A 72,089-nucleotide genomic window follows, 5' to 3' on the forward strand; every position below is an offset into this window, starting at 1 on the left:
GCCATTGTTGTTACAGCGACTGCACAGACGACTTCAGTCCAACGCTCTCCCCAACACCAACTTCAATTCACGCCTTCAGCCCTTTTTTCCCCATCTTAAACTGTCAATATTGCTAAAATGTCAGTATTGCCGTGGCTTTCTTACATTGGAACAGAGTAATGGGGAAAATCCTAATTCTACCGCAGGCGTAGGTGATGTATTGAATTGAGGGAATTACATTTTCCAGGAGACATTTGTGTCTAATCCTTATCTTCGGTAGGGACTGTAGTTGAAGTAATAAATGAAGGTTAGCACCAACACTGGGACTTGAACTTGGGTCTCCCGCTTCCCAGGCTGATTTTCTAAGCAAGCAGAAGACTCGGATTTAAGTCCCAGCCTTGCAACAAATTTTAATTCATTACTTCAGCTTCTGTTCTTATGAAAGATAAAGCTGAGACTAATACGTCTCCGGAAAAATTTAATTCATTCAAAACAGCAGTTCATTCCGTTCATCTATCACTCCAACTCATCCGCCACATCTCACAGAATTATAGTGTGATCATCAAACCTGAAAGTTTTCATTTCTTCCTGTACTTCAATGCCCTTTCCTAGATATCTGCCTGACTTTTTTTTTTTTTTTTTTGCTGAACAGACTGAATAAAATCAGGGTAGGTTACAAACCTGTCACACTGCCTTCTCAACTATAGCTTCCGTTCCATTTGATTCGACTCATAACTGTGGTGTGCTGTCTGTGTAAGTGATACTTAATCTTTATTTTACACCTGCTACCTTCACAACCCCCCCCCCCCCCCCGCAAGAACCATAGACCTTGCCGTTGGTGGGGAGGCTTGCGTGCTTCAGCCATACAGATGGCCGAACCGTAGGTGCAACCACAACGGAGGAGTATCTGATGAGAGGGCAGACAAACGTATGGTTCCTGCAGCAGCTTTTTCAGTAGTTGCAGGGGCAACAGTCTGGATGATTGACTAATCTGGTCTTGTAACACTAACCAAAACGGCCTTGCTCGGCTGGTACTGCGAACGGCTGAAAGCAAGGGGAAACTACAGCAGTAATTTTTCCCGAGGGCTTGCAGCTTTGCTCTATGGTTAAATTATGATGGCGTCCTCTTGGGTAAAATATTCCGGAGGTAAAATAGTCCCCCATTCGGACCTCCGGGCGGGGACTACTCAATAGGACGTCGTCATCAGGAGAAAGAAAACTGGCGTTCTGCGGATCGGAGCGTGGAATGTCAGATCCCATAATCAGGCAGGTAGGTTAGATAATTTAAAAAGGGAAATTGATAGGTTAAAGTTAGATATAGTGGGAATTTGTGAAGTTCGGTGGCAGGAGGAACAAGACTTCTGGTCAGGTGAATACTAGGTTGTAAATACAAAAGCAAGTAGGGATAATTCAGGAGTATTTTTAAAATGAATAAAAAAATAAGAGTGCGGGTAAGCTGCTACAAACAGCATAGTGAACGCATTATTGTTGGCAAGATAGATACGAAGCCCACGCCTGCTACAGTAGTACAGGTTTATATGCCAACTAGCTCTGCAGATGATGAAGAAATTGAAGAAATGTATGATGAGATAAAAGAAATTATTCAGGTAGTGAAGGAAGACGAAAATTTAATACTCATGGGTGACTGGAATTCTAGAGTAGGAAAAGGGAGAGAAGGAAACATAGTAGGTGAAAATGGATTGGGGGTAAGAAATGAAAGAGCATGCCGTCTGGTAGAATTTTGCAGACAGCATCACTTAATTATAGCTAACACTTGGTTCAAGAATCATAAAAGAAGGTTGTATACCTGAAAGAATCCTGGAGATAATGGAAGGAGTATATAGAGGGACTATACAAGGGCGATGTACCTAAGGGAAATGTTATACAAAGGGAAGAGAATGTAGATGAAGATGAAATGGGAGATACGATACTGCGTGAAGAGTCTGACAGAGCACTGAAAGACCTGAGTCGAAACAAGGCCCCGGGAGTAGACAACATTCCATTTGAACTTCGTCTTGATCTACATCCTCTTCCATTTCCATAATATTGTCCTCAAGTACATCGCCCTAGTCTGGAACCTCTATATACTCCTTCCACCTTTCTGCTATCCTTTCTTTGCTTAGAACTGGGTTTCCATCTGACCTCTTATTATTCATACAAGTGGTTATCTTTTCTCCTAAGGTCTCTTTAATTTTCCTGTAGGCAGTATCTATCTTTCCCCTAGTGAGATAAGCCTCTACATCCTTACATTTGGCCTCGAGCCATCCCTGCTTAGCAGTTTAGCACTTCCTGTCGATCTCATTTTCGAGACGTTTGTATTCTTTTTTGCCTGCTTCATTTACTGCATTTTTATATTTTCTCCTTTCATTAATTAAAGTCGTATTTCTTCTGTTACCCATGGATTTCTACCATCTCTCGTCTTTTTACTTACTTGATCGTCTGCTGCCTTCACTACTTCATCCCTCAAAGCTACCCATTCTTCTTTTACTGTATTTCTTTCCCTCATCCCTGTCATATCTGTATATGTTGTAAATGTACATTACCAATTTTCGACATCTTCGGAAAAGCCATTTTCGAATTTGTTACGTTGATTTGAAAATTGGTCTCGGACCGCAACTAGTCGTCGAATGAAAAATAAAATATTTAGAACAAGGGCTGGCTTTCCGTTCTAGTGTTAAAATGATCAATATTCCTATACCACTACAAATTGTCCAGTGGCAATGCAATTAATTTCGGACAAACTTAGATTTTTCCACTAGGTGGAAAATCTACACCGCTCGCAATCACTACACCACTCTGGATGGCTACCAGCAATTCCCACTGATAATCGTCTGCTCAGCGAAGTCCGGATGGCTAGAGTGTTAATAAACTCACTACAGGCCACAATATTGGTACAGGATGGTTGGCGGGACTCTAGGTACTTCGAATCAGATGGTCGATCACCACAGACGTTTGAAGAAACTACCGTGTATTTATTCAAATGGTACAAATGGCTCTAAGCACTATGGGACTTAACATCTGAGGTCATCAGTTCCCTAGACTTAGAACTACTTAAACCTAACTAAAGGACATCACACACATCAGTGCCCGAGGCAGGAATCGAACCTGCGACCGTAACAGCAGCGCAGTTGCGGACTGAAGCATCTAGAACCGCTCTGTCACAGTGGGCGGCCACGTATTTATTCATCTCAATCATTACGGCAGTTGAGGGTATCGACTTTCTGCGGTCAGTACTTACGTCGTGGGATGGCCCAGGCGCCAGCATTGCTGGCAGCGGAATGCAGTGGTATGCGGTGACGTCAATAGCAGCCCGACTCAGCTGGTATGGACAATGTGGCCTCGTGCTGTCCGCAGTGGCGCAACGTCAGGTGCCGGATAGGTACAGCCGGCACAGCTTTGATCAAGCCATGCAGCAGCGAGGAGAAGAGATGCCATAGTCCGGAAACCGGCACACTGACCCATGATGCAGCGACAGCTCCATGTGGACGGAAGTCTGCAGTAGCAAAGTGTGTGACGGAAACAGGTGACAACTGGGTAGAAATGCAGGTAGAGTTGCGAACCCTAGTGCCTTGCCGGCCGCGGTAGTCTAGCGCTTCAGTCCGGAACTACATGGCTACTACGGTCGCAGGTTGGAATCCTGCCTCGGGCATGGATGTATGTGATGTCCTTATGTTAGTTTGGTTTAAATAGCTCTAAGTTATAGGGGGCTGATGACCTCAGATGTTAAAACTTCATAGTGCTTAAAGCCATGTGAACCTAGTGCCTCGCGTAAGCGCCCTGGTTAGTCAGCCAGCCTCCGACTGGAAGGTACCAGTTCATCTCCTGGCAGCATGAGCACTACAAATAGCACACAGGCCAAAAGCGGAGTTGGCGTCAAGTAGTAGCAGGCTGGATGACCCACGTCGGGTCGACGACCGTCGTGGAGCGCCTCTCAGAGCTGGGGCAGATGATGACAAGACACTGTGTTGCTGCAGCAGGCAGTATTTATGACCGCTGGATCCGACCCTGTTGTGACAGGACTTTATTTCTGATCACATAGGCCAGGATATACATAGGCCAGGATCTACATCTACATCTACATTTATACTCCGCAAGCCACCCAAGGGTGTGTGGCGGAGGGCACTTTACGTGCCACTGTCATTACCTCCCTTTCCTGTTCCAGTCGCGTATGGTTCGCGGGAAGAACGACTGTCTGAAAGCCTCCGTGCGCGCTCTAATCTCTCTAATTTTACATTCGTGATCTCCTCGGGAGGTATAAGTAGGGGGAAGCAATATATTCGATACCTCATCCAGAAACGCACCCTCTCGAAACTTGGACAGCAAGCTACACCGCGATGCAGAGCGCCTCTCTTGCAGAGTCTGCCACTTGAGTTTGCTAAACATCTCCGTAACGCTATAACGCTTACCAAATAACCCTGTGACGAAACGCACCGCTCTTCTATGGATCTTCTCTATCTCCTCTGTCAATCCGACCTGGTACGGATCCCACACTGATGAGCAATACTCAAGTATAGGTCGAACGAGTGTTTTGTAAGCCACCTCCTTTGTTGATGGACTACATTTTCTAAGCACTCTCCCAATGAATCTCAACCTGGTACCCGCCTTACCAACAATGAATTTTATATGATCATTCCACTTCAAATCGTTCCGCACGCATACTCCCAGATATTTTACAGAAGTAACTGCTACCAGTGTTTGTTCCGCTATCATATAATCATACAATAACGGATCCTTCTTTCTATGTATTCGCAATACATTACATTTGTCTATGTTAAGGGTCAGTTGCCACTCCCTGCACCAAGTGCCTATCCGCTGCAGATCTTCCTGCATTTCGCTACAAGTTTCTAATGCTGCAACTTCTCTGTATACTACAGCATCATCCGCGAAAAGCCGCATGGAACTTCCGACACTATGAAGTGTAATGTGGCTCACCAAGGCGACGGGCTGGCCCAGCGGTCTGACGTCTGACTCAACACAAGTGATACAAATAACTTCATAGTTAACTGGTTGCAGCTATAAAATCAAGAATAGATAATTATGCTAATTATCTATTTCAACGAACTTTAATTAACTATTTCAATAAGTAAATAAAAATCGTAACAATTAATTGTATCCTTTCTACAGCAAGAAATCTATACTAATATTTCTGACTCAACTTACGAATATGATTACATGCCCTCTTTTCCATGTCACCTCTCATTTTCATCAATTTTATCAATGTTCTATGTCATTGCACGGTGGTAACAGACCGAATGATGTTATTGTAATGAGAGTATTTGTACTGCTCAAAATACTTTTGACTTGATTCCTATGCATGTTGGGTTACTTCCCTGGGTGGTCTGTGCAAGGCGAGCGTCGGAGGACGTTGCACACTGCGTATCTGACTGGTGGCTGCACCTCTCCGAATACTGAGAGAGTCGTACAACGGGCCTAAGCGCCTGGTGGAACGACTGACATCGGTCGAGTTTCACCTATTGTATGCCGGGCGAAACAACCTGTTAGACTTCTGAGTGTCGCCGCAGTTTATGTGTTTACCATTCCAGCGCGTCCAGAACATAGACTCCTGGCACCGACTGACTGCATTGTCATCTTTGATTCAGAGAATACTTGTGGACCGTGCCCTGCTGGATGCGACTGCCTGGCGCCTGATGGCCGGTGTTCTAGGCAGGTTGTTTTCGTAGCCGGTCAAACAGCAAGTTCAGTGCCCTCAGCTGAATAGCAGAGGCATGATTGGTCAACTTAAACTGAGACTAGATGACGTCATAAAGCCCTGGTCGAAGTTGGAGGGAACGGTCGCTATTGGCGAGAATCATGTTCTAAGACAGTGTGGGGGAATTTTGGAATCAGAACTGAATGGTGCTTCGCGGGTTTCGAGGAGGGTAGGGAGTACAGCAATGTTGGCTTCGCTATTGCGTTGTGTGGGCGCATGTTTTTCGGGATCTGATCTTCGTCGGAGTCTGATGGTCTTGTGACGTAGTCGCACTTTTTTCGGCAGAACTTAGAATTCTCGGACAGCTTTCGAGGGCAGGTGTTGAAACAGAGTTGCTGCACACCTGAAGTCGGCGACTACGTCATCAGAAAGCTGCCTACCGACGACCTGCTACAAATTTCAGGATTGGTGAAGTATTTTGCGGCTCCGGCATTGTAGGACCTATCAATTTAATACTGAAGTCCTCAACAACACGCGCGCTCGCTTTGCCAGAAATCCACCTTGTGTGTTTCTCCATGTGATCCCATGTGAGCTCTCACTACTAGTCGCGATACTGCAATGTGGTCAAGAGAGTAATGTTTGATTGATTAGGACCTCCAGTCATTATCGACAAGCTATTGCATCACAGAGAGTGGGAGCCCTTGTTCTCGAGCCAAGTCTTATTCGCATAGTAGTTCAGGATACCTTATCCTTTAACCTACTGGTTGTGTCGATATTCATGTACCTTTATGTTCTGATGTATAATAAATGTCATTGCAATACTTAAGCCGCATATCATTTCGTAGATATTTTCAGAATCCCTTTTCCTGTTGTTTATTATGATAAAATTCTCTTTTTTTCTTTCTGGGTAGATCACGATTTTTATTAAATTATTATGAGTGTGCACTCCTTATTTTACCAATTTGTAGGGTCCACCATCATTTCCCTTCGTGACCACCGTGCGCATAATTAATTAGTAGGTAAGTAAGGAGAGGGTCGAGTTCATGTGTCGTTCTCATTGAAAATTCCTCAGAATTAAAGAGGTACAAACTGTGCTCCATCTCGGCACCTCGCAACCTTTTCGCGGTGAAACATACTAATTTACTATCAATATGTTTCTCTCTAACCGACTTCGTTTAATAAATTAAATTGTTTCATTAATTATACCCTTTTTATGAGATTTCGTCCTTTACTATCCGTGTTTCATCTTACCAGGTCATCTGTCAATAGCAAAGATTTGGCTATTCCCGAAATCTGGGAGGTAGAATGTTTTCGTCTCAGAGTTGCGCAATATATATAATTGGACTCGGACTCGCTTCAGCTTTCAAGAAGATAATAGTAGTACTAAACGCAGTTCAGATTAATGGTCCCTTATGGCACATAATAAAATCTAGTGTTCAAGTTAGTAAATTCTGTCACATTCAGTGCTCGCTAACAAATCTCCATTTCCGGTAAAATTTGCTTAGCGCCTGATGACACAATATCCAGCACCTGAGACGTAACCACGAACTCAAAGCACTTCAACCTGCAATACACAACACTCAGCCATCAACCAGTTTTCCGCGAGAGGTTCCTGCACAGGACTACTGCTACAGACGGGAACAAATCCAGACTTTGCGAGGATTCAAATTAATCCTCAAAACACAAACCATCGAATCGCAGCAGATCTGTAAGCGTCCAGTAATCTGGTTACTCCTTACTGATTCATCTACCTATTTGGACCGCTTAAGTATCCTGGGACTCATCAAGAGCTCGAATCGAGTTCAACACTGGACCTGAGATGAATATCTGTCGGAACTCGTATTAATTTCCTTATAAATCAGCTAAAAGAACCCGTTAAACAATCGTATTCTCTGGTACTCAACTAGTCAAGCTCCCACGCCGAATAACCCAACCTCATGACGTCAACCAGACTGTGCTCAGATGCAACGGACACTCGCGTTCAGACAACTCCCCGATTGCCTGACCAAAATCAAACTGCCGTCGAGACCACATTAAATTTTCAGGAACCATTAAATTTGAACAAGCGAACAGCGCCAGCACCACTCTTTAACAATTCAACGTTGCATCTGACGGACGTCGGCGAATTTCTCAGGGACCAGGTGCGTTGCTGTATACACTCTTCTGCCACACAGGTTTTCAGCATTGCCTTGACCTGAAGTATATTTCTTTTTTCCTTCCATGTAAAGCAATTGCTACAACAATTATTTACATAAAGAAAATACAGTTTTACATACAAACAACGCGATTTACTTAAACTTAAAATGCAATTGATGCGCATCTAAGTTGGGCTGATAGCTTTACCTAAAGTGACACCGACCAAAAAATATTTTGGCACGTCGCGAACTCTACGTAGCCGCTGATGTGTACAAAGTTACACTGACTTCGGACTTAGTCGTCCGGGTGCTTCACCAATCTTGTAAGCCAGTATACATTTAATTGCGGAAAGCTAGTGGGTTGCTGAAGCCAAAGTATATATTACTTTATAACGTACGCTACTCCTGCCTTACCTCAACTACGCTTGCTTTGCTGTCTCTCGGCTACTGACTCTGCTTCAGAAATACTTGCAGGATGCCTTTAGAAAGCGGTGTTGTGTTGTTCGGATTCTCTGCGGTCAGCTTCTGTCGGCGTTAAAGAGTCTTCATACATAAAAGAAAGCACATTCGCATAAAATGAGTTGCACCCACGCACACGAGCAATTCAGCCTTTTATTTTTGCATTTGGAATTTGGCCGTGAAATACTTTTCCAGTAGGCACTGCCTTAGAAATAAACTTCCATCACGTGCATATACCTTTTATAGTGTTTCACCACGTTGTAACAGTTTCACACGTTCTACTATATCAGTGCAACAGATGCAGAAATCCGTAGGGATACGGTATAGATGAAACCGAACATCAGTCCGCAACTGTTAAAGATCTTTTTAAATGGATGCGAACACGTACATCGTCTTTTATTACTTCAGTTTTATTTCCGCGCCTCCGGCATAGTGATCTGGCTCTGAGCACTATGGGACTTAACAGCTATGGTCATCAGTCCCCTAGAACTTAGAACTACTTAAACGTAACTAACCTAAGGACATCACACAACACCCAGTCATCACGAGGCAGAGAAAATCCCTAACCCCGCCGGGAATCGAAGCCGGGAACCCGGGCGTGGGGAAGCGAGAACGCTACCGCACGATCACGAGCTGCGGACGCCTCTGGCACAGCATGTTCGTTTTATGACGATATACTTACAGATATATTTTTCGAACTGTAGCAAAAGATCGAAATATTTTTTACTCCTTAGGCGTTCTATCCGTTCCTATCTACGAAGAGGAAGACAATGCCGAAAAGATCAGTTTCCTTTTATCGTCTCGTAGAATTACGTACTTTTCTGTCGATCTTCAGCGTGTGTAATTAAACTCCGTAGTTATCTGAGTAATACTGCGGAAGAAGATTCCAAAGTCAAACTTATTTAGTATATTGTATGCGAGTGCGTGTCTGGGACTCCTATAACTGACCTGATCAAAATAAAACCATAGGCAAGGGAAATTCTTCTTTCGTTATTTCTTTGTGCGAACTAATCAACCATGGGTTTCATGTTCACAGATCAATATTCGTAACCGAAGCAATGAATTATGTACTTTTGAATACATTATGGGAGTGGCAGGGATCAATATCTCACAAATATTTACTATTAAAAACAGACTTGATCACGATTTATTTACCAAGGTGACCGGTTTCGACCACTACTGTGGTCATCTTCAGACCATTGAGTAGGAACTTTTTTCTGTTGGAGAGTCACTACTACTGATTCTCCAACCGAAAGAGGTTCCTACTCAATCGTCTGAAGATGACCACAATAGTGGTCGAAACAGGTCACCTTGATAAATAAATCGTGATCAAGACTGTTTTTCATAGTAAATGAATTATTGTTCTCATACTTCAAATTTCTCTCTCTCTCTCTATGGAGGCTACACAGTGCAGAATAAATAAATATCCAGACTAGATCATTCATATATAAGCCATATTACGACGAACATACAGATCGCAGGCCCTCTGGAATCCTCGATACTTACAGCGGAGCACACTGCTTAGTATTAGAGGGACTTGACAGTTAGATAAAGATACAGTCATTATTGAAACAGACTCACGGTTAGCATTGCGACTCATAGCGAATCATGTTGTCAGTAATACCAACAATTACTAGATGTGCCGGATTGTAGGACGTATTGAGGAAATGAAGCTCCGTAGAAAGAAAATCAACACACTATGCGGAAATGGGCGCTTTGGCTTCAACGCAACTGCCGACACTTTCGGTGAGAGTACCACTAACCATGGCATTCGACGTACGAAAATTTTCCCTGTACAGACTTTCTGCAAGAACAGTGGCGGCAGATCAGAGGCTTCTGGAACAATAACTGGCCCCTATTGTACCGACACGGAGGAAATCATTATGCAGCTATACTACCGAGCATCCGTGAACGACCGTGGTACTCCCACTGGATTGTACAACCGACAACTTCTGGCTACCACGTTCCGCCTCGACTTTAACCACCCAAGGTTCCGACTGCGGGCGACAACCAATTCACTACTCCGCTTAGCGCTTCCCATCGGAACAAAAACACTATACTTACACGACGAATAATGTGTCACTACAGAAACATATAGGCCGTTTTGCTGCCAAGTCATGTACGCCCAGTTGCGGTGTAAAGTCAAGCGCCATCATCACCAGCCGGGAACGTTAGAGCAGAGAGGGCTGCGAAGAAGACGTCAGCCAAAACATGCTGATCGACACCTTTCCAGGACGACAACGTGAAAAAAAAAAGAAAGGCTCTGGGCACTATGGGACTTAACTTCTGAGGTCATCAGTCCCCTAGAACTTAGAACTACTTAAACCTAACTAACCTAAGAACATCACAGACATCCATGCCCGAGGCAGGATTCGAAACTGCGACCGTAGCAGTCGCGCGGTTCCAGACTGTAGCGCCTAGAACCGCTCGGCCACCCAGTCCGGCTCCGAGTTCTACAGAAACGTCAAGACCAGCAACCTGCATAGACGCATCGACTGTATTACTTCATTTCTATTGGAATTGTAGATACCGAAAGGACATGGTCTATTTTGCATGTCGCCCTTCGCTTGCGACACATCTGCATGTCTCAAAATTAAGTGTCCTCATTTATTTTCTGCAACAAAACTCAGATACGATTGGCTTGAATTGTTGTCTAGCGATCCGAGAAAGCAGGTTTCCTGGGCATCCCATATTTGACGAGTAGGCAGGATACAACACGTTCCAAATTGGACTTTCCCAGAATAGGGAATTTAAAGTTAGCAGTTCCTAATAACTTATTTTGGGAGCTAATTAGAGAACGTCGATAAACTGTAAAGATAATGTTTCTATCAAAATGTATAAATCTCTCCTGGAAAGGTTTTACCAAACTCAAAATTAAGGCTTTCATAATAATTATCTTAAGTGGGAAAGGCAAAGAAGTAAGAAGTGACAACTTACTTGAAAAACAGAATTGTTTTATATTGGCAAGAGGTTCTAACTAAAGGAAATTTTAAAAACGCAAAGCGAACATTCGGGACAATATTTTCTGATGTCGTTATGGTTTTAGCAAATAGTTTGTAACTTTTTAAACGTTTGTAAAACCACAATGTAAACATAGAAATAAATGATGCTGGTATGGGTGTATGAAATAGGCCCACAATTTTTTTTTCTTCGCTTCTGCGATGAATATTCCATTAGCGTAAGATGTCTGAAACCGGCGTATAAAAAAATAAAATTAAAAAATGGTTCAAATGGCTCTGAGCACTTCTGAGATCATCAGTCCCCTAGAACTTAGAACTACTTAAACCTGACTAAGCTAAGGACATCACACACATCCATACCCGAGGCAGGATTCGAACCTGCGACCGTAGCGGTCGCGCGGTTCCAGACTGTAGCGCCTAGCAACGCTTGGCCACCCTGGCCGGCCGTATATCAAAGCTAACTGACAGACACCCAGTGCTGTTTATAGAAGGACGCCCTTTTCTCAAACCAGGCTCCTGGAACGGAACCTTAACATTCAGCGTGTTTTCATAAAAGAACAGATGTTCCATGCCCTTTATCGTAGGTGATATGACGCAGTTTCAGCGAATTGCTTTCTGTACCAAAGGTTTTTCTCTTCCTCGAGGCTCCCTCCTGAAGGCCTTTGTCAGAAACACAGAATGCGGCATTTCATAAAACCATAAACATAATCGTTATCAGGCAGTCGTAGCAGACCAGCGTGCCATGAGCATTTGGACGTACACCACTCGACTGCCAAGGCGCTCAGCAGTTTCGTTCAGTTTTAGCTAACTTGTCAGTGAACGATTTGCTGTTTAGTAGTGATAAGTATTGTCAGCCCAGTTTTCAGTTTCTGTGATTTACATCACTTCGCCGCTAATCCGCCATATATAAACAATGGCCGGCCGAAGTGGCCGTGCGGTTCTAGGCGCTGCAGTCTGGAACCGCGAGACCGCTACGGTCCTGCCTCGGGCATGGATGTGTGTGATGTCCTTAGGTTAGTTAGGTGTAACTAGTTCTAAGTTATAGGGACTAATGACCACAGAAGTTGAGTCCCATAGTGCTCAGAGCCATTTGAACCATAAACAGTGTTCGCAAAAATCATGGGACAGCTACACACACACATATACAGGTGACGATAATATCGCGTACACAAGGTATAAAAGGGCAGTTGTTTGGTGGAGCTATCATTTACACTCACATGATTCACATGAAAAGATATCTGATGTGATTGTGGCCTGGCCCCACGACGGGAATTAGCAGACTTTTAACCCGGAATGGTAGTTGGTGCTGGAAGCATGGGACATTTCATTTCGGAAATCGTTACGGTATTCAATATTCCGCGATCTACAATATCAAGAATGTGCCGAGAGAACTAAGTATCACGCATTACCTCTCACCATGAACTGCACAGTGTCCGACAGCTTTCCCTTAATGACCGAGGGTAACAGCGTTTGCGAAGAGTTGTTGGTGCTGCGTGAAACAACCTCAGAAATTAGTGTGGGGTGTACAACAAACGTACCCATTAGGACAGTGGTGCTAAATTCGGCGATAATGCACTATGGCAGCAGACGACCTACGCGAATGCCTTTGCTAACAGCACGACATCGCCTGCATCGCCTCTCGTGACCCCGTGGCCATTTCGGTTGGACCCTGGACAGCTGTAAAACCGTGGCCTGCTTAGATGAGTCGCTATTTAAGTTGGTAACGGCTGAGTGACACACAGTGTCTAGAGGTATCGTGTTTGATTAGTAATGAAAATGTCCTCGGATCCGCGTTCGGAAGTCTCCACTGCTTAAAATTTAATTAATAATCAGCTCTGGCGGCCAAAGACTTCAGGCATAAGAAGTCACCCTCAGTCTGCCAACGGCCTTATCAAAGCAGAGCAGAAGAGTGGACAGAAGTGCACCGCACTTTCGTGTCCTTGGAATGGGAAACTGCCCCTGAAGGCGGAACGATAAGCAGTGGCCAACATCATGGGGATGCGAGGCCAACAGAAACCACTGCATTAAAGACACATAACGTGTATCCACACGACGTGTGGCCTGTAATTGAAAAAGTGTCATGATGATCTGTCCATTGGCAAAGGATACCGAAATAGCTTTACATTCGCTTCTCCGAGAGGAGGCTGGTAAGTGGGAGGTGACCATGTGACAAAGATGAATAACTAACGAAAGAATAACGCTCTACGAGTCGGGGCGTGCTATGTCATAAGTTTGAACGTGATAGGGCAGCTAGAAAATCTGAAGAGGGAAATGCAAAGGCTCAGTCTAGAGAGAGTAGAGGTCAGTAATGTGAAATTAACAGATGACAAGGAGTTTTGATTAGATTTTTGTAATATCAACAGTAACAGAATATGGTATAACGGGAATGGAATTCGTTATGAATACGAAGACAGGGCAGGGAGCATATTACTGCGAATGGTTCAGTGATAGCGTTGTTCTTATCAGAATCTATAGCAAACCAACACCAACAATGACAGTTCAGGCATACATGTCGACGTCGTATGCTGAAGATGAAGACATCAAGAATGTATATGAGGGTATTGAAAGAGTAAAACAGTACCTAAAGGGAGATGAGAATCTAATAGTCACAGTGTACCGCAATGCAGTAGTAGGGGAAGGAGTAGAAGAAAAGGTTACAGGAGAATATGGACTTGTGACAAGGAATGCGAGAGGAGAAAGGCTAATTGAGTTATGCAATAAACTGCAGCTAGTAATAGCGAATACTCTGTTGAAGATACACAAGATGAGGAGGTATACTAGAAAAGGTCTGGTGGTACAGGATGATTTCATTTAGATTACATCACACTGAGACAGAGATTCCGAAATCAGATACTGGATTTTAAGGCGTACCCAGGAGCAGATACAGACGCAGATCACAATGTAGTATTGATGACGAGTAGGCTGAAGCTTATGAAATTAGCCAGGGAGAATCAGAATGCAAAGTAGTGGGACACGGAAGTACTAAAAAATTACGAGATACGGTTGAAGTTCGCCCGCATCTCGTGGTCGTGCGGTAGCGTTCTCGCTTCCCACGCCCGGGTTCCCGGGTTCGATTCCCGGCGGGGTCATGGATTTTCTCTGCCTCGTGATGGCTGGGTGTTGTGTGCTGTCCTTAGGTTAGTTAGGTTTCAGTAGTTCTAAGTTCTAGGGGACTTATGACCACAGCAGTTGAGTCCCATAGTGCTCAGAGCCATTTGAACCATTTTTTTGAACGGTTGAAGTTCTCTAAGGCTATAGATACAACGATAAGGAATAGCTCAGTAGACAGTAAAGTTGAAGAGAAATGGACATCTCTAAAAATGGCAATCATAGAAGCTGGAAAGAGAAACACAGGCGCAAATTAGGTAACTGTTAAGAAGTCGTAGATAACAGAAGCGATATTTCTGTTGATCAATGAAACAGAAAAGTACAAAATGTTCACAGCAATTCAGGAATATAGAAATACAGGTTTCTGAGGAATGAAATAAATAGGAAGTATAGGGAAGCTAAGACGAAATGGCTGCATGCAAATGTGAAGACATCGAAAAAGAAATGATCGCCGGAAGGACTGACTCATCGTATAGGAAAGTCCAACCAGCTATCGGTGAAATTAAAAGCTAGGGTGGTAACATTAAGAATGCAACGAAAATTGCACTGTGAAATACGGAGGAGAGAGCGAGTAGGTTGAAACAGTACATAGAAGGCCTCTATGAGGCGGAAGATTTGTCTAATGTTATAGAAGAAGATACAGGAGTCGATTTAGAAGAGATAGGAGATTCAGTATGAGAATCAGAATTTTAGAGAGCTTTGGAGGACTTAAGATCAAATAATGCAGAAGGGATTCATGACATTCCACTAGAATTTCTAAAATCACTAGGAGAAGTCGCAACGAAAAGACTAGGCACATTGGTGTGTAGAATGTATGTCTGGCAACACGCCATCTGACTTTCGGAAAGATATCAGCCACAATATTCCGAAGACAGCCAGAGCTGACAAATGCGAGAATTCTCGCACAATCAGTTTAACAGCTTATGCACCCAAGTTTCAGACAAGAACAACATACAGAAGAATGCAAAAGGAAATTGATAATGTATTATGGGGCTTTAGGAAAGGCTAAAGGTAATTTCACCGCTGCGGTTTGTAATCGAAGCAACACTAAAGGAAAATGAAGACACGTTCATAGAATTTGTCGACCTGGAAAAAGTATTCGACAGTGTAAAATTGTACAAGATGTTCAAAATTCTGAGAAAATTAGGGGTAAGCCATAGGGAGGGACGGGTAAAGTACAATATGTACAAGAGCCAAAAGGGAATGATAATGAGTGGACGATCAAAACGTAGTGCTCGAATTAAAAAGGGTGTAAGACAGGAATGTAATATTTCCCCCTACCGTTGAGTCTGTACATCGAAAAGCAATGACGGAAGTAAAAAAAAAGGTTCAGGAGTGGAATTAAAATTCAAGGTAAAACGATATCAATGATACGATTCGCTAATGACATTCCTATCCTGAGTGAAAGTGAAGAGGAATGGAATGAAAAATGTAACGAGTATGGAATATGGATTGAGAGTAAATTGAAGTAGACGAAGGTAATTAGAAGTAGCAGAAATGAGAATAGCGAAAAACTTAACATCAGGATTGGTGGTCACCAAGTAGAAGAAGTGCTATCTAGGCAGTAAAATAATCAATGACGGACGGATCAAGGAGGACATCAATAGCAGACTAGCAATTGCAGAAAAGGCATTCCTGGCCAAGAGAAGTCTACTAATATCAAATATCGGCCTTAATTTGAGGAAGAAATTTCTGGGGATGTACGTCTGGAGTACAGCATTGTGTGATAGTTAATCATGGACTGCGGGAAAACCAGAACAGAGGAGAATCGAAGCATTTGACATGTGGTGCTACAAACGAATGGTTCAAATGGTTCAAATGGCTCTGAGCACTATGGGACTTAACTTCTGAGGTCATCAGTCCCATAGAACTTAGAACTACTTAAACCTAACTAACCTAAGGACTCACACACATCCATGCCCGAGGCAGGATTCGAACCTGCGACCGTAGGGGTCGCGCGGTTCCAGACTGTAGCGCCTAGAACCGCTCGGCCACGCCGGCTGGCTACAGACGAATGTTGAAAATTAGGTGGACTGATAAGGTGGGGAATAAGGAGGTTCTGCGCAGAATGGGGGCGGAAAGGAATATGTGGAAAACACTGACAAGGTTAAGGCACAGAATGATAGGAAATCTGTCAAGACATCAGTGGATAACTTTTATGATACAAGATGGAGCTGTAGAAGGCAAAAACTGTAGAGGGAAATGAACCGTGAATTTACTTTCAAAATCTTTTCATAGAGAATTTATTTTATTTACTAGCGATTCATCAGGAACATTAACACATTTAATCACACTAGGTGAGCGCGGAAGTAGTTGCCAGGGAGTAACTGATGAAAATGTAATTACACCCTAACTGTTAACATGCGGGAGACTGGCAGACCGACATACAGACACTAACTGCCTAACAAATGCGGACGGGAGACAGACGAGCAAGCTGGGGACGAGAGACTGACCAAGAAAACAAGTAGAATTTAACCAGTACATGAAACAACACATCACGAATCACTTAACTTCTAATAAACTGCGATGTCTGGCGAAGACCTGGCGCAGCACCCCCAAATCCCTTTCCCGGACCATCCGCTGCCAGACTATTCAACGGACGCAGGAAGGTGCGCCGAACTCTCGTCTCACGGCGTCGCAGCTCGCGCCGACCAGACCGATGTCGTGGGTTGACTCCTGTTGCTCTCGTGTCGGCCGCGAAGCCACTATCCCTGTCTATACGGCGCGGCCCACTAGACCCACGTGGCGACCTCACATGCGCCGACGCTCAAGACTGACAAGTCATCTTGCGTCTCAGTGCGCAACCGACCAACACATGCAGGAACAAGTGCAGGAAATAATGGAGAATACAGGTTGCAAGTGCTACTGTGAGATAAAGAGGTTGTCACAGGAGAGAAATTAGTGCCGGGCTGCATCAATCTAGTCAGAAAAATAATAACTCGAAAGAAAGAAAGAAAGAGCCGATGTAGAGTTCGTGTGTTGCGCATATCTCACGAAGCCATGGATCCAACTTGTCAACAATGCACTTTGCAAGTTGATGGCGACTCCATAAGGTCGTGGGCTGTGTTTACATGGAATGGACTGGATCTTCTTGTCAAACTGAACCCATCGCTCACAGGAAGTGGTTATATTCTGCTACTTGCTGACCATTTACCGCCATTCATGAACTTCATGTTTCCACAGAGGAATGGAATTTTTATGAATGACAGTGCACGACGTCACCGAGCCAAAGTTGTTCGAGATTCGTTCGAAGAACATTCTTGACAGCTCGAGTGACGTATTTGGCCACAAACATTTATGGGATCTATTCTAGCGGTCATTTCAGGCACATATTGCTGCACAGCAACATTTTCGCACTTTTGGTCGACTGTATAGAGAACATGCCTCAGTATCTCTGCTTGGGACTTACAACGACCTGTTGAGGTCATGGGACGTCCACCTGATGCACTCTGCCGGGCAAAATGAGGTCCAACATGATATTGTGAGCTGTCCCATGACTTTAGTTCAAACGAATAACTTCTGTAGAGGTATAGCTGAAAATGAAAACTTATCGAACAGCGACCGTCACCAAAGCGAAGAGAATCAGAGATTTTATTTTATTTCTATATTTGAGCTACAGAAAATACGTTCAGAAGAAGCATTTTTGAGGGTCAGGAACTTAATTACCAATGAACTCGTTAAGTATTCAGATAATGCTGGAAGATAAAGATAGAGTTTGGGATTCTTACGAAAGCTGTTCTTCAGAAGGTTATGTCCTAGCTCTGCGTATTGTATGTTCGTCTGTGATGGTAAGTAGCATACATCCTATTATTCAGTTTAGTTTCCTGCGGGTCTGCAAGTGACAGTTTGATTGTCAAGAACATTTCCTGCTCCGCTTTTCTATAAAACGTAGCTACAGTGATTTTGTCTAATAGAAGGGGGGAGGAAGAGGAAGAACGCAGCAGACGAAACTTAATACGAACGTCGTTCAATGGAATTAACAGAAAATGTAAAGTGGCAAAGCAGGGGTGGAAAGAAACCTGTATGGACATTAATTCTCCGATAGCCGCTTCCCTTCGTCTCCCATATATAGTGGTGTTGTGCCTGTGAGCTGCTTCATAAATTTTTATGGGTAAAAAGCTTTCCAAACGGCTGGGTGTTTTCTAAATCAATAGATAAAATACGAAACAACGACTTAAATGTAAACAATAAACTTCATTGCAATCTAAAGTGAACAAAAAAGTAAATACCGCGGAATTACTGACGTCTGATTGCGAGTGAACCCCTGAAGCGTGTGCGGATGTCGTTGAGCTCAGATGACAAGCCGGTACTTGTCAACGAAGGAAAGATGGTCATAGGGAAGTAATGCATAAAGGTGTTTTCAACGTAAAAATATTTTAAGACATTATTTTAGCTAGAGAAGAGGAAGTCTATGAAGCTGGGGTGCGTGATTGGATATTGAAAGAAGAATTTGACAGAGCGCTGATAGACCTACGAGTATGTCGAAACGAGGCCTCTGCAGTAGACGACGATTCCCGTAGACTTAATATGATTTTACAGAGAGCCGGCCTTGACATACACATTCCACCTCGTATGCAAGGCTCAGTATCCTTTGAATTCAAATGGTTCAAATGGCTCTGAACACTATGGGACTTAACATCTGAGGTCATCAGTCCCCTAGAACTTAGAACTACTTAAACCTAACTAACCTAAGGACATCACACACATCCATGCTCGGAAAAAAAAGTTCAAATGTGTGTGAAATGCCGGCCGCGGTGATCACGCGGTTCTAGGCGCGCAGTCCGGAACCGCGCGACTGCTACGGTCGCAGGTTCGAATCCTGCCTCGGGCATGGATGTGTGTGGTGTCCTTAGGTTAGTTAGGTTTAAGTAGTTCTAAGTTCTAGGGGACTGATGACCACAGCTGTTAAGTCCCATAGAGCTCAGAGCCATTTGAACCGTTTTTTGTGTGTAAAATCTTATGGGACTTAACTGCTAAGGTCATCAGTCCCTAAGCTTACACACTACGCAACCTAAATTTTCCTAAGGACAAACACACACACCCATGCCCGAGGGAGGACTCGAATCTCCGCCGGGACCAGCGTCTCTGACCGCTCGGATAATCCCGCGCGGCGTCTCTAAAATAATGACAAGAATTTAAACTTCCTGGCAGATTCAAACTGTGTGCCCGACCGAGACTCGAACTCGGGACCTTTGCCTTTCGCGGGCAAGTGCTCTACCATCTGAGCTACCGAAGCACGACTCACGCCCGGTACTCACAGCTGTAGTTCTGCCAGTATCTCGTCTCCTACCTTCCAAACTTTACAGAAGCTCTCCTGCGAACCTTGCAGAACTAGCACTCGTGAATGAAAGGATATAGCGGAGACATGGCTTAGCCACAGCCTGGGGGATATTTCCAGAATGAGAATTTTCACTCTGCAGCGGAGTGTGCGCTGATATGAAACTTCCTGGCAGATTAAAACTGTGTGCCCGACCGAGACTCGAACTCGGGGCCTTTGCCTTTCGCGGGCAAGTGCTCTACCAGCTGAGCTACCGAAGCACGACACACGCCCGGTACTCACAGGTTTACTTCTGCCAGTATCTCGTCTCCTACCTTCCAAACTTTACAGAAGCTCTCCTGCGAACCTTGCAGAACTAGCACTCCTGAAAGAAAGGATATAGCGGAGACATGGCTTAGCCACAGCCTGGGGGATGTTTCCAGAATGAGATTTTCACTCTGCAGCGGAGTGTGCGCTGATATGAAACTTCCTGGCAGATTAAAACTGTGTGCCCGACCGAGACTCGAACTCGGGACCTTTGCCTTTCGCGGGCAAGTGCTCTACCGAGAAATACTAACAGACTAGCAAAAGCTCTCGCTCACAATAATCTTTGCTAACTCAACTGTTTTAAGAGAGTATTACATTTACGATACCTGTTGAAGTAATGAGGAAATCTATTTATAAAATAAGACGCTCTGTCCTTAAAATAACATATAACAACACAGTTCGAACACTCAGAAATGCAATATAAAAGTTGCACCCTTGGTGTCAACGGCGTAATAACGAGCGATTTCCTAACAGAGAGGAGAAGCTACTTTCTTCTAAGAGTAAATTTTGTCCAGATACACAATATAAGTGAAGCAGTCTTTGTATGAGTTGAATATCGATTTTAGTCGTGTTTTAAGCATTTCAACTGTTATTATTTACAGAATCAAACAATCCGTTAATAAACAGATTCAACATAAATACCACTCAGATGTATAACGTCAATATATGTCTTGTTACACACGAAGGTCTAATTTCATAAATGTATTTGATCACTGTAGACAAGATACTAAACGAGATACTGAGTTATGCATTTGTGCAGGTCTAAGGACAGAATACGTAACTTTTCGGCGATGACACACTGAGCTGCGTCAGTGATGGCGTTCGTTAGTATTGTACAAGTGTGCTTTAGCATACTGATTTTTCTAATTTAATTCTTGTTTGCACAGTCAGACATCATACAGCATTCTAAAATAAGCTGGTAATGCGTCCATCCTAGGCTTATTCCTTGTAAATTTTCGAAAAATTTCACTTCGCTTGCAATTCAAGATGTTGACAGTCTAAAGGAAAGCGAGTGAGTGGTCACTGCTCGTCTGTTGTGGTGCTCTCTATGCGCCCTTATGCCTCTTACTTCTTCTAGTGAACCACCTCGCATACCGACAGAAAATTTGCTCCATATTTTCCTTCCCTAATCATACATGTCAAACTATCGATCCTTATGCATGAATCAGTAACTGAACCACCCGTTTTTCGTACATAAGTCACAAATGAAAAATCTTCATCATTAGTAAAAATAGTAAAATATATTTACGTCTGTGGACAAATTATAATAATATAACATATTAATGGCGCAAAGCGTTGGTGTTACAAGGATATAAAAAGGAAGCAGTGATCGAGAAGACAGTGAGACAGTGTTGGAGCATGTTAATGATGTTATTCAGTGTGTACAGTGAGCAAGTATTAAAATAAACCAAGAAGAAATTTGGAAGGAAAAACAGTTGAGGAAGAAATAGAGACCAGTAATTCTGCCGACGACACTATAGGAAAAAGGAGTTGGATGATCAGTTGATTGTGGTGGACAGTGTTTTCAAAAGAGGTCGTAAGATGAGCACAAACAAAAGCAAAGCAATTGCAATATTATGTACCGAACAATGTCGGATTATACCAACAGAGCTATATTATGAAATGAAAAACTAAATGCAGTTGATGATTTTTGCTGTTTCGACAGCACAATAACCCACGATAGCCCAAGGCGAGAACATCAAATGTGCACAAGCCTCTCATCGCTACTCGTTAGCCGAATTGCTGGTGCCGAAAGTAACTAGCCAAAACTGCTAACATGAAGTTTCATTAGCAGAGTACACGCGAGCTCATAGCGTTAAACTACGCTACTGTAGCTTATTAATTTGCCCGTCTACGTCGATAAAAACATTATTAAATGCGAAATACATTAACTGATATCGTGCATTTCTTAGTACTAGTTGAGATTGGAGATTTCAGTTACAAGGATAAGAATACTATTAGTGGCTATTGAGAGTTTTTTTTTCTCTTGCTGGCTACCAATTTTTAAGTAGATAAACGTCATTGGAATGGAAGGAGTTCTCGAGGAGAAATGTCTTCCAGTTAGACTTGAAACTTATTTTTCTACCTTTCAGACAACGTTATTGGGGAACCGATAAAAGAGTTTTCTTGCTGCGTACTGGGCTCCATTCTGAGTCACAAACAGCTTTGATAATGGGTAACAAACGTCACTTTCCTCTCTATTGTTGTAAGTGTCGACATCATTGTCCTTTATCTTGTGATGGTTCAATTAAAACATCTAGCTCCTGGAACAAATCACTAAATGACGTCCATAGGTGAACAACACTTATTTTTCTTCCTCATCGCATTTGGGCAATCAATGCTTTCTTCTTGTGATGAGTTAGCACAGAAAATAATTTCATATATTGGGTGGAAATATGAAGATTGTGTATGCACGCCGATTCTTTTGTTTCCAGCAACTATTCGAAGAGCAAAAGTAGCTGAACTAGATTTTTCGAGAAGCTCAGTAATATGCGTTTTTCAATTCAAGTTTTCAACGGTAGGTACACCCATTAATTTGGATCATTCTACCGTATTTACTGGATCCTGTTCATGTGTTACATAAGTAGGTGGTACGATTCTGTTTGGTGTACAGATGTGATTACACTGCGTGTGTGTTTTTTTTTTTTTTAATTTAGAGAGAGTAGATTTTCTGAGAACCACTTAGTAACTGCTTGCAAAATATTTCTTACAATCACTTCTGTAACTTTCTATTTAATGGTAATTCTTGTAACACTAGCCCTGTCAGCAAAAATTACTAGTTCTGATTGTTGAATAGTAAAAAGGAGATCATTCATATACGTAAGGAAAAGGTGTGGACCCAAAATTCAACACTGTGCGACCCCCTTTGGGATATCTCCCCTGTCACTGAAATTTTCTGCCCTTCTGACATTACTGGAATTGTTCAGAAAAACGTTTTGCATTCTGTTTCTCAACTACCATTCAAACCAGCTGTGCATATATACAACTATTCAATGAAACTTCATTTTTCTAAGAAAGGAACATGATACACATAGTCAAAACATTGGAAAGATCATAAAAGATACCAACTGGCGATAAATTATCATTTAATAGTTCATATTACTTTATGAGTGATTGTATAAATAGCGTTCTCAGTCGAGCAACCACTAGGGAGTCGAGCAACCCTTACGGAATTAAAATTGTGATATGGTAAGTAAATTGTTTCCAACTTTGGTGGAAATAATTTCCATGTAACTTGGAAACAACTTTTGAGTACTTACTTTTTGGAATATTTTGGAGAAAGACCTGTACAGAAGTTGAACAGTAATTGATTTAGTTTAGCTTGTCTCCTCTCTTTTGAAGAAGTTTAACAATTGCATATTCCTTGTACCAGTGATGCATAGTATATATCGCTAGGGACATTATTTATTATACTGGAACCACTTCTCAAAATTATATTTAAAATTCCGTCAACACCGGATGAGCTTTACTTTAGAATTTTTTGTAATTCTATTAATTTCAGTGAAAGATGCAGATTTTACATCGAGGTGATTGACGTTTTATAGAACATCATTTCTAATATATTCTCTCACTTCTTCGACTGAACCATTGCATCCTAGTTATGTCACTACATTTAGATGGTGCTTGTTAAAAGTTCATGCAAGATGCGAATTACTAGTTAAGTTATGTTGTACACTGACTGACTGTCCTGTCTCCTGTTTCACAGTTTTGCTTTTAGTTTCAATCTCATTAGCTGTATTATTTATTTCATGACATACATACTTTCGGACATTTAACGACTTTCCTTAAAGTACTAAATTATTTTGTGTAGTATGGAAGTAACATCGGATCTTTACTTACTCTGACATTTTTATAAATATCCCTTTAATCCCCTCAGTTATGCATGCTAACTTAGTTTTAGTGGATCGCTTGGATTCCGTATTAGGGAAACAATTTTCAAATATTGACACAAATTTACTATGGAATAAATTGAATTTGGCATTAGCATCTCTTTCTACATATACCCCATCGCAAACCACCTCTTTATATTTTTGAAACACTGTATCACATTCTCATTACTCACTCTCGCTGGTTTGTATGAACCTGCTTCATGGCTGTAAGGTGATGTGTTGTTTACTTCCATTTATTTATTTATTTACACGTCAAGTTCCATATGACTAAAACTGAGGCGCAAATCTCCAAGGTCATGAAACGTATCAGTACATAAAATTACAACATTAAAGTAAGAACAGATAAAAATAAAATGTTTATGAACCCAAGAAAAGATAAGCCACTAGCATTAATAAACGCAATCAACAATATAACATAAGAATCTGTTTAAATTTTCAAGGAACTCCACAACAGAATTGAAGGCGTGACACATGAGAAAATTCTTCAGTTTGGATTTGAAAACGCGTGGATTACTGCTAAGATTTTTGAATTCTTGTGGTAGCTTATTGAAAATGGATGCAGCCATACACTGCACACCTTTCTGCACATAAGTTAAGGATGTCAGATTCAAATTCAGATTGTGTTTCTACTGAGTATTAACTGAATGAAAACTGCTTTTTTTTTGGAATAAGCTAATATTGTTAACAATAAATGACAATAAATAATGTACATATAGAGAGGCTAATGTCAAAATACCCAGACTAGTGAGCAGGGCTGAACAAGATCTTCGTGAACTTACACCACTTATCGCCCAAACCGCCCGTTTCTGAGCCAAAAATATCCTTCTGGAATGGGAAGAGTTACCCCGAAATATAATACCAGCCCACATAAGCGAATGAAAATAAGCAAAGAAGAATTATTTTCGTGTCTAACGATCAGTTACTTCAGATAAAGTACGAACAGTAAAAATGGCACAAATAAGTCTGTGAACAATACTTTGAACGTGGGCTTTCCACGACAGTTTACTACCTACCTGAACGCCTAGAAATTGGAACTGTTCAGTTTCACTCATTATAATATTGTGATTTAGTGTGAGTCTAGTTTCCACAAGCCATGAACATATGTCATGATCTGTACTATTTGAAACCGAGCCATTGTTGTGCACAACATCCTTTACTACCAAGCTAGTGTCATCAGCAAACAGAAATATTTTAGATATCCGTAATACTAGAGGTTATATCATTTATATAAATAAGGAACAGGAGTGGCCCCAACATTGATCCCTGTTTGCCCAACCTCACTCAGACTCCACATCACAGCCACACTGTGAATAATTGTTTTGCTGTCTGTTGTTAAAGTAAGAGGTGATCCAGTTGTTTGCTACTCACCTTATTCCGTAATGGCCCAACTTCTGGAGCAATATTTTGTGATCAACACAATCAAACGCGTTGGTTATATCAAAAAATATGCCTAGCGTCCGAAACCTTTTGTTTAACCTATCCAGTACTTCACAGAGAAAAGAGTTGTTAAACGGCTTCTAAACTGGAACTGTTCATTTGATAGCAAATTATGTGATATAAATTGATCAATTATCCTTACATGCACGGCCTTTTCAATAACTTTAGCAAACAATGATGGCATGGAAATAGGTCTAAAATTGTCTACATATCCCTTTCTCCCTTTTTCTACAGCAGCTTTACTACTACTTCAGTCGTTCAGGAAACTGACCATTCCTAAAGAAAAAAATTATTAATACAGCTAAGTACTGGGCTAAAATGTGCAGCACTTCTATCATATCCATGAGAGTTCTTAGTATTCAGTGATTTAATTATTGACTCAATGTCCCCCTTGTCTGTATTACAGAGGAGTGTTTCAGACATCAATCTTGGAAAGGCATTTGCCAAGAGAGTTATGTGAATACCGATAGAAACTAAATTATTATTTATTTCACCAGCAATCCTCAGAAAATGATTGTTAAATACTGTATATATATCAGATTTATCAGTAAGAGAAATATTTTTATTACGAACTGACTTTATATCGTCTACGTTGTGATGCTGACCAGACACTTTCTTCACAACTGACGATATGGTTTTAACGTTATCCTGTGAATTAGGTATTCTATTTGCGTACCACATACTCTTTGCCTTCCTGATAATATTTTAAGAACATTACAATACTGTTTGTAATGGGCTGTTCTAGTTTGATTGTGACTACTTCTAAATTTTGTTATAATTCCCACTTTGTTCTAAATGATATCCTTATTCCACTTGTCAGTCATCCAGACTGACTTTTACTGCTAGAAACCCGTTTAGAACGTTCTAACGGAAAGAGACTCTCAAAGAATATCAGAAATGAGTTTTGGAAGGCATTATATTTGTCATTTGTGTTATCAGAACTATATACGTCCTTCCACTCTTGTTCCTTGACAACGTTTAAAAAACTCTCTATTGCCGTTAGATTGACTTTCCCACATAGTTCTTAATTATATGTGACATCTGTTTGAGTACAAAAGACTTTTAGTGTTAAAATTTGTGCATCATGGACTGAAAGGCCATTCACCCTTTTACTAACAGAACGCTCATCTACTAATGAAGAATGAATGAAAATACTGTCTGTGGCTGTGCTACTGTTCCCCAGCACCCTAGTTGGAAAAAGCAGTCTGCATCAGTTCGTATGAATTTATGAGATCTACCATCATCCTTTCGCTTGCACAATCATATACAAAATTGATATTGAAGTCACCACATATTACTAATTTCTGGTACTTCTTATAAAGTGATTCAAGAACCCTATCTAGCTTGAGCAGAAATGCTCTAAAGTCAGAGTAAAGGGACCAATAAACAGCAAAAATTAGATCTTAAGTCTCACTAAATTCAACTGCCTCCGCACAACATTCAAATATCTGTACAGTGCGGTACCGTGATACGTCTATGGACTCCAATAGAATACTATTTTTAAGGTACATAGCCAGATCCGCACTCAGCAAGGAATACCTTGAAAATCGGCCAGCTGATCTGTATCCTGGTAAAGGAAGCCTCTGAATTCTCAAAGTTTTTAAGTGGTGCTCTGATACACGAACAATTTCAGAGTCAACATCTGTAAGCATTTCATTCACTTTATCTCTAATACCTCTTATATTTTGATGAAATATGCCAATTCATTCTCTACTTGTATACATGACGTCCTCTGAAGGTGATTCGTTAGTTAGCGTGGCTTCCATTCAGCAGGTATACCTATGAGCTGACTTCAGTTTAAAAAAAGGTGCAGCTCTAACAACACTACTACAGGAGTTTTTCCATGAGTGATCCCACCACCACCCACTTCAATGTCACCCATAATCTTTGCCAGCCTTCCCTTCCCATACTTACTGAGGTGAGGCATTGTCTAGTGAAACCCAATCTACTGACAGACTCAACTGGCACCACTGCTGTGTGACCCATGTCCTCTGCCATCAGTGCCTTCTCCAACCCCATGCTAACACGCCTAACAGCCGCATTAAGATGAGACCGATCATGACGCGTAAACAGTTACATGAAAACGACATTAGTGTCACCAGTTTGAGTAGCTATCTAAACGAGGTCACCACCTACATCATGTTCCTCACCCCTATCAAGAGTATTCCCTGCTCTACCCACTATCACTACCTGATCCTCTTTCGTAAAATTCTGTACCACCATCAGATATTCCTTTATCAATTACGTACACATTAATGTTTTGAGCATGAGTACTTTCTATATATACACTGCTGGCCACCGTAAATGCAACACCCTGAAGGAAGCATCCGAATCAAGTGAAATTTACACCATGAGTTTGCAGCGATGAGATATGCAACTGATTAGAATTTCAGCGCAGACGCACATCACGCGCGCCTGTGGCGCCACCTCATAGCGCCATTTAAGGCTTGGCGATTTCGACGAGTGTACGTTCGGCACGTGTGTTTACCCTGTGGTTGTTTCACAAGACGATCAGTTATGCCTCGTAGACAACAGCGAACATCTTTTGATCAAGTATCCAAGTTCGACAGAGGAAGGATAGTGGCTTACCGAGATTGTGGATTATCATACAGAGAAATCGCTAGTCGTGTTGGACGAAACCAAACAACTGTAATGCGGATATGTGACCGTTGGATGCAGGAGGGTACGACGGACCGACGTGGTCGATCGCATTCACCTCGGTGCACCACTGCACGTGCTGATAGGCAAATTGTGCGCATGGCAGTGACGGATCGCTCAGTGACATCACGAACCATAGCACACCACATTGCGTCTGTAACGCATCATCCAGTGTCTGCGCGTACCATTCGACGCCGTTTAGAGCAGAGTGGTCTGTCCGCAAGACGTCCATTGCTTCGTCTACCATTGACGCAGAACCACAGACGTCTCCGTCGCCAATGGTGTGATGACAGACGGATGTGGACGGCAGAATGGAATGACGTTGTCTTTACTGACGAGGCACGCTTCTGTCTGCAGCACCACGATGGTCGGATTCGAGTGTGGAGACACCGTGGAGAGAGGATGCTGGACAGCTGCATTATGCACCGCCACACTGGTCTTGCACCGGGTATTATGGTATGGGACGGTATTGGATATTACTCTCGCACGCCTCTAGTAAGCATTGCCGGTACTTTAAATAGCCGGCGCTACATATCCGAGGTGCTGGAGCCAGTTGTCCTTCCTTACCTTCAGGGCTCAGCCACAGCCATATTTCAACAGGATAATGCGCGACCACACGTGGCACGCATTGTCCAAAGGTTATTCGTCAATAACCAGATTGAATTGCTTCCCTGGCCGGCTCGCTCTCCGGATCTTTCGCCGATAGAAAACATGTGGTCCATGGTTGCTCAACGAGTGACCCAGATTACATCCCCAGCTGCCACACCAGATGATCTTTGGCAACGTGTGGAAGCTGCTTGGGCTGCTGTACCCCAGGAACACATCCAACGTCTCTTTGACTCAATGCCGAGACGTGTGGCAGCGGTGATCTCCAACAATGGCGGCTACTCTGGCTACTGATTCTGGCAGGAACCACATGTCACAGACGTCTGTAAACGTAATCATTTGATACTTGGTCAACATGTTATCTACAAAATAAATTTTGTTGTGCTACCTCTTGTCTTTCTTGGTGTTGCATTTACAGTGACCAGCAGTGTATGTTATCAGTCAGTGTCCTACTATCTTGCTGCAGACGAGTTGGAAAATTGACGACTGATGTAAGATAGTAACCCCTAAATAAAATTCTAGTTCGTTTTTGTCGTCCATATCTTTTACGATATCTACACTGAAATGTGTACGTTGATGTTGTGAGCATGCCGTCTATTTTCTGTTCTGACTCCTATGGTTAGATAACATAATTATAATTTTTTGCTGGAATTAGATTGAAGGAGTAATTAGTGAATGATTATACGACTGCAGAACAGTTAGTGGAAGCAATCACATCCATAAAATATCTAAGATGTCGTTACGGAATGCTATTGACAGAAGAAGAAATGTGCATGTGTTAAATAACAGCGACGTGTTTCCTTGCAGGTTCAGTTAGTAGGCATGAAAGCGTCACAGAGATGGTCAGCCAACAACATGGCAAACGCTGTACGAGAAGCGTTCTGCTTTAAGTTGTATTTGTTGAAATTGTATGGGCATACATTCCTAGAACAGTCAATGAATGTATTGGTTCCCCCTAGGTACATCTGAAAAAAAGACCATAAAGGCAAAATTAGAGAGAATCAAACTCACACAGAGACTTAGCGATAATCGTTCTTCTGGGGGCTGGAACAGGAAAGGGCGAGTAATGGCAGTTCCCAAAGTATACCTCCGCCACAAATTGTAGGTTCACTTGTGAAATATGGAAATGTTGTACACTGTCTGAACAGAGCAAATGCTTTGATGAAAGTGTACCTGTTGCATATAAAGTTTATTACATTACTCTGTGCTTTGTGTTGTACGCTGTGTTGATAATAAACTGAGTAAATAATCGTTATTTTATTAATGTGTAAGATCTTAGGCCCCTTATACCAAAAATATATTCAACAAACATTATTGCCCACACAACGACATTATGTATTGAGATTTTGGGTTCACTCTGCATAGTATGTCCGTAACATTAAAAATTCCCCATGGCAAAGGCAGACAGAAATAGTACATTGCATTTCTGTGTACGGAAAGGAATGTGTAGTTTTGGCGACCACTAAGCGTGGTATATTCAGACTGTATATACTCACGCTTCCGTTTCGTTATAAGAATTTGCTTACTCTCTAACATCAGTGACACCCTCTTCTTTAACGGTGTATTTATTAATGCTGGAATGGAGCAGAACTTGATTCGACATTGGATTCTGTCAAGTATTTAAGAATTTTGGTGTACCATGATTATTACCAGCTAGTACATTTTGACCAGCTACCTAATAGCCGGTATGTCCATCTGTTTCACGGATAACGGCGGCAAGGCTCCATGGCATGGAAGCGGTGATGTCTTGGTATGTCGCTGGAGGGAGTTGGTACAACATCTGCACATGTAAGTCACCTAATTTCTTTACATTCCGGGGAAGGGGGCGATGAGCTCTGACGTGACGTTCAATCATATCCCAGATCTCTTCTATCTGGGGGGTTGTGGAGCCTGAAAATCAATTGGAACTCGCCAGTGTGTGCTTAGAACTACTCTAACACACTCTTGGTCTTGTTATATGGTGCATTATCTTGTTGAAAAATGCCACTGCCGTCGGCAAGCGTGGTCGTCATGAAGAACTGTACGCGGTCTGCAACGAACAAACGATATCCCTTGGCTGTCATAGTGCCTTGCAAGAGCTCCACTGGACTCGTGGATGCCCACGTCAATGTTACACAGATCATTATGAAGCCGCCGCCAGCCTGTCTCAGTCCTGCAGTACAGGTGTCAAGGAGCTGCTCCCCTGGAAGATAACGGATTCGAGCACTCCAATCGGCGTGATGAAGAAGGTATCAGTGTAGTGGACTGTTAAGGCAGCCAGTCCACAGTGAAGTAGCCGAAAGGGCACGCGTCAACTCACGCCGTCTGGCGTTAAGTCTGGAACAGGATTCGTAATGAATGTGATAAAGAAAAGAACGTAGCTACTAGAACACTTAACTTTTATATCGTCCTTTGGTATACAGCATTCTTGATGATACAAGTGAGACTGTTTAGATTCATGAAGTAAGTAATGGCGCCTTGCTAGGTCGTAGCCATGGACTTAGCTGAAGGCTATTCTAACTGTCTCTCGGCAAATGAGAGAAAGGCTTCGTCAGTGTAGTCGCTAGCAACGTCGTCGTACAACTGGGGCGAGTGCTAGTACGTCTATCGAGACGTACCAGCCTGAAAGTTCTTCTCCGGAAACTGATAACTTGTACACGTTGATAGAAGTGCATGCAAAATTGTTGGTAATGTATCTCGTTTTCAGTTCTGGGTAATATAAGAAATTATTCAGTAAACTGCAGCGCATCAAGGGGCAAGAAACGTGCAGAGTAACCAACATGTGCGTCTTAATAATTAACTTAAAACTTGTTGCAAATATTGATATTCGGATGAAACAATGAAGGAGTGTAGTTGTAGAAGGCTCATGTATTGCTGCAGTGAAACGTTTCACTAAAGTATCTGGTAGAGATACGTACGTGAGCATCTGCAGGTTAGTCACAAGCACGCGCGGTTTTCAAGCTGTGATGTAATTCGAACCATCTAGTGACTTTCGTACGCATTAGATCTGTAGTGTTAGCAGTTAGCCAACACTACGCACACTACTTGGTTGAGGAGGCCGAAATGCACGCTATAAGCTCACGCAGGATGGCGTGAGGTCTGAAACAGGATACGTAATGAATGCTATAAAGAAAAGTACGTAGCTGCTGGAATACTTAACTTTAATCCATCATTGTTGTACATCGCTCTTGACGATACAAGTGAGACTCTGTAGATACATGCAATGTAATGCTAATGGCGCCTTGCTAGGTCGTAGCCATTGACTTAGCTGAAGGCTATTCTATCTGCTCTGCAAATGAGCGAGGCTTCGTCAGTGTGCATCGCTAGCTAAGTCGTCCGTACAACTGGGGCGAGTGCTAGTCCGTCTCTCGAGACCTGCCTTGTGGTGGCGCTCGGTCTGCGATCCTGACAGTGGCGACACGCGGGTCCGACATGTACTAATGGACCGCGGCCGATTTAAGCTACCACCTATCAAGTGTGGTGTCTGGCGGTGACACCACAATCAGGATTCATCAGACCATGCTACGCTCTACCACAGCACCAAGGTCCAATGCTGATTGTCAGGTGCCCAATTCAGTCGTAGTTACCGATGTCATTGTGTTAACATAGGCACATGCATGGGTTGTCGGCTAAGGACACCTATCGTTAGGAGTATTCTGTGCACTGCGTGTTCAGACACACTTGAATTCTGCCCAGCATTTAAGTCTGATGTTACTTCCGCCACAGTTCGCCGCCTGTCCTGTTTTACCAACCTGCCCAGATACGACGTCCGACATCTGTAATGAGGGGTGGCCGACCAACGTCACGACGTCTGGACGCGGCTTCGCCTTGGTATCGCCACGTGCTGAAGACAGCGCAACACTCCTCGAACTCCCGACAAGTCGTGCAGTTTCCGAAATGCTGGATGCTGAGCCATCACAGTCTGCCCTCTGTCAAACTCGGATAGATCACGCGCCTTCCCTGTTTTACTGATACTAAATGCACCGTGCACGTGTCTGACCAGCAGTCATTCCTCGCCAGGTGACGCTGCAATCGCGTGGACGGATTTATATCCATTGTAGATCGGTGATCATAATGTTCTTACTTATCAGTGAGTAGTATTCCTATTAGCGGTTATGCGAGAAGAAGCGGAGTACATCAGAGCAGTTGTAATTCCGAAAAAAGAACAGCTCGTTCTGGGTGGCTACTTTTCCGGCAGCGATGATCATATAGCGAGAGGCATAGATTCGTCAGAACTGCCCTTCTGCCACAGGCCACCGAGAGAGTGTGCGATGTACCTGCATGTGTTTGAGTTTGCAGCAACGTGATACTGAGCTGAGTGTGCCGCCATCTGGCTTGCTTACCATCGCATCTGAAGCAGAGACGACGTTACGTAAATCTCAATGTCACAGTGCTGGGTTGTATGTAGTTTTTAAGGTTTCATGCCTCAGTCTGTGAAAACGGAACCCTTGTACTATCACTTTATTGTCCGTTTGTGTGTTCGACTGTTCAGAACCCTTTTTCTCAGGAACAAGTAGACGTATCAAGTTCAGATTGATGTCACGTACTAATGTCTATGATCCTGTGGCAGAGTAAACATTTTAAGCTTCTAAGTCAATGCAATCAAAAGAGAGGCCAATTCATGTCAAAATTTAACGCTCCTGCGTATGAAGTTCAAATTAATGTCTAATACTAAGTCCCTAGGCGGTGTGAAACGTTCAAGCTTCTAGGTCAACTCAGTCAATTTGATATTCGAAAATACACTCCTCAGAACCCTTTGGATGCTGCCTGTTGACCAATAATTTTGAAATTCTGTAGGAAGTGAGTACAGTAGAAATAAAGAGAAATATCGGAAGTTCTTAATTAGTAATTATCTCACACGAAAAAGATACTTCTTTTGTCATTGTTATCCGACTTTGTACTTGAAGATTCACAAAATTCTCGGAATCCCTGGGATCGATATCGTGCAAGATCAATGTCGATAACATTAAAAAATCGTCAATTTCCTCGACTCCCTGAATTAACAAACAGTCTGTATACGTAAATAAATTTGTCGGAACACTCAATGCTCGATTCTTACTCTCACCTGGCCAGTTTTAATTTTTAATGTAATTGTAATTATTATTATTGGATCAAGTTCCTGTAATTATCCTACCTATTTCGTTAGGATTTATTAATGAAGCTGTGATGTAAACCGATTATTTTGTATTAATCACTACAGACCGACAGTTACAGCTGGGGTAAGAATTTCCGGAAACTCAAAAGACTGCCTATGTACCAATTATTAGGTAGTCGATACACTTGCATTATTACATTTCTGTTTCTGTGTGTAACGATGTCTAAATCGTAGTCTCTCTGCAAACAGATAATGTCATGAAGTCACACATACTGCAATGCTGAAGTACCATCCCTCGTAATATTTTGTTTAAGATTTACTTCTCATGAAATAGGATGACACGTATTGATGATTTACACTAACAACAATGGAAGGTTCAATCTATTTTATTAATGACGGGATTTCTATATTTTCTCCGAAATGATTTCCAATATTCCTCTTTATCACATTGTCATTCCCTTGGAGGAGGAATGGTAGCTTTGCCTTGACACCGTGTCCCACACTAATGAACTTGTAGAATTTACTGCGTAAATAATAGCTAAATGTCCCGCGCATGTCCCTCTGTAGTATTACCAACTGTCTGCTTGAGCACAGATTTTCACTATTATAATTTCATCACCAAACGGTTTTGTACTAGGTGCAATCATATGTCATTGCTTCCCGCTATGGAGTCGCTGTACTTTGTGTTGCTAATGTCGGGTTGTCCAAGTTCCCCAGTAATAGCCACAAACCAAACAGTGAGTCGGTTGACGTCGTCGTCATCCCTAATGGCTGAGGGATGCCTCCTTTTGTGCTCTACAGATCTACGATGGTGGGACTCTGTCGGGTTACAGCAAAATTGCTGCTGTGATTCAGGGTGTTCGTTAATTGACACCAAATGAAAATGTTTGGTACAGGATAAACTGGAGTAAACTCTAATTACTGTGTTTGTGTTTAATACTCTTGGGGGTCTTGGACAGGATCTCACAAACGTTTCGTTCTGTTCTAAGCTGTAAGATTCTACTGCACTCTTTATTTGTATTCTGACTGCCGTGTACGTACGAACAGCAAGAAATGGTCTGGTGGCACGTAACTGTAGTTACGGTCAGGAGGCGGCACCAATTGTGTGCCCGCATGCTTCGCGAATAATGCAGACGCCATTCGATACAGCTGCTTCCATGTCAGACCGTGCTCACACTCTGGAGTCGCACTAAGAACAAATAAACTAAGAGCTGTTTTCTGTGTGCAAAATGTGATTGTGTACAAAAATAATTGTCTTTCGTATTCTCTAGCCTGTCAAAAATTCCTAAGCAGTTAAACTACTTACGTTCGTGCATATACTTGAATGCAACGTAAACCCCGTTTCTTATCTTATTCTCATAACAGCATGGAGGCCTCGAATGTAGAGCCACAACCAAAGTGTGATAAATACTACGGGTACCTTGAGTACTAAATTACATATGAACGTTGACGTGAAGTTAACGACAATTTATGTGCGATGTCGTCACATTGTTTGCATTTTGTGAGTTAAAATTAATTTGTTGTTATAACAAATACCCGAACACTGAGCTAGAATGGCTAGTATATATCTCGAAGTACGTTCTGCAGGCGTAATTGTGGGGTTACCGTTTACAGCCTGTTTTCTATTTTTTATGATTTGACGTCCTACCAGTTTCCAAATATTGGCGCCATTCGACTAAAATTTCTAGCAGTCTTTGCTGTGACGCCACTATTTCATACTGTGGAAGTACCTTACTCCGTTTCTCTCATACTTATGGGCGGTGTCCTTTCGTAACGCTGGTGAGTGTGAGACGTCGTCAAATGGTTCAAATCTTTTAGATCAGTAACAAATTAATTTGTTGTTATAATAATTACCCTTGCGCTAAGCTAGAATGAAGAGCATAGTGCTAGAAAGTAGTGGAAGACCTTTTAACTTGCACGCCACTGGTTATGTATTAGAACGGGAGTGCGTGTGCGGCGCGGTGCTAGTGGCCAGGTGCTGGATGCTGATGTCATGACCCCGGTTAAGTTCAAGCAACATGTGCAGAATAAAGTTGGCTCTAAATCCCTCGAAATCGCTAACGTCACCTCTGCGCTAGACGTGCATTACTGCGGGCTTGTATATAAGAAAGCATATAAAAATTATACTTCCTCGCAATTGGCTGCCGAATGAGAGCTCGGAGGGCGGTAGTCTTCTTCTTCTTCTTCTTCTTCTTCTTCTTCTCCCCTCCCTGGCTTTTTTTTATGTTCGTCAGGTTAGCGCGAACGCAATCCCGACTTCCAAAAATTATGCGCCCGAAGGACACGCCTTTTTTATATAAACATAACATCATTACAACATAACATCATTACAACAAGACATGAATAGAAATGTAGGGTGAAGAGCAGGTCAGTACTATACAGAATCGAAATCCTTTAGACAAAACAGAATGAAGATAAAAACAATTGAAATGTGTGACAAGTTATTCACAGAGAGCTTTTGGTAACAATTGTAAAAAATTCTGTATGAGTTGTGAAATTTAAATAAGTGTATCCTGTAATAAAGTAAATAAAATGTAAAACTCTAATGAAAAATGGAAAACAAAATAGATACTTCTAATGAAGGTATTCACTGTAACTGAAACATTCTCTGATAACCGTACAATAATGCAACTGATAAACTGTTGGCAAAATGTTTGCTGTACTTCGGTGAACGGTGCAATCGTTGATGAAATTCCCACAGGTAGGCCATGTACTGCACGGCGTCACTCTGTTGTAACTAAAAAATAGCGTAGGTAGTGTGTCCCAGTTCAAAAATGGCTCTGAGCACTATGGGTCTCAACTGCTGAGATCATTAGTCCCCTAGAACTTAGAACTAGTTAAACCTAACTAACCTAAGGACATCACAAACATCCATGCCCGAGGCAGGATTCGAACCTGCGACCGTAGCGGTCTTGCGGTTCCAGACTGCAGCGCCTTTAACTGCACGGCCACTTCGGCCGGCTAGTGTGTCCCAGTAGCGACGCCACGGCGTTGCACTTCGTTCTCTGACGTCAGTGGAGTATGACACGCTCAACTGCATCAGAATTTTAGGGTTCATGGAAGGGTAAGGAAGTGCTGACACAGATGTCAGCGGAAGTGATGCGTCGCCCGATGTTTGTTCCCATCATGAAACGGAATGGTTACTTTGAAAAAGGCGGTCGATTTTCTTCCCCACCATTCCTTAGTCTGAGTTTGTGCTCCGACTCTCTAATGACCTTGTTGCCGACGGAACGTTAAACTCTGCTCTTCCTTCCATCATCTTACTTCTTCTTTTTCCGTTTGGGTGATCTAAGGACCATGCCCGAATTACTTCTTTCTTCTTCTTCTCTCTTAACATAATTTTCACGCTCCATTCTCCTCCCTCATGCCTTTCAATCGCTCTTTTTTAACACTTTCTTTTCAAAAATCTCTTCTTCTGTTGCATCGTTTCACGTATGTTATTTCTTTCCATATCTTTCCCAACTCCTTGAATCCAAACTCTTGTTGACTCCTTGTCCCAAAGTTATTTAAAAATCTGCTGAGTTAATGTGATGCCTTTCATACTGTGTAAATCTCCACAAAAATAACAGTTGCCTCTTCCGTAGTGTTTCAGTTACATTTTCAATGTTGCAAAATACTTTTTCATTACTGCCTAATTTCCCTTCCTCTTCATTTCTTAGCGGACCGAGTGCTCCTCGAATGATTCTTCTTTGTAGGACTTCAGGTTTGTGTAGTTTGTAAATCAGTACTAAACATTCACTTGCATAGTGACATTGGGTTTTACTATTGGGTTGAAGTGCTGTATTTTCAAATTTTTTGTCAGAGACCTTTTGTTGTAAATGTTCCTTGTTATGGTATTTGCTCTCACCATTTTACGTACACTCTCTTCCACAGTGGATTTTCCTAAGCCATTTACCGGAATCATTTCTATCAGTATATGCTACTGGGATTTCTGGAGCATTTTTTATATTTCTCATAATTTAGATGTTTCTACAGATATTCTTGAACCTGCCTTGTCGGCTATTTCTTCTAAGAGACTGATTTGTATTCCTGCATTTGTTAGCTTTCCAGAAAGAATGACGAAATCATCCGCAGATGCTAGACAGCGAATTCCAATACCTTTGTTCCTAGTCCCCAGTCTCATAGGTGATAGGTTACGATCGTTTAATTTCTGTTTCCATTGTCTCACTATTTTCTCTAGGATGCAATAGAAGAGGAATGGAGGTAGGCCGTGACGTTCACTTGCAACTGATTTTATTTTGAATGCCTGAGATATTTCATCACAGACTTTAGTTTCGATTTGATTACTGTGAGCGTTTCACAAGTAATCTTTGCCAGTTTACAATTAATTTCCAATTCTCGAATCACTTTACCTACTGTTTCCCTATAAACGAAATTAAATACCTTTTCAAAATCATAACTGTTGTAACTATGTATTTAGAGTTTTTATCTCTGTGAGAGATTACAGACTTTTTGTTCTAAAGAAGATCTACAATTTCTATATCCACTACGATTTTCTCTGAAGTGGTTATCAAGTGTTGTTTTACCTTGTTCAGTACTGTTGCTGAAAATATATTATAACCCACTGGCAACAGATATATACCTCTTTAGTTATGTACATCATGATTATTACTTTCTTGTGCAAAGGATGACTAAGAGCCACTTTCCAGTCTTCGGGAATCTTTTCAATTTCCCATATCTCTTCAAACATGATCTGAAAGGTAGTTAGAAATTTTGGTTGAGACCGTTTTATAAGTTCAGCTGCAGTACAGTCTTCTCCACTGACTTTTTTGGTTTTTCAGACCATGTATTGCCTTTTTAATTTCTTCAGCTGTTGGTGGTGGATATTCTAGCTTAAAATTCGGTTCTTCACATTTCAAGAATTGTTCAAAGTACTTTCTCAGTATTTCACAGTTCTTGGTATTCCTTAGGTCTATTTTACACATTTCATCTCTGAAGCAAATACTTGGAGCTCGATAGCCCTTTAGATGGTATTCGAAAAGGTGATAAAATTTTGGTAGTTACTTTTAACAAAGCTATTTCGTATATAAAGAAGTTATGACTTCTCAAAACTCGTTTAGCACACTTTATTATTGTTGTTGTTTCTTTCCTTTGCATTTTTCGTTCATCAAGGTGCTCACTCTTCCCAGAACGTTTCCATCTATTCCCTGTTTACTTCTTTCTGCCACTGCTTTCTCACAGGCTTCATTCCACCAGACTTCCTCCTTCGTCTTTGTTGATCCAAATACATTCTTCGTTGCCCGGTTGATTTCTTTGGATAATTCTTCCCGTTCCCCTGATTTAGTTATTTTAATTTTCTATTGACTGTATTTTACTCTCACTTTTGTGATGTTGAATCTATCTGTATTATATATAATCAGTTTTTGCTAGCTATTTGGGTTTTTATTAAGGAGAAATTTCAGTACAGTTTTAGTCAGGTAATGATCAGAATCAAATTCCCTATTTCATAATACCTTTACATTCATAATTTCTTTGATATTGTTTTGGGAAATAACCACGCAATCTGACTTAAACTCCCCTAGTATAATATTTGGAGATATCCAAGTTTTCCCTTTTCCCGGAAATTTTTTGAAGGAAGTGGACGTTAACTTCAACTAAAAAGTTTTACAAAGAATAGTTAGTCTGGTGGCATTTATGTTAATTCTTTAATGGGTTGGACATTTTCCTACTACTCTTCTGTAACTTTTTCCATCCCTGTTTGTGCTTTATAATACCCCCAGTAGTATCACAACACTTGATTTTGTAATTTTTAAATTTCATCTTCTAAAAGTTCTCCGACTGCCTCTACTTTCTTAATGTCAGCATTATATGTAGTGTGGCAGTTAACGAAGATATACTATTTATCTTTGAATGTTGTTGTTGTTGTGGTCTTCAGTCCTGAGAGTGGTTTGATGCAGCTCTCCATGCTACTCTATCCTGTGCAAGCTTCTTCATCTCCCAGTGCTTATTGCAACCTACATCCTTCTGAATCTGTTTAGTGTATTCATCACTTGGTCTCCCTCTACTACTTTTACCCTCCACGCCGCCCTCCAATACTAAATTTGTGATCCCTTGATGCCTCAGAACATGTCCTCCCTACCGATCCCTTCTCCTTGTCAAGATTTGCCACAAACTCCTCTTCTCCTCAATCCTATTCAATACTTCCTCATTAGTTACGTGATCTACCCATCTAATCTTCAGCATTCTTCTATAACACCACATTTCGAAAACTTCTATTCTCTTCTTGTCCAATCTATGTATCGTCCATGTTTCACTCCCATACATGGCTACGCTCCATACAAATACTTTCAGAAACGACTTGCTGACACTTAAATCAATACTCGATGTGAACAAATTATTCCTCTTTAGAATCGCTTTCCTTGCCATTGCCAGTCTACATTTGATATCCTCTCTACTTCGACCATCATCAGTTATTTTGCTCCCCAAATAGCAAAACTCCTTTACTACTCATTTCCTAATCTAATTCCCTCAGCATCACCCGACTTAATTCGAGTACGTTCCGTTATTCTCATTTTGCTTTTGTTGATGTTCATCTTATACCCTCCTTTCATGACACAGTCCATACCGTTCAACTGCTCTTCCAAGTCCTTTGCTGTCTCCGACAGAATTACAATGTCATCGGCGATCTATAATATAAATAAAATAAAATAAAATAAATCATTAATTATGTATATTAGTGATAGTGATTGGTTGTAATAAATGTTTGCTTATCTGGAGCGTGGACTTTTAATTATTCGGTATCAGACGCTTGACAATGGCTTTTTCGTAAATGTAATGTTATTCGTAGTTGACCGTGAAATAAGACTCAAATAATCGGACTTCGTATTTAAATCGTTTCCAAAGACTGCTGCGGTAGGTGTGGACTCAAATCTAAATCTCAATATTAGAATAATTTGCCAGCCATGTCAATACGTCGTACAGAGGTGACTGTCTACTAAACATAAAAAGTTTACACAGTTAGTTAAATCAGATATATTCAACGAATATAGCCTACAGTTAAATAATTCTACTTACTTTCATAAATATAAATTCTTTACAGAAACGAGTGCCTAGTGAGATTGCAACTCGCAGTGTTCTTATACAACATCAAATATGGCGGTGTGCCAGTCAATAAAATATACGTGCTTCCCGCACCACTTATCCAAGACCTCTTCCTTCTTAATGAAACATAAGAGTATCGTAATTCCTTTTTTGTTTTATCAGCGACATAGCGCTGCAGTTCTGTGCCATAGGCTTTATTTAATTAAGATTTCGCGTTTCCGAGGAAACTCACGCACGGCATGCAAATGTGCCTTTATATTGCCCCCTGAATTGCGAGGTGAAAGGACACACCTGCAGGCGAGCAATTCACCTAAAGGCACAAGAAAATCTAAGTTATCTACAACTATTTACATGACTTACATTATACTGTATATTATATACAAAATTTGAATGACGCGCGCGTGTCGTAAAAGTTCTTATGTTGGCAAAATAGAGTGCGCGCATGCGCAGAAGCGTCAGTGTGACTCTGGCACTGCCGTTATATCGTAAATTTATATCACGCGGCACAGTATTGCAGTTCATATTGTTCGTGTGCGCGCGCATTTCTTAGTCGTTGCACAAAAAAATATTCCACCAAGATTACATATGAAGGCTACATTCTATGACAGGTAACTTAGTTTTAAAATTACAATATTTGTTATAATACAATACAACTTTAGATTGTTGAATGTTCTTAGTTACATAGTATTGCAATGAAATGCTTCAAAGAAAAATGTCTTTGTTTCAGGTGCGTTGACCTATACACATCGTGTCGTTATTACAGTTTATATTCATCTGCTGCACAATAATTTTTTCACAGGTTAGTGTCGTCGTGGTAAAGTTTTTTGATCACAGTAACATCGCTGTATAACAACGTGATTGATACATAAGCATGTCCAATTCCTATTTCCATTATAGTCGTTGTGATGCAGTTCGTTGTGACAAAAAGCATTGTTTATTACAGATCAGACGTGACCCGTCGAGTAATTGGTCCATATGCAGTTCGTTTTCGATATCCCGTGGAAGCTTGGTTGCAGAACCTCGGACGGCACATAGCTGGCGTCGATCCTTGGACAGTCCAGGTAAGTGTGTCCGTCACATTTCGTGTACATTCCATTCCCTGAGGTTCCAACCAAAATTCTTCCACTCGTCGTGTTGTTTTCTGGACAGGCACGTTGTGACCATTTAATCCAGTTAACATCTTGAAGTTAGATACTGTAGTTTTGTCACTAGACGATGCACCAATTACGCACTTCACATTTTCAGGTTTTTGCTAAATATAGCTCACCTAAATGTTCGTAGTTACTTATCAAAGAAATGGTTCATCGCGTTTACAAAGGTACGATGCATGATGAATGTCATTAACAGTTTCTTTCACATAGGTTTCTGCGTAGTTGCAGACTTAGTAATGTACGTTAATGTCCGTGAACAGTCGTTCACTATGCAATTTTTTTTAAGTTTTTCACCTTTTGGCACTCATTATGATTCAAATTCTCACATAGTAACAGTTACACTACACATCATTTTTTTTTTTAAAAAAACATAAGTAATCATACATATATACGTCACATATTTTCTTAGCATAAACATAATACAGTTACACATAAACATGTTTACATCATCTTTACATAGCTATAAATTATTACATTGTGTCACATTTGATTACATGGATTGCAGATGTTTACGTCCTCTTTAACGGTTTTGCTGGGATTTTATCGATGTTTTTTGTGATGTCATCTGAAATTAAGATAGGTTAGACACAACATTCATTATATCAGTAGGCAAGACCAGGCGTTTTCACTACTCAATAAATATTCAAAATAATAAGAGACGGAAAACTGTTCGATTCCTCGCGTTTTGTGCGTGTGTGTATAGTGTCTGTGTGGCCTTGGCTACTGGTAGATGCTTTTCTTGCTGAGAGATGTGCGTCTAATCTATTTCTCGAAGTAAAAGATCGCTTCACAGATGACGTCTGTCGGTTCGTCAGGTGTCATACCAAGTCAGTGGTACCTACAGTCACAAATGTTCCGTGAAAAATTAATATATCATTCACTGCTACATAATCATAAATTTTACTTTAATATTCAGTCTTCTCGGTGGTGCCGCGGCGTTGAAAGAAAAGTTCTTCTGTCTTCAACTGCGTCACTGGAACCGCTGAAATGAAAATTTCTATACTGCTTATTATCTGTGCTGTAGCAAACAGAGTTTTGCGAGTTGCTTAGCAATGTTTTCATGGGTATGACTTTGACATTATTTAGCATGAAATGCTCTAAGATCTCGGTGTGCGTATAGCCCAATAATTTTGTTAGTTCTAGGATGTTGTAACAGATACGCACCAGGATGCGGTATGTTAACAATTATATAAGGTCCTTCATATAGCAGACGCCACTTAGCATTGCGTCGTTTGAGTGCTACAGATTTATGATGAGTACGAAGTAGTACAAGCATTCCTACCTTGAATTTTTGTTTTCTTTTTATTATGTTTGTGTGATGTTTGTTTCGTATCTGTGCGTGATGTGTCAGTGTAGTCAATACTTCTTTTATTTTCTGTTCAGGTGTGATTTCCTTGTCTGACAACTTAGGTAATGGTTCTATCCATTGATCGTTCTGTTTGCAACTGAACATGATCTCGTTAGGTGTGTAATTTGTATTGTAAATATTTAAGTTATTGTGTACGTCTTCGAAAAGACTTAGGTAGGACACCCAATTAGTATGTTTTGATGAAATATAGGTCCTCATGAATCGGTTTAGTTCTCGGAAAAGTCTCTCAGTCGCGTTACATTGTGGACTAAACTTTGAAATAAATATACTTTTAATGTTATTGTCCTTCAAGAAATTTCTCCATTTGTACCCAGAGTAGTATGCTGCATTATCTGACAGAATTGCCTTAGGTTTTCCCACGTGCGTCAGGTAATCACTTGAGAATCTTCGTATTATAGCATTTGCAGTGGCGGATTTTCAAGCATAAAGTTTTACATGTTTAGAAAATATATCGTAAAAAGCTAAGATATATTTGACACCTCCAGAGCTTGCTGGATGCGGTCCACTGATGTCAGTACATAGAATTTCCAGGGGTTTACTCGGTAAAATAGAATGTAAATCTGTTTTTGTGGATAAATTCTGAGGTTTTGATTTTTGACATATGACACATGTTTTCAGTTCCCTGTAAATTTTTCTTCTCATATTGCTAAAATAACAGTATGTGCTGAGCTTTGCCAAACACTTTTTCGTCCCATAATGACCCCAAACTAAGTGTGTGTGCCAAACCAGATTACGTTCAGACTCTTTGGGAATGCATACACACCAGTTAGTAGCATTTGGATGTCGGCGATAAAATAACACATCATTGTGTAACTTGTAATACCTAGTCAAAGGATGATTGTGTTTTTCTACCAGTAATGTTATTATCTTATACCAGTGAGGATCAGATTTTTGCAATTTAGCCATGTTTCTGCACATATCAATATAATATTGGTGATACTGCTTGTCTTGCATTAAGAGAATCCTGTAGTCATTTATATTTTCTAAGTCACTGTTGGTTTCATTCATACCTTGTGGAAGTCTAGACAAAGCGTCGGCAATGGTGTTGTCCTTACCTTTTATGTACTTAATTTCAAAAGAGTAGTTCTGAAGAGTAACTGCCCATCGTGATAGTCTAGGATGTACAAGTTTACAAGTTAACAAAAATGTCAGGGCCTGGTGATCGGTATAAATTACTGTATGTTTTCCAAATAAATAATAATTGGATTTCTTGAATGCCCAGACTATGGAAAGTGTTTCTAACTCAGTAATGGAGTATGTACGCTCACATTCAGTTAGAGTACGATTTGCAAACCCAATAATTCTTATCTGTTCCTTTTCTTTATTCTTTACAACTTGAAATAAGCAACAGCCCAAGCCAGTACGTGAAGCGTCACAAGTCATACAAAAATCTAAATTGAAATTTGGATGGCTCAATATGTTTGCATTCACTAAAACATGTTTAATTGTATTAAAGTCATTCTGGCACTGTTCCGACCAGATCCAAACTTGATTCTTTCTGAGTAGATTTAGCAGATGTTTACTGTTCAAAAGTGGTTGTGGTAAAAAACGTCTGAAAAATGAACATAGCCCAAGGAATGATTTTAACTGCTTTTTAGTTCGAGGGCTAGGAAAGTTTCTGATAGCATCTAATTTACTGGGATCAGGACGTATGCCCTGTGAATTAATGATATGTCCTAAATATTTTATCTCACTGCAACCAAATTTTGATTTTCTAAGATTGGCTGTGACTCCAGCTTGTGCAAATTTTTCTAAAATTCTTTGAAGTGTGTCAACGTGTTCATTCCAAGACTGTGTAGCTATCAGTATATCATCTACATAGTGTGTGACTGTCTCAACTAAATCATCGCCAAGCACGGTATCCAGGGCTGTAATGAATACCCCAGAACTGACATTCAATCCGAAGGGTAGAACACAAAACTGATAGGTTCGCCCCCCGAACATAAATGCAGTATATTTCCGAGAATCAGGAGTGATACCTACTTGCCAAAATGAATTAGCGAGATCTATTGTGGAAAAATATTTTGCATCTAGAAATTTTTGTAATTGCTCTTCTAAATTTTCGGGTTTTGTGTGAACCGGTAAAATTATTTCATTAATTGCTCGTGCGTCTAACACTAGCCTAATGCTACCATTTGATTTTTTGACAACAAGTAGAGGACTACAGTAAGGTGAGGTGGATGGTTCCAATGACCTTCCAGTCTAACATTTGTTTTAATTCTTGCCACACAGCAGGTCGTTGAGATAACGCTACGTTATATGTCTTGTGGTAGAAGATCTTGTGAGGCTTAACTTCAATCTTGTACACATACGTGTTGATAACACCTAATCGTTTGGTAAAAACTTGTAAATATTTGGATAACACTTCCTGTAGTTTTATACGTTCATGTACACTGAGAGCTGTAGCTTCATTTATCTTATGATCAAGCAATGTTTTCAAGTCCATTAGCTCTGTGTCAGATGAGTGTGTGTGTGTGTCTTGAATGTCATTGTCAAGTACTAACTGAACCTTGTACCCTGTACAGTGTTTGTCATGCTTTAGAGTTCTACTGTCCAAATCAATAATAATTACACTGCCTTTCTCATTTAAAATACATTTACCTTTGGAGAAGTCTATAATGCAGTCCTTCTCGCTCATAATATCTATTCCTAATATGCAATTTGTCACAAGGTTTTGTACAACCAGGAATGGCCATTGTACGGTTCCATTCCCTATTTTAATGTTTACAAAAACTTGCTTCGTAACCCTACATGACTTATTACCTAGAGCAGTACTTATTTTACAGTTTTGAGCAGGAAACTCAGGCACAGGCTCCAATTCACCCATCTTTTTATAGAAATTAAAAGACAAAACGCTCACAGCTGCACCTGTATCTAAGACAATAGTAGTTGGAATCCCACCTACTACACCAGTAGTAGATGCTAAAACAATTTCATTTGTGTTTGAACGACATTGTGTACGGTCTTGCAAAAGTTCATCTGATATATTGTCATTGTGCTTGTATCTTATAAATAAAACAGGTAGTTTTTGTTTAGAATTATTAGGCATATCAATATTTTGTTGTTCAATTGTGGTGTCAAATAACTGATTAACATTGAAGTCGCCCCCCAAGAATTCTTCAGCCACGACCCGGGGCATAGAAGTGACTGTTTCTAGTTTGTTGGGTTAGCATTTGTATTAGGTACTGACACAGATTGAGGTTGTGCTTCAGGTGTCGCTTCTATTATATTCACATTCGGATATTGCCTGTTATGATCTCCAAACTTTTGCGGTTGTTGTTGCAGTTGCGCATTATGACTTACCTGTCGGTCGTAAGGTATGCTCCAATTTTGTCCTGGTGGCTGCTGTGGTAAAGCAGTGTTTGAATGAAAGTATTGATCGCCACGAGTCCAGCCTTGATGCTGTCTTGGCTCGTAGTTACTATTATTTCTATTTCTGTTTGTGTTTTTGTTGTTACATTTGTATCCGTTGTTACCGTTGTTGTTATTACCGCGGTGCCTTTTGTATGGATTGCCGCATGGAGTGTTTTTACTGTTGTAACTGTTGTTTGTATTGGAATACGCGTGTTGATTTTGATTTCCAAATTGAGACGGCATGTGAGTTTGCTGTTTTTGCTGTACCGCGTATCCAACTGTGGGCGCGCCAGAATTGAGTTGGCAAGCCTGCATGTTTTGCATACCACTAGTATAAACATTGTGGCTGCTGTTTTGCCGCGCGAAGCGCTGATCTTCTAGTAACATGTCGACCGAATCTAAAGCTGTTAAAAAATAATCTGGATCGTCATCCGGAATATGTAAGACTTTTTCTTTAATGTTGAAAGGCAATTTGACCTTCAACGCACGGAGTATATCACGTGTTGCGACTGGTTCGTCCAAAAAATGTCCCATGTTCAAGTATTTTTCAAAATATCTACGTAAGTTACCATTTTTACTGTTAAAAGTTTCAGGTTCTAAAATTTGTCTTCTGAGTCGCTCCTGGACGGATTGCGACCAGAATTTGTTCAGAAAGGCACGCTCAAACTCACTGTACGTGGTACATACGTCAGCTTGACTGTATGCCCAGACAGCTGCATCGCCTTGGATGTAACCGACAATATATGAAATCTTTTTCCGGTCACTCCAAGTGCGTGGAAATGCATTACTAAAAGATTTAAGAAAAATCACCGGATGAATGGTTCGTTTTTCTGGGATAAAAGCCTGAAATTGCCTGTGTTTTATTAAGCTTTCTTCTTCCTTTGCATTATGATATGGATTTGTTCCACTGTAATTACTGCAATGTTCAGCTGGCGAGTAATTATGATAATGTTGCTGTGGTTTACCATGATAATAGCTTGTGTTTGTGGTTGCACGTCGTGGTGTGTGTTGTAGTCGTGGTGTGTTTTGTTCTTGTGTGTTTTTCGTGTGCGGTATGTGTGCGTCATACTCGAATGTATATTGGTTTCTGAACTGTACATTTTGACTGATATTTTCGTTACATTCAGACTGTGGTTGATCGGTGAATTGTCTCATGGGTGCAGTGACGGATTGTACTGCGTCACTAATCAGCTGTTTGTTATTACTGATGTATTCCGCTACGGAGTCGTGCACAATTGTTGGTAAATTTTCACGTATGCATCTATCACAATGTTTGTCTTTGTTCTCTACCCAATCATGAAATTCTTTATTAATATTTTGAAAATGAGCTGTGGCATCAGATTGTAAGATGTCAGTCAGGTGTTGTTCAACATCGTCAAATTTATTCTGCACGTCAGTAATTCGTTTTTCAAGGTTGTCGTGTATTGAAGGATATGTTTGAATTTGTTCAGTAAGAGCTTCACACGTGACATTAAGGTTTTTTACTTGTGTCTGTAAAAGTGCTACGTCATTTGTAGTCTTTTCTTGTCTCGTATTAAGCTTGGAAAATTTCGTACTGAGTTCAGTCATCTGTTTGGTCAGTGTGGCGTCTATAAGTTCCACACGTTTACACAAAGTGTCACTACCTGTCTTGAGTGCTATGAGGTCAGATTTAATTTCGTCATTTTGTGTCTTTAACTGATCATTTTGTGTCTTTAAGGTTGCCATGTTTTCCGCGTTCTGCATCCTTAAGGTTGCCATGTTTTCCGCGTTCTGCATCCTTAAGGTTGCCATATTTTCTGCGTTTTGTTTCATTAGCATTTGTAACATGTTGGCAATGTTTACTGTTTGCAAGGTCTCTGCCCCCGCCACGTCATTAGACGTGACGTCATGTATTAACATGGGCTCTGACTGAGACTTTGAAATTTTTGTGGTGGACGGCCTATTGTCAAAATTTCCGTTAACACTTGCGTCAATATTTGATGAATCGTCACTACCGGTTGCTGTCGTAAAGTCATTTTCTAACATTTGTCTCTCGTCCGAGTCGGATTGCGTCTGAATAGTATGTCTTTGCTGTTCCATCCTTGCGTATTGTTTTCTAGTTATGACCATGCCACACGTGATATATGTTTCAAGAAAATAATGTTTGACACTGGTTTTAAACTAAAATGCAGTTGAGCATGAATCGCTCGTAGCAACAATGGCTGTTTGTTAATTTAAAAATGTAGACTGAATATCGGATTATTCTTAATGGCTGCTGGCCATGTTACAACGTATCGTACAGAAGTCGGCCATATTGTACACTCGTGTATTGGTATTGTTGCAGAAGTTATTGTTTAAGGAAAAGTACTGAGAATGAAATTTATCACTGAAAACTGCTACGCGCGAAAGAAATACTACAGAATCTACTGAAGAGCTAATACACTGAATTATGCGTCTGGTCAAGCCTGCCAATGCAAAGATGCTGCGTCTTACCTTATTTTGCTGGAAGCTTCATTGCGTCTTCCCGCAAAATTTTATAATTGGCAAATATCTTCAGATTTTTGTTATTTCTCATATAGTCAAGTCCAGGTCCAGAAAGTTGATTTTTCACATGAAACAAAGAGAACAATGTAACAAATGACAAAATAACAAGTCCGACACGCAGTCGCCAATATAAAATAAATAAAATAAAATAAAATATTACATTATTAATTATGTATATTAGTGATAGTGATTGGTTGTAATAAATGTTTGCTTATCTCGAGCGTGGACTTTTAATTATTCGGTATCAGACGCTTGACAATGGCTTTTTCGTAAATGTAATGTTATTCGTAGTTGACCGTGAAATAAGACTCAAATAGTCGGACTTCGTATTTAAATCGTTTCCAAAGACTGCTGCGGTAGGTGCGAACTCAAATCTAAATCTCAATATTAGAATAATTTGCCAGCCATGTCAATACGTCGTACAGAGGTGACTGTCTACTAAACATAAAAAGTTTACACAGTTAGTTAAATCAGATATATTCAACGAATGTAGCCTACAGTTAAATAATTCTACTTACTTTCATAAATATAAATTCTTTACAGAAACGAGTGCCTAGTGAGATTGCAACTCGCAGTGTTCTTATACAACATCAAATATGGCGGTGTGCCAGTCAATAAAATATACGTGCTTCCCGCACCACTTATCCAAGACCTCTTCCTTCTTAATGAAACATAAGAGTATCGTAATTCCTTTTTTGTTTTATCAGCGACATAGCGCTGCAGTTCTGTGCCATAGGCTTTATTTAATTAAGATTTCGCGTTTCCGAGGAAACTCACGCACGGCATGCAAATGTGCCTTTATAGAACCTCAAAGTTTTTATTTCTTCTCCATGGATTTTAATACCTAATCAGAATTTTTCATTTGTTTCCTTTACTGCTTGCTCAATATACAGATTGAATAACATCGGGGAGAGGCTACAACCCTATCTCACTCCCTTCCCAACGACTGCTTCCCTTTCATGCCCTTCGAGTCTTATAACTGCCATCAGGTTTCTGTACAAATTGTAAATAGCCTTTCGCTCCCTGTATTTTACCCCTGCCAACTTCAGAATTTGAAAGAGACTATTCCAGTCAACATTGTCAAAAGCTTTCTCTAAGTCTACAAATGCTAGGAACCTAGGTTTGCCTTTCCTTAATCTAGCTTCTAAGATAAGTCGTAGGGTCTGTATTGCCTCACGTGTTCCAATATTTCTACGGAATCCAAACTGATCTTCCCCGAGGTCAACTTTACCAGTTTTTTCATTCGTCTGTAGAGAATATGCGTTAGTATTTTGCATGCGTGACTTATTAAACTGATTGTTCGGTAATTTTCACATTTTTATTTTTGATTATCACTGTTAAAAGAGAGAGTCTTTCTGAACTTTAACGTTATCTGCTAAACTTTTATGAACATAAGAGGCGAACCAAGTATTAGCATGCCTCTCATAATTTTTATTGCTGTTTTATCCTTAAAAATTCTGCGGTTTTTCCTTTCCGTAACATTTTTGTCCAAAAATCTTGTTTCTCTTACAGATAAAATTTGTAAATCATGTTTATCTAAGATTATTTCCAATTCTTCTCGCTTACCAACTTTTGGTATTGGGTTTACATTCAAGGATCCTGCGAAGAATTTCATTTTGAAATTGAGTTTGTAAGGATTTCAGGGATGCTCTAAATAATCTTTATTGCAGACATTGGGACTCCCCAGCACCCTAGGTCTCAATTCACTGCGTAAAGCGTTGGTAGAATCCTCCTCTTTCGAGTTACAACCAGGGGTAGCACTTACATTTACCGGACTTTCCATTCTGCAATTGAAATTGTGCATTGAACATGGTAGGAAATAATTTCGAAGATAAGATCGGATTGTTAGTGAGAAATGATTATTTTTCATGGTTTCCTCCATTAGGTTCTTCTGGTATCTCTAACGTTGGGAGATATGATACGTCTTCCGCCTTTGAGACTGTTGCCGAGGTTTCACGTTTAATTCTCGGCAGGGCTGTCACAGGGTGCTACCATCCGGAAACAGATGGATCCAGGTTTCTTTACGAGGTATTAGTTTTCGCCCTGATTCTTCTTCCTCACCGGGCTTGGATCCATCCCCCACATTTATAAATATGTTATATTTTTCGGTGTCTTCGTGAACGGAAATCCGTGATATAAAAATCCTTCACTTGTCTTTAATGGTATTACTGGACATTAAACTGAGTCACAAAGAAAACAGTAATTATTAATTATGCTGTAACTTCAAACATGTCTAAGTAAAATGGAGAAGAAATTGTGTTTTCTCCTGGCAGAAACTATATAAAAAAAAGAAAGACATACAGATCATTTACCGCCACATATGTACACTTTATTTACGAAAATTGTATGGGGACATTCTCTTAGATAATCGAGAGCGTTCAGAAATATAAGTCGATAAATATAAATTTAAATTAACCTGTAACTAATGTCCATGCTTTTACACTGGTGAAACAGGCAGAGCTGTGAGAACAAGACATAAAGAGCATCTGACAAGAGAGACAGGGGCAAACACATGACTCTACATTTGCTGAACACCTACTGATTGCCAATCACACTCCTAAAACTTTCGAAGACACAGTTATATTTCTTAGAGAAGTCAAAGGGTGTAGGATGGACGTTTGGGATGAGTTACAGATCTATAAACATTCGAAGGACAGAGATAGGAATTTACTAAAAGACCAATTGCAGCTCGCCTTTAGACAATTTTTCGATGGTTTCAAAACCATATTTCTCGCTAAAAGTAGCCTTTGCGAGTGGTTCGTTTTCTTAAAATGTATTATATAATTTTTGTGCTTACAGTTTCGCTATTGGATTTATGATGTACTCACTATTGCTACACATATCACTGTATAGGGAGCTATGAATTGTTGCTCTTTATTATCACTATATTTAATAGCGTGCTTTTGCACTGACATTACTGCTTTCCGTACAATGATATACCTGGAGGTCATATTAATCTGTTTACTATCATTACGCTTGTAATAACGTTTCTATGCACGGACATCGTTATTTTCGTACGACAGTGTACTGATGGTCCTATAAGGATCTCAATGTATGATAGTATGTGTTATTTTATTATCTTTTTCAAAGTTAGTTCTATACTCGTTTATTCGTATGGTGTACTTGTATAGCTCTGTTGGTAATTTCAATATGCTTACCTTACTGTGAGTTTCTGCCACCAAGCGTACATAGTTAACGGCGCATTTGCCTCACGATTTGTTTTCCTAGTAGTCGAAAAATAGCTGTTTACATGGTCCTTCATTTTTTGTGATTGATTTTACTGGTGTGACAAACCCTTGGTTTCTGGGGCCTTAACTTTTACAAACGGTTTTACAGATTGTTACCGACACATTTAACGTGGGGATGTGAGATCGTTTTACTAAATGACTGTTTGCTAATGTGAAGTCTGTATGTGCTACGTTTTCTTTGTTGGTATATATATATGAGTGTTTCTGACACGCCTACACTTGTTATAGGTACCAGTTTCTGCATGACATGTAATTTTGGTCAATGATGTTTTGACTGTAATCCATACTGTCGCACTGTGTGGTAATTTCTTGTCCTTCTGAGGAAGCCGGATTTAAATCCGTTTGAACCATAGCTGGCTGTTTTATTCAATTGCTTCTGCTACTGTCGAGCGAGAAGTGATTTTTTAAAACGTCATTACTGAACCGGCCTCACAAAATCATTTCCAACATGAAGGAAGGAGTCCTTCGCGGTGATGTTATGGAGGGAACCCAAGAGAAGGTGTGGAAGTTTCCTGCCTGCATGCTGCAAGCGTCGCTCGTTAACCGAGCTGGAGGGACCGGCAGCTGCCTCTCGTCTCCTTTTCCTTCGTCTTCCTCCGCTTTTCAGTTGTTTCCACCGCTCCTTAAATGCCGAAACACAGATACATGGAGTTCCCCAACTGGAGCGAAAAGGACGGGTGCTGTACAAACTCCGTGGGATACCGCCCACTGTCTCGTATGTACGTCTGCCTTGTGTGAATACACTTGTGGTGTGTGTGTGTGTGTGTGTGTGTGTGTGTGTGTCAGTATTTTCTGTGCGCCGAGTACGAAATGGCGCTCAGCAACCGGACGCGACGCCAGAGGAGCGCTGATTTCTCTTTCTGTTCGCGTCGGGCCTCGGTGTCCTCTTTTTCGTCTTTTGTCTCTTCCGCGAGACACACAGTCTCTGACGTTTTCATCTGGCACACTGACAAGGTTACAGCGCCTGGGATGAGTGGGCACGGATTCGCGTACTTTCTATTATCTGGCACTTTTGAGGCTCAGGGCAAAAAACTGACAGTAAGCAAAAGCCCAGTGAAAACTGTGGGCACAATATTATCACGAGTACGGTACGGCTTTTGCGAACGTACTGCGGACGAAAGGGACGGCCCGGCATCGTATTCGACGGCTTTAAAATATTTGTTCTTTCGAAAGGGTGCATCAGTAATTATGCGGCCTCACAAAGGAATGTATGTTTCAAAATATTTTTTTTTTCCTTTTTCACTGGAAGGAAGGTTACAGAGGCTGAAGCAACGGTCTTTTGGAAACAATCTCGGTTTGTTTTGTAGCTGCACAGTAGCCTCCACTTACCCAACAATACTACAGGCTTCAGGGACTTCTGATGTTTTCTCTTCCCTCAAATAAAAAAAAAAAATTACAACAGAAAACGTTTGTTTGGGAGCGTTCTACTGACGCGAGATTAACTCACAATACCATTTCTACTTGTATAAAAATTTATACTGCTTGCTGTTTTATTCATAAGATACGCGATATTCGATATCCATTACAATCCACTTGGAATTGAAGGCAAAAAGCCATCATAACAGTAGGCAATCTTTTCTAATTCTACTTTATTGTAGGATACAGCAGAGACCGCGGTTATCTTGTATAACCTTATACCAGAAACCAGTATAAAATTCAACTCATTATTATCTTCTAATACAAAGTACGTCCCCACATGAAATACACAAATGTCACATATGAGGGGGGGGGGGGGTCGAAATGTCTGTAGCCTAACAAATTAAGAATGACAGAAATTTCATACTACCACTTTACTTTTCAGTATAATACCACTACAATACCGGCGGGCATACTCAGGTAACTTCTGCAAACCATTAAAAAATTAGGTCTTCTATTTTCAGTCCAACCAAGCGTTTACAGCATCAATCACTGCATAATCATTGTCAGATCGTCGTCCTTTGATGTCTTTTTTTTAGTTTGGGGAAAGAAAAAAGTCTGATGGAGCCAAATATGGCGGATGACGTAACAATTCGAGCCCGCAGTCACGCAGAGCTTCCAGTGTTGTGAGGTCTTTGTACGCCGGTGTGTTGTCCTGATGCAAAAGAACTCCGTGCGCCAATTTTCCGCGTCTTTCTTTTTTTTTATCTCTTCTCCCAAACGTCGCAGGAGGGTGCAATAGAATGATGCATTGATAGTTACGCACTTTTGCAAGTAATCCACCATAATTACCCCCCTCTGCATCCCAGAAGACCGATGCCATCACCCTACCGGATGATTTTGGCACCCGAAATTTTTTTAGGGTAGGGGATGAAGGATGTTTCCATCGTTGTGATTGTTGTTTTGTCTTAGGATCAAAGTGGTGACCCCACGTTTCGTCCATTGCCACACACCTTGCAAGAAGGCCGTCTTCATCTGCTTCAAATTGGCCGATGATTTCTTCACAACACTGCACACGGTCCCATCTTAGATCTGCTTTCAAGTTGTTCGGGACCAGCCGAGATGGAGCTTTCCACATTCTCAAAATATCCACAACAATGTCATGAGCTCTCCCATGCGAGATTCCAAATGTGGTTTGAAAGATCTACAACTTGTGCAACGATTCTCCAAAATCGTATCACGAATTGCAGTCACCGTTTTATCAGTGGCAACGGTGACAGATTTTTCCGCTCCATAGCGCATCTTCCACACTCATTCTTCCACGTTTGAAATCGGACACCCAATTTTTCACTATTGCATAAAACGGAGCATTGTCCGTAAGTGTAATCCGCATGTCCTCCGCAATTTCCTTGGGCCTCATTCCCTGAAATGAAGATATTCAGTCACAGCACGGTTCTTGATTCTCTCGATATTCCCCATTTTGCTATTACGTTAACTATCTCGATCTAGAAACTTTTCGACCGCCCATCGTACAAGAACCCATCAGAAGGTAAGCGCTGACTGAATCTGATATTCGTTACAGTAAGAAACCTGTTATTTTAGAAACTTGTACAATGTAAATAAGATCTTTATTACAGATTACATGCAAAGCATCGCGGCCACAACAGAAGTTCACAACACACCAAATTGTTATTGGATAAAGACTTGGAATCTTAATAGTTGAAGCGTGCGTTCGTCACCGAGTATGCGAGTGGCATGGTTAAGGGACAGCACAGAAAGCACATGTAAAGGATAATATGTGTCGCATGAGTGTTTGTCAGTCACAAGCAGGACACAGTTGGAAAAGCCTAGGCCAGATTTTGAATATAGACAGAAACAGCACTTCGCATCACTGTAGCAGATTTCAGGAGAGACGAAACATACAGATGCAGCAAGGAGCAGACCGACAGCATGGTTCGAAGGGTAGTCAAAAGTTGTAATCTTCACCTCGCAACATAAAAGCTGCGAATTTATGTATTTCTGTATTTGTTTATTTGCAGTTACCCCGAAGTTCCAGTAAACGTTGAAATCGCCGCAGCACAGAATGGTACTATTTCGCTATGTACTTTGATAAAGCGGAGCAGTGTGTATTATTTAGTTTTCTGAGTTAAAGGGAAACAATGCTGCAACCATCCATGCTGCAGTGACGGAAGTGAGCGGCAAAAATGAACAACCAGACTGCACAGTGTCTAGGTGGAGCAGACGCTTCCATTGTGGCGAAACAAGTCTGGAAGATGAAGTACGATGCGACAGACTTAGTGAAGAACCGGGAATTACAAGATAAGTCAACACCGTGGTGCTCGGTGACCAGTCTACCACAATAAAGGAGATACTGTAAAAACTACCTAGCGAGGCAACGAAGTGGTTAGCACACTGGACTCGCATTCGGGACGACAGTTAAACCCCGCGTCCGGTCATCCTAATTTACGTTTTTCATGATTTTCCTAAATCGGTTTAGGCAAATGGCGGAATGGAGTCCTTCGGTGTCCCTCGAAGGACATGGCCGACTTCCTTCCCCACCCTTCCCTCATCTAGACCGATGACCTCGCTATTTTGTCCACTTCCCCAAAACCAACTAAATGTAAAAACTGAAAATATCATTGATTCTAAACGTGGCAGAGGTAAAATACAGGGAGTGAAAGGCTATTTACAATTTGTACAGAAACCAGATGGCAGTTGTAAGAGTCGAGGGGCACGAAAGGGAAGCAATGGTTGGGAAGGGAGTGAGACAGGCTTGTAGCCTCTCCCCGATATTATTCAATCTGTATATTGAGCAAGCAGTGAAGGAAACAAATGAAAAATTCGGATTAGGTATTAAAATCCATGGAGAAGAAAAAAAAACTTTGAGGTTCGCCGATGACATTGTAATTCTGTCAGAGACAGCAAAGGACTTGGAAGAGCAGTTGAACGGAATGGACAGTGTCATGAAAGGAGGGTATAAGATGAACATCAACGAAAGCAAAACAAGGATAATGAAATGTAGTCGAATTAAGTCGGGTGATGCTGAGAGAATTAGATTACGAAATGAGACACTTAATGTAGTAAAGAGGTTTTGCTATTTGAGGAGCAAAATAACTGATGATGGTCGAAGTAGATAGGATATAAAATGTAGACTGGCAATGGCAAGGAAAGCGTTTCTGAAGAAGAGAAGTTTGTTAACATCGAGTATAGATTTAAGTGTCAGGAAGTCGTTTCTGAAAGTATTTGTATGGAGCGTAGCCATGTATGGAAGTGAAACGTGGACGATAAACAGTTTGGGCAAGAAGAGAATGTAAGCTTTCGAAATGTGGTGCTACAGAAGAATGCTGAAGTTTAGATGGGTAGATCACATAACTAATGAGGATGTATTGAATAGGATTGGGGAGGAGTTTGTGGCACAACTTTACAAGAAGAAGGAACTTAGTTGTAGGACATGTTCTGAGGCATCAAGGGATCACAAATTTACCATTTGAGGGCAGCGTGGAGGGTAAAAATGTAGAGGGAGACCAAGAGATGAATACACTAAGCAGATTCAGAAGGATGTAGGTTGCAGTAAGTACTGGGAGATGAAGAAGCTTGCACAGGATAGAGTAGCATGTAGAGCTGCATCAAACCAGTCTCAGGACTGACGACCACAACAGCAACAACAACAACAACAACAACATTGATAAGTGTGGAACACCTTGCTCGACATTTTGAACATGTCTAAAGTTCGTCACTTGTTAGGTTCTGAAGCGTTCACACTTATTCGAAAAGCTCGGCAAACTGAGGAGGCAGTGAAAACGTTGCAGCCGTTTCAGACCTCTCTGGAGAATTTCTAAGCCGCCTAACCATCGCGGACAAGTGCTGCAGCATGGGAAGCATGTTGATTCACCACCCTCGAGACACTTGAGGAACCAATCGTCATCGGTTAAGGTGATTGTGTTTCATTTATTTTTTACTGCCGTGGAGTGAGGACAAGAAATTATTCTCTTAAGGGGTTATACGTCACAGGAGCACACTACCGAAATTTCACGATGACTTTAAGGGAGCCTGTCAACACGGAGGCAGAACGCATGAATTGTGTAACAAGCTCAAGAGATGTACAATAAATACCGTGAAGGGTCGTCACGACTCAGGCTCAATCACTGTCCCGGAGTCTGTCAGTTAAGAGCCGCGACCTCCAGATGCCACTAACAAATCCACACCACTTCATTATGCTTCCACCAGCGCGTCATTCTCGTCTATGATAGTGTTGCTAGCGACCAAATGGGCATTGTCGTACTGGAACTGCGTTCATGTAGTAGTGGTAGCGACGGAAATCTTTCCGCCGACCGGTCGAAAACACGACGCGCCGCGGACGCTTATTCAGTTCCGATGCTGCAGTCAGAAAATTCAGTTGAGTGACTGCCGGCAACTCAGACAATTCCTACAATTACGCTACGGAGCGCAGTTCCATGGGAATGACAACAGTTCTGTCTTAGAAGTCGCTATTTACAGAGAACTACAACAGTCAGAGAAGTGCCTGTATAATTACTTTCAGTCACAGTGACAATACCATCATCAAAAGACAGCGAAGATTTCATGGTTTAAGGTACTGGACATCGTGTGCTATGCAACTAACTGTTACAATGTTACAAACCATATTGTATCACAACTAGAAATTAATTTTGTTGGTTATTTCTTATTGTGTCTCCACATTCCTGTTCTAGTGCCACCCTGTGGAGCAAGTATAATATGTAATAGTACTAGCGTGCAAACTGACACACATTTTAGTGAACTATAGTAGTAAAAGGTTTTCTGCTCCTGTGGATGTTTGGACTGAATAAGAAGCGACACCCAACAAAAGCAATTGATCTATCTTTGGGGAAAATGTGACGAACTGAAGCGGGAACATGTAGAGAAGGCCTGACAGCATGACCAAACTTCAGTGTCAGTACGTAAATTTTCTTCTCGAGGTGATAAAACTTAAGTTTCGACAGTAAGACTTTCAATCTGCAGCGGAGTGTGCACTGATACGAAACTTCCTAGCAAAATAAAACTGTGTGCCGGGCCGAGACTTGAACTCGGGATCTTTTCCTTTTGCGGGGTAGTGCTCTGCCATTTCAGCTACCCACGCACCACTCACGCTCTGTCCTCACAGATATACTTCTGCCAGTACCTCGCCTCCTACCTTCCAAACTTCTCTTGTGAACCTTTCAGAATTAGCAATTCTCGAAGAAACGATACTGCGAAGACATGACTTTGCTAAAGCCTGGGGAATGTTTCCAAAATGAGATTTTCACTCAACAGCTGAGTGTGCGCTGATCTGAAACATTAAGCTTCTTTACCAGCATCTGCCCTAGGTAGAGACCTTACAGCCACCTGAGGATCATACACCTCGCGGCAGACTGTGTGTCGTTAAGATCATCAGGCAACTTAGTGCGCCTGGTGAGTCATCAGACACTTTCGCCTTACCCCGATACACGATGAGGTTCGCCGTGTCTGTAAGTGAACACAGGAGAAATGCTGTGGAGTCCTATAAGCGCTTGAGTTGAGAGAGATGTAACAGGAGACTACTTCCTGCTCCTGGCACATTTCCCAGACACATTGTCAAGTGGCAGCTATTCTGTAAAGGAACTGATTTTCTCGTTTGGCTTGGCATCATTCTAGGAGTACGCACACAACTCCATGTTTCGAAGAGTAAAGGTGTCGTCCAAAGACTGACATTCTGATACGGAACGTATTCGTTTTATTAGCCGGCCTGTGTGGCCCTGCGGTTCTAGGCGCTTCAGTCTGGAACCGCGTGACCGCTACGGTCGCAGGTTCGAATCCTGCCTCGGGCATGGATGTGTGTGATGTCCTTAGGTTAGTTAGGTTTAAGTAGTTCTAAGTTCTTGGGGACTGATGACCACAGATGTTAAGTCCCATAGTGCTCAGAGCCATTTCAACCATTTTTTTCGTTTTAGTAGTGTTTCATATGAGCCTACGTTCCACCTGACGAATGACGACAGTACCTGACCACAAAGGGATGGCTTAGTGGACGAGACCTTGCATCGTAACGAAATCATGCATTTAGAATTACCTAGTCTAGAATTCGGTTAAACATTATTTGAAAGTGGTAGAGCAACAGAATATAGCTTCAACTCGACGACTACGGACCATTACTGATCTACAAGAGGCTTCTCCAGCAATAAAAGGCATTAATGCAAGCCCTGCTCCATAGCTTCATTCTCATATTTCTAGATGCTGCGAGTTCAGTGTTGCCACTCGAGATCATTACACTCCATAATGGCGCTCTGTAGAGCCATTCACGGCCAATGATATGTTTCTAGTTATACTTTGCATCACTAAGTCACGAGTCACAGGTCACAATGTTGCCACTATACATGTTGTTTCCTGAGTCACAATGATCTTTTAACTTGTGGATGTGCATGTACATTGCTCGCTTATAATGAGCGCGCTTTAACGGTGTTCTTGGATGTAACCTGCTGGTAAGAATCCAAGAAGTTGTTTTCAGTGGAAAGACGTACTAGCAGCGAAATAAACGTCGGACGTGCAAAAAACTGACTAGATTGTGATGATTTCCAATATACGTGAATGACCGTGAGGATAACGTTGATAGGGGTCTTAATTTGCGTTCAGAGAGGTGGCGCCGTTTGAGTTTTGTGGAAAAATGCAGAAAAACAGGTAAATGACCCGCAGTTGGTGCATAGACTGCCACTGCGCGTGGTTAGGCAAAATGGCCCACCACAGGTGAAATCCATCATCAGTCACTAATTCACAACATGATAGAGTAACAAAATAAGAGCAAGAAAATGAGAATATACATATCGGTTTAATTTTTCTTCTGTCATAGAAGACTTTCATGTACAACAATACACAAAAATCATCATTAAAATAGGAAACCACGTCTGTTGTACACAAACGCAGCCGGAGTGTCACTTCTTGCCAACTAACGTCAAAAAAAAAAAAAAAAAGACGGAATTGGCTTCAGAATATTGAACTAATGGCAACACTTGCAGTAAGTGGTGAACAGGCAAACTGCATGAGCAATGTGCTGCTCAATATTCATATTCACGATTATGTGTTCTCACATTCCACTGCTTTACACATTCATCAGACGTCACCCTGTGAGTGCATTAGCGTCACTAGAATAAATCACGGGGTTAGGAGTTGACCTTTTTCCTACGACAGAGGACATCGGCGTTTAGCTGTACAAAATTAGTTTAATCCCTGTACTGTTGTCAGTCAAGCACGTTGGTTTGCACACATTGTGACATGACAATTTAAGGACAATTGTCAAGAAAACTTATTACGTCGTGATTCGCAGATGTAACACCGAACACAACAACACCAGATTTAAATAGAAGGTTCTGTTCGGGTTTTTTCTTACATCTAGACAGAGAAGCACTCTCTGAGTTTCCCAATATTACGTCAAATCATCCGATTCTGGTTCTACGTTCGGTACTAATTAGGATGACAATCAAGTCTACTGAGGATAGTTAGTTTTATGACAAGACGGGTAAAAGATTACTCTGGGAAGCTCGTGTTCGCAATTGATGCCTTGAGGTGATCGAATAATTTTACGCCTCTGCCAGCGGCATTTACCTTTAGCTCTGACGTGTAGTCGGCTACATGGCTGCTCTCGCCCTATGAAAATCCTATAAAAAGCTATTCAAAAGCATTACTGGTTTTACTAGGTGAAAGTGCCCTAAGTTTCTCGTTAGGCGAGAAAACATGCACTCATCTCCAGTCGGGAAAATCTGTCGATATACACGTACATGTATGAAGCAGTATGTATACTTCAACACCTTCTCAGTTCTCGCAAGAACCATTAACTATGTGGCTGTTTCGTGTCTACGCGATCGTAGCTCAACAATTCTGCAGCAAATTTCTGGCTGAATGTCAGCCAATGTGAAAGCAGTATTCACACAAAATTCCAGTTTTGGCGTCGTGTAGTGTGTGATGCACCCTGTTGTACATCTGATGCTAGTTCAGAGGAGAGTCCCAAAAGTTTTTGGTATTCGGTCTTTCATAGCAAAAACTGTCCTGCCACCTGTTGCATGGGGGCTTATTTAAATATGAATGCAAATAATTTTAATTTTTGCTTTAGTAGCTGTCTGTTCGGTTACGAAGTCTCGTAACGGTTGGCCCTGACTAGTATTATTACGCTATCTGACTGCATAGAACAACAACAAAGAACGAAATGAAAATTTTCGTTAACACAATTAATTAATTAAGTCCCCAGCAACTATAAAACCTATGAAACCAAAACACAGGTGTCACTGTTCTGTGTGTGGAAGTATGACTCAACGTACACATCTGGCACGGTTCTTCTTCAATAACACCAGAAATTTTAAATATCATTTATACTGAATTAATTAAAGAAAATAAAAATACCATAATTACTCAAGAGAACCAGAATTACACTCTAATCCCAGAACACAAGCCAGATGCTTTGTTGACTGAACCTGTAATGAAGCATTATTTACCACATTAAATAATGAAAAATAAATCAAGTTTCGTTACCTTCATATATTGACCAAAATCACTCTAATCATTACAATATATCTCCACACCGACTCGCTATTACCACATCTCAACAAGAACTTTTCAGTATCACATCTCAGCAAGCACTCCCTACTAGCACATCTCAACAAACACTCTCTGCTACGAGTTCTTAACAAGCACTGACTACTACGAGTTCTCAACAACCACTGCCCACTACGACATCTCAATAATCACTGCCAGTGGAGGCGGTGGAACAATGCTCTCTAGCGCGATCTCTGGCGCTGTGGCTCAGACATCAACAAGTAACACCATTTCAGTAGAAGCAGTCCATCACTGGCACCCAGCAATGTTGAGCAGGTGCAGACATCAACAAGTAACACCATTTCAGTATAAGTAGTTCCATTAGTGGCACCAGCAATATTGAGCAGGTGCACACAGCAACAAGTGACATCATTTCGGTAGAAGCAGTCCATCAGTGGCACCCAGTAATGTTGACCAGGTGCTGACCGCAGTCCATAAAATTCACTTTCACCAATCACACTGTTCATCAGCAGAAATTAAACATGACTAAATGTCACACATCATGTTGAAAAGTGCAGCACCTTCACTAATCAGAAAGTTCAGGCATGAACAATAGTTTGAATACACATGCAATGCTTTTACACTAAACATACAAATCATAACAAACACACAAATGATATCAGATAATTGTCCTATTAGCTATTACAATACACAAATACCAGTAAACCTATAATATTTATGGGTGTCAGTGCAAGCCACAACAAACAAGTAAAATAATATTTAGGAGATAGGTTGGTACCAATTTGGGATAGGAAAAGGAAAACACACAAAACACACTCACTCATCTTTCATCCACATTAGTGCTACTGTGTAATTGAATAGTGTTAACTGTGTAAATGCAATTCTGTCAAAATTTTATGTTCATCATGTGTATCAAGTAGTAGTGGCAGCAATGTATAACAGTCAATAATAGTTAGTCAACGTCATAGTCATCATGTCAAGACCAATGTTTGCCAAGCCAGATCAAAATGTGCGGTTTCTGAACAACTGTCAGTGAGCCAAGATATGCAATTACTTCCTCTCTCCAAAAAAAAAAGTATATACTGCTTAGTGATTTAACAAAGTGTGTGTGTAGACAATCTTTCTGCTACTTTAGTGTTCTAGTCTGCCATCTTTATCCTCCTTGTTCCATATAGACCAACGAAAAAAAAAAATATGCTCCTCACTTACTTTACCTCTTATCCACCAAGACTCCAATAATCATCAGCATCAATACATCGATACATATAAACCTTTGTCCACGAAAACTCGAATAATCATCATCATTACTTTACCTCTTATCCACCAAAACTCCAATAATCATCAGCATCAATACATCGATACATATAAACCTTTGTCCACGAAAACTCCAATAATCATCATCATTACTTTACCTCTTATCCACGAAAACTCCAATAATCATCAGCATCAATACATCGATACATATAAACCTTAGCACCAATATCATTTCACTTCCATAACAACTCTTTCCTCTAGTCAGTCTCCTCAAACAAAGACAAACAAAACCCTAGTGCAACTTCAATTCCGCATCCCATACAATCCGAAGACACAGTGTCCACACACAACCTCTGTGTAATCCATCTGACCCAAATTTTCTACTCATTATAAATTATAAGATACATTTTGGTTCCTTGTCCATCATTAAATAAAAGAAATGCATACATGACCTCTAACAGACTTAGTTCGAATAACTCTCAGTAATTAAGTACGATTACGGAGTGTGAATAATCATAATATTTCACAGTGTGTACACCACTTCAAAAATTATGGCAAACAGAAGCAAACATGTGGAGTACTTCTTGTGTCAAGTGTCACTTCCTATTTCAATTACTCACGAAAAATGCAGTGTAATAACTGTCAATGGTCTAACCTAGTGTTGGTATGTCATGTCGTTAGCTTCCTTCCTATTAGCATAAATTTATACAGCTTCCATAAAACCTCCAACTCATGTGACTTCTATGCAGTTCCTTGTACCAATGTCGTTCGTAGAATTATAGCAGTTCACTTTCTTATCTTATAATATAAGGCACTGAGCGTAAGCAAAACATGCAATAGCGAGTAAATATACCAGTAGAGATCAGAATGTCAACAAGTGGATGCAGCACAATCCCTATAACGAGGCTCTGCCAAGCGAACAATCTATAATTAGCACCATAGTGTGGCCTAAACTCCATGTTCGTACACTGTACATCGGCATTTCTATGCACCAAATTAAAGAATAGTTATGACAACAAACAGAAATGTATAAATATGCAATCCATACGCACAGCAGCAATCATATATCTTACGTAATAAACAAGTCATTATCATCATATCAGCATAAGCAAATAAATGTTCATATGTAATCTTAATAAGTAAACATGAAGGCGCACGCAGATAAATCACAAAGTATAAGTTACATACGTAAACATATCAGCACAATTAATCAGTTGACAATTACAATTTAAATAAATAAGCACAGCAGGCACATAATTAAAAAATATGACATCAGTGAAAAGGCATAGTAGCCAAGCGATGCATAATATACATAAGTAACAACACTGTTCATTAATCAATAATTGTCAAAATCAGTAAATGTACACAAGCACGTCGCTTCACAAGTAAATTCATGGAACATGAAATTTAGCACAAAGTCTGAGTCACGTAATCGCAAGCAGCAAATTACGTCTAAAGTACGTACCTAAGTGGAAATATGTTACCTGAAAAATAAACTCAATTAATAGTTACCCTTTTTTAGTTTATTACTTTTTTCTTTGAAATTACATTCTTCCTGAAATTTTCCCCATAGCAAGTCGTCTTAACGTCGGACACGCACAGAATTTACCTGAAGGTCTTAAATATTTTACACAACCGTATCCTGAAAAATACTGAACGTTAATAACATAATTTATAAAGTCACCATAGCTTTATACAGAATTTAGTCGGAGAAATTAGACTGCGTATTTGTTTACGTCTGTCAGTGCATTCGCACTGAGCGCTCGATCAGCTGTAGACGCGTGACGTAGAAAATGATTGTTTGCGGTCAACGACTGCTTTGTGCGGCGCGCAGACTGACTGTTGCTTTGAGTATGTGCCGCCGCCAAAACACAGCGCGGTATCCTTGTATTCTCCGCATGTTTACATGTAGCTGTTGGTTTCTCAAAAGTATGTCATTCCACAAAAATTTTTTCAAAAGTATGTAATTCCACAAAAATTTTAACGTTAGATATATGATGTATTCCCTTAGAGCGTCGTGATTTAAGAGTTTCTACTTCAGTAGTGTTATCATGAATGATTTTGCGAACCCTATATGGACCGTTATAAAGCAGAAAAAATTTACGACACAAGCCTTTTCCTTTGTGAGACAAACGGTGGGACTTAATTAATACCTTCTGACCAACTGACAAAGTTTTTAAACGACCAGGACGTTTAGCTGATTTCTCTCTTCTAGCAGCCGCAGATGCAATATTTCGTAGAGCCAGGTTCACAACTTCAGAATGCCGCAGTTTCCGTGTAGGCGGAAAAGGAACAATTTCAGAAATGCGATTTGACGGTACTTTGTTTTTTAATATCAATAGAGGCGGTAAAGAAGTTGAGTCATTAGGAAGTTCATTCAGAATGTTTTGAAAAATATGAAGATACTGATCCCACGTTCGGTGATTCTGACGACAATAAAGTCGACACAATTTATTGATTTCCTTCATCCATCTCTCTGAAGCGTTAGATTGAGGGTGAAAAAGTGAAATGAAAATTGGTTTAGTCTTACGACGCCGTAGAGTACGAAGCCAAATTTTAGAGCGAAACTGTGATCCATTATCTGATATAACCTTATCAACATGACCAACTTCTTTAAGAAAATGTTTGATGAAAGCATTAGATACTGAACGAGATGTTGCTTTGCGTAAAGGTGTAAAAGACACATATTTTGATGTCAATTCCACTGCTACGAAAATGTACGCAAAACCATTAGTAGAACGAACCACTGGACCGAACAAATCGACTGCAGCCATGTCCTTTAATTTCGCTGGAATGATAGGAAACAACGGTGCTCTGTGAGAAATCGTTGGCGGCTTAGCCTTTTGACATAATTTGCATTTGGCAAGAACAGATCGAATACGTTTTTCCATATTACTGAAGTAGCAATTTTCTCGTAATTTATGAAAGCATTTTCTGGGACCAAAATGAGCATAACTGAAATGTGTAAACGAGGTGTGGCCAAATCATCCAATCTAACAAAGCGTCTAAGAAAATTACAGACACCAAGGAAACTACGAACATCACGTTTTGTGGAAGGAACAGCATAATTACGAATAGCGTCTAATTTCTCTGGATCAGGAAGAATACCTTCTGTAGAAATCATGTGACCGAGAAATTTCACCTGAGAACGACCAAATTCAGATTTTTCCAATTTCTCTGTAATGCCAACTCTTGCAAAAATACGTAATAATGAATCCAAAATTTTGTTGTGCTCACTCCAAGAACGTTTAGCAATAAGAATGTCGTCAACATATGAAGTAATATTGTCACGAAGATAAACAGGTAAAATTTCATTTAAGCTACGAATGAATGCTGCTGAAGATACAGTAAGTCCAAACGGTAATTTCCGAAATCACTTTTGGGTAAAACAGTCAAATCCGGTTTTTTTTACCTACTGTCTAGATAGATGGATAGTAGAAGAGTTGTTTTTATAGATACAAAGAATAGTGAAAGAGTAGGCAGCGGTGCAGAAAACTAAAAGGGAAATAGCACCACTACAGCTCGGGGCCCTATGCTCGCTACGGCACATATTCACTTAGTGTAGTGAATCCCCTGAGGACATTAATAGCTGCACATAAATTTCAGTTTGTGACTTAGTGGCAAATTTGGCGGAAGTGCGTACGTAAATTGATCTAACCATGAACATGGAAGTATGTCATTCTTAGAATTGCGGAAGATCTTAAATTTCCGAACAGTCAAAAAGTGTTTATAGTCAAAGTTTTCGCCTCGTGGCGACAAAGACCTACCGCGTCTGTCCCAGTTTGAATGTCGATTATTGTCAAGTTCGCGCGCCTGGCGCTCTCTTGTTGCATCCCGTAAATGAAACAAATTATTTTCTTTAAACCCCTCTGGTATCTGTGATTCTAAATTTCTTCTGCTGTCTTTTCCTACGATTTCGCCTTCAATTTGTTTGACTTGCTTTCGTAATGCCTCAAATTCCCTTTTCACTCGTTCATTAAATTTTCCCTGATTTTCAACATGCTTATTTATGTTCTGGTACTCTTCGGTTTCTGCAAATGGTAATGGAGCTGTATCATCCGAATCTCTGTCCCCATGTAAACTAAGATTTGTCAATTTATCAGAAATCTCCTCAACTCTTTCCGATAAGTCACCTACTTTTTCTTTCTGTTTACTTATGTCTTCCGTAAGTGTCGCGACTCGGGTTTCAGTGTTGACACATTTGGTAGTTAACTGTTCATATTGTTGTGTTAGATTATTTATTCTGTCATTTGGTACGGATTCCTCGATTCTCTCAAATATTTCTTCCTTATCGTGTGCACGTTGTAAATTTAACTCTGAAAATTTTTGTACTATCACGCGATCTCTTTCTTCCTGTTCTCTATCCTGTTCCTTTTGTCTAATCTCTACTGCAATTAATCTATTATTGTGAGGATTCAAAATCGGTTGTACTTCTTCTCTAATTTCTTTCTTTAATTCATCTTTCATATTTTTGAAACATGTCCCTATTCGCAAATCTAACCGTGTTTCCATTGTTTTTAATTCAGATCCTAACTGTGATCCCAGTGAGTCAAACCGTGTTTCCATTGTTCCCATATCAGTTTTAATTGTTCCTATCTCTGTCTTAATTGTTCCTATCTCTGTTTTAAATTCAGATCGTAAAGTTCCCATCTCTGTTTTAATTGTTCCTATTTGTGAGTCTAACCGAGATCCCAAATTTAAAATTGCACCCATCAACTGCTCCGTACTAACTTGTTCGAAATTCTTTTCGCCCCTAACATTTCCCACAAAACCAGTTTCCTTCGTCATAGCTGTAAAGCTATCTGAGTTCGATACTATTCCAGAATCTTCTGTCGTTAATCTTGTATTCTGTGAATTTTCTGAATGAGAAAAATTTTGAAATGGTTCCGGACTATTTTCCCGACTTATTACCTTGTTTTCCACTTCATTATTCATCACACTGTTTTCCTTTGTTGGCGAGTTCGCCATGTTAACAATCTCGTCATTCTCACTATCCATCAGTTTTGCCTTTTTCATTGATCGCGTGATCATTTACAAAATATACAAAACTCGTCACTATAAAAAATTACACACAATGACAATATATCTCCAACAATATCATTCACACGAAATGCTTCCCTCAATCACGATCATCGAACAATTGAAATAATTGCACTAATTGTCAAACCCATAGACAAGACAACAGAAATGAAATTTTGCAAAATAAATACCATTAGAAGAATGACAATTACCAAATCTACACATGCAAAATAGACTACAATTACTAAACAACAAATTACTACAACAATACTGTCTACTATTTTTACAATCAGAAGAATTCCAAGGGACGATCCGAAGCAGCAGTCGCCACGTGCATGGGGGCTTATTTAAATATGAATGCAAATAATTTTAATTTTTGCTTTAATAGCTGTCTGTTCGGTTACGAAGTCTCGTAACGGTTGGCCCTGACTAGTATTATTACGCTATCTGACTGCATAGAACAACAACAAAGAACGAAATGAAAATTTTCGTTAACACAATTAATTAATTAAGTCCCCAGCAACTATAAAACCTATGAAACCAAAACACAGGTGTCACTGTTCTGTGTGTGGAAGTATGACTCAACGTACACATCTGGCACGGTTCTTCTTCAATAACACCAGAAATTTTAAATATCATTTATACTGAATTAATTAAAGAAAATAAAAATACCATAATTACTCAAGAGAACCAGAATTACACTCTAATCCCAGAACACAAGCCAGATGCTTTGTTGACTGAACCTGTAATGAAGCATTATTTACCACATTAAATAATGAAAAATAAATCAAGTTTCGTTACCTTCATATATTGACCAAAATCACTCTAATCATTACAATATATCTCCTCACCGACTCGCTATTACCACATCTCAACAAGAACTTTTCAGTATCACATCTCAGCAAGCACTCCCTACTAGCACATCTCAACAAACACTCTCTGCTACGAGTTCTTAACAAGCACTGACTACTATGAGTTCTCAACAACCACTGCCCACTACGACATCTCAATAATCACTGCCAGTGGAGGCGGCGGAACAATGCTCTCTAGCGCGATCTCTGGCGCTGTGGCTCAGTGTAGCCACCATTCACTGTGTCTTATCGTGCTTTGCATCATGACCTTTTTAGACCAATGGGAGCGTTTATTTCATCTCATGGAAAGTATCCCCGCCAATTGCAAAGGGTGTACCTTCAAACTGCTCCATAACCTCCCCACATCTACTCTTTCCGAGTTTATTTTAACCAATCAGATCTTTTGTGCCCGCTCCTGACGCCTGAATGCGTACATCACGAGAGCACCACGGACCTTTCACGTGATCAGTAAATGCGACTCTCTTTTAACTGTGTCTCAGGCTTGTTAGTATCCATCCGGATATTGCCCAACGCAATATTCGTAAAGAATTTCTCTGTCGCAGGCAGTGCAGTGAAGGTACCTGCTACCTTCGATATACCACTTGGTGCATTCGTTGTCTCCCTTGCTTGTGTCACGGACCCCCTGTTAAAAGCCTTTCGTTGCGTGCTTGCGGTGGCTGCACAACCTCATCCTGTCCCAGACTAAAGTGTCTGTTCCAGCAGATTTTTTCACGTTTTGCTCATTTACATGCAGGATTCGGGTTCAGTGTATTCATACTATCCAATCTGGTGTCATACATTATTGCAGTACATACTATACATTTTTATAGGTGAGTCTGCTCACTATCACCAAAGTATGTCATGTGACATGTCCCTCAACCTGTTATGAGGTATAAAATGTCATGTAATGTGCGAAATTAACATTTATACAAGCTGCCACCTTACATATCCACATATATGGATATCGTGTATGCACTTTCAGACATGTCCAAAAGAACACGTACCATATACATATAAGTACATAGTTTCTGCAATACCGGCCATGATCTTCTTCTTCTGTGTGGATGCACACATACTACCCGAACTCTTACGGGACTCGGTAAGAATGTCTTCCATGAGTAATGAGTGCGTTCGGTAGGGACACTACAAATGTAGTGTGTGGACATATAAGGTGAGAATGTGGGTCTCACAGGAGACGTGAACGAGATAGCCCCTGCAGTCGCACTATCCTCTGTGCCCTCGGTGGCTCAGATGGGTAGAGCGTCTGCATGTAAGCAGGAGATCCTGGGTTCGAGTCCCAGTTGGAGCACATATTTTGACCTGTCCCCATTGATATATATCAACACCCATCAGCAGTTGAAGGTATTAATATATAATTCTAATTTCGTTGCATATCCACCACCTTCCATGTTTATATTTGAGCTGGGTCAGTCAAGGATTGAGAAGTTAATTGAAGTCAGTGCAAAATAGTTCTCACCTGCTGAATGTAGCAACTGTTATCTATTTTTATTGACCAACTCTCTATTGCAATTTGGCATAGTCAAAACAGTCTCTCTTAGCTTTTCACCGTAATTGATTTACTATATACAACAGATTTCAGCACAAAACTAACGTTTTTCCAGAATTTAACATCTTTCTCCTAGTTTTCTGACTCAATAACACTATTTAAATAATAAGAAGGCTTTTCTTTCTATTCTATGGTTGTCTATACTTTAATTTTAATTTCAAACGAATTAGAGATCCTCTTGCAATTTACACACAATTTTTTTTGAGTTTAATACAATTTGTATCACTTATAATTTTTCAGTTTGAGCCAAATTTTTATTTGACATCAAGAACTACGTTAAATTATGGTGGAGATTTAATGAAGTTGAGGAAACCTTCATTTAAGAATACCCTTCCCTTTTTCAATACTTGTTTCTTATTCTCGACCCCAATTTCTAAGTTTATTATTAACTTCTATGGCAATTATAACCCACGAAAGTTTCATCCCTTATAATAGTTTCTCAAATTATCTTATGTTTATAAACATGATTGCCATAACTATGCAAGCACAATTCCATTAAAATTTTTCATTCACATACATATTTATATCCCCAAAAATCTTAAACTTATGCATTACAACTTTATAGAAGAAATAAAATATTTCTTGATTTTTACAGAAATATTAAATTCCTAAGCCTACTAATTATTCTGTGAACATCGAATCAATGTCAGCAAATTGCCAAATCCTTTTTGTACATAACCTATATATTAACAAACATTACACCCTAGAATTTTAACCCTCCGAAGAAAATGTCAGCACTTGGATTACTTTACATAGTTATGTTGTCAAAGTATGAACTACAAGAAAATATCATTTATCTGTCAAGATTTAAAAAAAACTTAGAAGTATTGCAAACAAAACTGTTTTTCTTACACAAAATTCTTAAAAAATTCAATATTTTTAAACAATAATAAACTCTGTGTGTCTGTAATTTTTTTTCAGTTTAACCAGATACACATCATTCTGTCACAGACAGTATTTTCTCATATGTCTTCAATGTGGTTCATTGAAGTCGTCATCCTCATCTTCATTCACCTCAATGTGTCTCCTCTGAGATGTCTCTCCTCTGAGCAGCATGGAATGATGGTCGTAAGAGAGTAAGATCGCAGAAAGTTTGAGTGTATTGTGAATGGTTGGTTGTCTACATTCCATTCTGCATGTACCCATGGCGAAATTATATTGGAGATCTATTATTAACAGCATAAAAACTTACATCCTTCTTTAATCCTCTAATCATTATCCCACTCCATCATTGGTTCATTCGTCTCCCATTTTCTGTGCAAATAATCGTCTCTCATCTCTCGGTGTGACATTTGAAAGCGT

Source organism: Schistocerca nitens, chromosome 6 (genome assembly GCF_023898315.1).
Source record: "Schistocerca nitens isolate TAMUIC-IGC-003100 chromosome 6, iqSchNite1.1, whole genome shotgun sequence".
NCBI lineage: Eukaryota > Metazoa > Arthropoda > Insecta > Orthoptera > Acrididae > Schistocerca > Schistocerca nitens.